Source organism: Corapipo altera, unplaced genomic scaffold, assembly GCF_003945725.1.
Source record: "Corapipo altera isolate COAL_440 unplaced genomic scaffold, ASM394572v1 22, whole genome shotgun sequence".
In the NCBI taxonomy this organism is placed as follows: Eukaryota; Metazoa; Chordata; class Aves; order Passeriformes; family Pipridae; genus Corapipo; species Corapipo altera.
In genome coordinates, this window is record NW_020884886.1 from 13,847,091 (window position 1) to 13,919,179 (window position 72,089).

The 72,089-nt window shown below is 38.5% G+C and overlaps 3 protein-coding genes across 13 annotated transcripts in view; 2 read left to right on the forward strand and 1 right to left on the reverse strand.

The window, feature by feature from the left end:
- Positions 1-9,320, forward strand: part of NWD2 (NACHT and WD repeat domain containing 2) — a 52,535-nt gene extending 43,215 nt beyond the window's left edge. For both annotated transcript variants that reach the window (XM_027643038.1, XM_027643039.1), the window contains 3 exons: positions 1,084-1,228; positions 1,521-2,110; positions 3,678-9,320. In XM_027643038.1, coding sequence (XP_027498839.1) covers positions 1,084-1,228; positions 1,521-2,110; positions 3,678-7,613 — 4,671 coding nt within the window. In that variant the 3' untranslated portion in view covers positions 7,614-9,320. The remainder of the gene's footprint in view (positions 1-1,083; positions 1,229-1,520; positions 2,111-3,677) is intronic.
- Positions 9,321-14,006: 4,686 nt separating this feature from the next.
- CUNH4orf19 (chromosome unknown C4orf19 homolog) lies at positions 14,007-56,843 on the forward strand. Of its 8 annotated transcripts, XM_027643043.1 has the most exons (7): positions 14,007-14,326; positions 32,919-32,968; positions 35,156-35,246; positions 37,005-37,178; positions 37,997-38,051; positions 53,192-53,239; positions 54,307-56,843. In XM_027643043.1, the coding sequence occupies exons 6-7, from the start codon at positions 53,208-53,210 to the stop codon at positions 55,247-55,249; spliced, it is 975 nt and encodes a 324-aa protein (XP_027498844.1). In that variant the 5' UTR covers positions 14,007-14,326; positions 32,919-32,968; positions 35,156-35,246; positions 37,005-37,178; positions 37,997-38,051; positions 53,192-53,207; the 3' UTR covers positions 55,250-56,843. The 8 variants fall into 8 exon arrangements, 7 of the variants coding, with proteins under 7 accessions (XP_027498844.1, XP_027498845.1, XP_027498847.1 ...); XM_027643044.1 differs by lacking the exon at positions 37,005-37,178; XM_027643046.1 differs by lacking the exon at positions 32,919-32,968.
- An 8,773-nt stretch (positions 56,844-65,616) lies between these two features.
- Positions 65,617-72,089, reverse strand: part of RELL1 (RELT like 1) — a 21,640-nt gene continuing 15,167 nt past the window's right edge. Inside the window, exons 6-8 of one of the 3 annotated variants that reach the window (XR_003527601.1) lie at positions 71,396-71,598; positions 67,845-68,115; positions 65,617-67,276 (exon numbers count right to left, since the gene is read on the reverse strand). Coding sequence is in view for 1 of the 3 variants with exons in the window: in XM_027643048.1 (XP_027498849.1) it covers positions 71,403-71,598 (196 nt within the window). In the remaining 2 variants the exon portion in view is untranslated. Of the gene's footprint in view, positions 68,116-70,803; positions 70,923-71,395; positions 71,599-72,089 lie in introns of all 3 variants that reach the window. The other 2 variants (XR_003527600.1, XM_027643048.1) reach the window with 2 other exon arrangements.

Consider the following 72,089-nt stretch of genomic DNA (forward strand, 5'->3'; position numbering starts at 1 on the left):
CTCTAGCAAGTGATTAGCATGTCTTGAGTTAGGTGTCATAATTTTAACTTATTAACTGTATTATAAGATTTTGGAACACTGTTAAGTATTATTTTTAAAACAAGCATTTGCCTTTAATTGATGACAACAAAAAGTGTATATTATCAGGGCTCAATTCCATCCTCCTACACATCCAATATAACAAAGGACAGATTTTAGTGTACAAAAAATGAAGTCCTTCACTTCACTTTGAATGCTTACTGTATTATTGGTTTGGGGTTTTTTATTAATCTTTTATATCTTTCTTCAAACTACTGATACATAGGACTAGATAAAAAAATGTTCCTAACTTAAAGTTGTAACTTAAAGATGTGGCATAGATGCAGCATAACTTAAAGATGTAACACAGACTTACATCTCATAAACTTACAGAAAGGAATAAAATATACACAGCTGTTAATATGTCAAGAAAGAGTTGCTAGGGAGCTTGTCCTGGAGGTTGTTCTTTTTCCTGTTACACCCTCCAGGAAAACTGGAGACCCCCTAAAGATTTCATCTGTAGTAAGTAAAGCCCAACTGCCTTAGAGAAACCTCCATCATGGCATTTGCAAGATACCATCTGAAAGGATTAGTGAATTTATATTAGAGTTCCTCTCCGATGACAGTAAGATTACTGTTACTATAGCAATGAATGAATGAAAGTAATGTCACATATGATCTTGTATTTTTAAAATATGGTAGCTAATATTCAAATTTAAATTATTACCATTATTACTTCTCATTAAAGGAGTGATAATTTTAGCAGTATTACTGTGGCTTTATTATTTCAGGCTTGGTTCTCAAAATCCTCTTTCTATAAAGGTATTATTGGCCTTATTCTTGAAAAATATTGCATTAGCTGCCTACACCAGGAATTCACAAAATACTCCAAGTAGCTACATTATGATCACCTTCAGTATAAAAAGTTTAACCCTTATTTATTTTTTCAGTGTATGTGTTTCTCTGTTACTATGTTATTTTTGACCTTGAATATTAGACTGTTACTTTCTGAAGTTGTAGATGTGTGTATTATACCTACTGTTTAACTGTGGATATTTTTAAAAGATGGAATCTTCTCCAAACTCTATGAATGAGAACAAATGGCAAGATATATCAGAAGAGATTAAGAAGATTTTTAAGACTGCTGTGAAATTGCTGTATGAGAAAGGAAAAATGAAACATAGCCAAGCAAAGAGATATCTTTCCTCTGGTAAAGTTCCCACTAACAATTTCTATGTTATCCATTTATTGTCTTTTCTGTCAACCTTTCCTCAAACATGAAGATATATTTCTGTTGGCATTTCTCATATAATTAAAGAGAGGGGAAAAATAAGGTTTGTTATGTTTGCTTGAGACTAAAACCCGTAGAAAAGCACCCAGCAAATTTTCCATTTTTTCAGTTTTTTACAAACAGATGCAATCATTTAAGAGTCTGCCTGTTGGGGGTAGGGCATGTTTATAAAGAAAAGTTAACAGAGACTCTGTGTTCTTTTCATCCCCAGCTATTGAAGATGAACTTGATTTTGCTTTGGGTAAACAAACACCAGCTTTCCTAAAGAAGTGTGTTTGCTACATTCGGAAAATTGCCAACATTGAGCGCTTCGTTAAAATTCCAGAGATGGGAAAATACATGGATGTGATACATACAGCAGGGAAATTTCTACGAGATCCTGAAGCCCATGAGAAACTAATCAAGCTCAGGGACGAATTCATTCCTACCATTGTCGCATCGTCCAATCTGAGAGTGTACACATCCGTCACTCACTGTGACATGAAACTGGGCTACTCCCAAGAAGTGGAGAACCATTACATTGAAGGACTTGGTAAACAGTTCTATGAAGACATGATTGATATAATCCAAGCTACAGTGCAGCAGAATTTTGACACAGAGACAGACACACTGTATGATGAAGTTCTTCAACACTCATCGCTGTGTAAAACGTACTCCACTTTTTATGAATATAGATGTGAGGCATTAAACATAGTTCACAAGTATGTTTTACCTAGCAAAATAGGATACATTAACCCTCTTATCATATACGGAGGACCATGCACAGGGAAGACTCTTCTATTAGCTGAAGCGGCAAAGAAGGTAAATCAATACCTTACATAATAATGTCATGTTGGGAGTATTACTGTGTGTAAAGGCCAACTTTGTTTTCATTCTTCCTTTTGTCAACAGATCAGATATCAGCCCTCAATACATAAAATAAAAATAATAAAAGGTATATTCAGCGTATTATTGTACACATATGCAGAAAAATAGTTACCTTCCAGTAATAGCATATCTGTATCATGTGCTTAGCCAAAACAAAAAAAGGTTAACAGAGCTCTTAGAAGCCTAAAAGGAATCAATATATTTTGAATTAACAACGTATATTGTAGAATGATCTCTCCCTCTTGTTCCACTGAGGTCCTATGAATCCGCAACCATCATGTGCTGGTTTTAGTCTTAAACACAAATGGAAATTGTGTTTAATTTCTTTCCAAGTCATGCCATGTCATGTTCTCATCAGAAATTATTCCAGAATTAGTCTAATACACTTGCTACAAATCTATCTGAAATAATCTGCAAAAATACCTGTACTTATTTATCTGACATATGCTGTTTAAGTCATTGAGCTGATTACTACAGGCAAATGAATGAAACACTTTGTGCTGGGGGACCAGATGCAAAAAAAGACCAAGCTGGCATCTCTAAGCCTAATTCTTCAGCTGGGAGTCACAACTTTGAGTTCCCTGCAGGGTGGTCAGAGAATTTAGCATAGTGGGCTAGGAAACAGCCATATCAGGCAGAAAGAAATGGAGAAGGGAACAATACTGTTTATAATATATCTACTTCCTATAGAGTGACATTAGTTGTGTATATGAAATTGGGATTTGCAAATTAAGGTCTTGTTTCAGATCTGAGTACATAAGTCAACCTAGAGACTCTGCTTATGCTTTTCTTTTAAAATACTGTAATAACATAAAGTGTGGTGAAAAGATGTGGCAAATAAAAGAACTGAGCTTGTTAGCCTCCACAGACAGGGAAGATTTAAAATCACATTCTTCACTTGCTTAGGGTGATCTAACCAAAAGACAGATACTTTTTCCTCCTTATGGCAGTGTTTTAGAGAAGCAGACAGATAGACCAAGGTAGAGTGTAGTTCTGTGGGCCAGGGTTTAAGGTAACCAGCTAGTTAAGGGCAACCTGTACTCTGATCCCTGTCCTCTAGTGACATTCATTTTTATTTGGCTGGGAATCCGTGTTAAACATGTTTTGGTGGTAGGCTGACCAAGGATGACATTACATAGTGTCTAAGGAAGTTTATTTATAAGACACTCTACCTACTTACTTTCTGAAGTGACACAGATTTTGCCAAGAATACCCTGGGATTCATGAACTACATTCTAGTCATGTCCCCTTTGACATAAGCCTTTTTGTGGATCTGAGTCTTAGTGTTTTGAGATATTACCTATGCTAAACAAAGATGATATATGCTCTGAATTTCATTCAGTGCACATAAATCAACCCACCTCGAACTCTGCAAGTGAAAGCATTTTTATTCAACTAGTAATATTTTAAAATGATTTATTTATATACAGGCTATCACTATTTATAAACTCTGTTACTGTGCTTCACTGAGATATAAACTAAATTATGCTCTATATTCTAGGCCTATTCCTGGTTGCAAGAAGAGATGGGACCAGATTCTGACCCTGTGGTAGTTATAAGATTTTTGGGATCCACTGAAACAAGTACAGATCTGAAGAATATACTTCAGAGCATTTGTGAACAACTAGCAGTCAACTACCGTTGCCTTGTACAAAGTTACCCAAAAAAGATTCATGACCTTCGAGACTTGTTCATAAATCTCTTGAATGAGTCTTCATTTCACAGGCCACTGGTTATAATATTTGATGCCCTAGAACAGCTAACAGATAGTGATGATGGTAGGAAGCTCTGGTGGCTTCCCATTCACCTTCCCCGCTCAGTACGGATAATTTTGTCAACACTGCCAAACAAGCATGGGATCTTGCAAAAACTGAGGTGCCTTATTCATGAAGAAAGCAACTATATTGAATTGACTGCAAGGGACAGAAAGATGTGTAGTCAAGTACTGAAACATCAACTGCTGCGAGTTAAAAGAAAAGTAACATCAGGGCAACAAATCTATGTCAATCAGGCATTCTCCAAGTGCACACTGCCTATGTTTGTGAACTTAACCTTCAGAGAGGTCAGGAACTGGAGATCACACAAGGATGTGGATGAGTCCTCCCTCTGTGTCACTGTCCATGAAAGCATAGAGCAGTTGTTTTGGTCACTGGAAAACAAGTGTGGATCAAGACTATTGTCAAGAGCACTTGGCTACATTACTATGTCCAGATCTGGCCTGAGTGAAATGGAACTGGAAGATATTTTAGCCCTTGACAACAGTGTTATGTATGAACTGAATGAGAGTGTCAGAGACAGTAATCCATTGAGAATTCCATATATATATATTGCAAGGCTTAAGGAGGGCTTACAAGGATACTTAATAGAGCGACAGGTGAAAAATGTAACACTACTTCTTTGGGCAAATAGGCACTTGCAACTAATTGCCCAGAAATTGTACCTGCACAACGAAGAAGACTTGCGTGAAATGCACACAGTCATGGCAGAGTATTTCCTTGGTGTTTGGTCTGGTGGACGAAGAAAACCTTTTTACAGCAATGACCAATATCTGAGTGGCTGTCCTGACCATGACAGTAGAGGCCTGAACAAGGATGAAAAGCATTGCATGGATCAGACTGCTTTTGACAGGCAGGCACCCGATCAGCCATGGGTCTTTCAGTGTAATCCATTAGAACCTGATATCTTTTTTATCAATCACAGAAAAATGACGGAGCTTATTCATCACTTGACAAGATGTGGAAGAACTGATGATCTTCTGTATGGAGTCATTATGAACTTCAGCTGGCTGTACACCATGATTAGAATAGGGCAGTTTGATAAAGCACTTTCGGACATAGAACTGGCTTACACCTACTCTCAAGAAAAGGAGCTGAAATTTCTGGCCAGTACCCTCCGCAGTATAAAGTTCAAAGTAGTAAAATACCCAGGTTCACTCTCTGCTGAATTGCAGCAGAGGCTTCTCCCAGTAGTAAGTTCATTGCCCAAACTCCGACATCTCCTCCTAGAATGTGACAAGGATGGACCCAAGTACTGCTCTATCGTCCCTTTGCATTCTTCCATGGATGTCACTTACAGCCCTGAGCGCCTGCCATTGTCATCCAGCTACATGCATGTCACTGAGATTTTGCCTACATTTAATCCCAGCACGATTATTGCTGCTTTAGAAAATGGCTCCATTAGCACTTGGGATGTAGAGACCCGCCAGTTACTAAGGCAAATTACAACAGCTCCATCCGTTATCTTAGGGATGAAGCTCACTAGTGATGAAAAGTATCTTGTAGTGGCTACAACAAACAACACTCTTTTGATATATGATAACATAAATTCCTGTCTTCTGTCTGAGGTGGAAATTAAGGGATCAAAACATTGTGGAATTGGGGGGGGCTCCACTTTTATAAATGGATTTACATTATCAGTCAACCATGCACTTGCTTGGCTGGAGGCCAGCAAAGATGTTACGGTAATAGATCTGCTTTACGGCTGGCCTCTCTATCACTTCCACTGCTGGTATGAAGTGACCTGTGTCCAGTGTTCTCCAGATGGAGTTTATGCATTCTGTGGACAGTATTTGAACACTGCAACCATTTTTCACTTGGGCAGTGGAGAGAAGCTGACCACCGTGACCTCTGAATTTTCAAGTGGGTTTGTGAAATTCCTTCTCATTCTGGACACAGCCCAAGAAATGGTGATGGTGGACAGTGAGGGTAGCCTCTCTGTTTGGAATATGGAGGAGATTGCAAGTCCCCAGCTTACAGATGACTTTGACTGCAGAAGGGAAGACAGTGAAGTTGTCAGCATAGAGCTTTCTGAAGACCAAAGTGCAATTTTAATTTGTAAGGCTCTCAGCATTGAACTTCTTGACACTCGTGTGTGGAAGGTGGCTGAAAAGTTTAGAGCTAAACACAATGAGCGTTTTATATCTGCCGTGTTGTCCAAAAATAGCAACTGTATAATTGCTTCAATGGAAAATACCTCAGCCATTTTTGTTTGGAGAAGAGATACTGGACAGTGTATGGCAAGCTTACAGGAAATCTCAGGAACTATAGTCAGGCTAATTAAATCAAATCATCATAACATGCTGCTATCCTTATCCACCAGTGGTGTCCTTTCTATTTGGGATATAGACATCATAACTGCTATGTCCAATATTGACAAATCTGGCAAGCCTATCCAAAGGCTGGTGTTGCCAGCCAGAGGTGAATTAATATACACATTAGATGGATCAGATTCTGTCCATAAGTGGAACTTCAGCACCGGATTCATTGAAGCTGTGTTCAAGCATGAAGGTATTGTTGAAAACTGTGTGCTGACCTCTTCTGGAGAGATAATGGTTACATCAGATGACAAATGCAGCCAGTACGTATGGCACACTGTTAGTGGTGAAAACATCTTCCGCATTAATGGACAAAAAATCTCAGAACTAATGATTACTCATAATGATCAATTTGTAGTCTCTCTCTGTGAGCAAAATGCATCCAGAGTTTGGCGACTGGCCACAGGACATAGAGTTTGCAATATTTTAGTTGCCTTACAGAATGCATTTATAACAACTGCAAATACATTCGTAGTCGGAATGGCAAAGAACAAAGTCTTGGCTGTCAGTCTCTGGACAGGCAGCATAACAAAGAAGTTTTGCTGTGATGATGGTGCAAGCATTGTGGATATTAAGTTGATACCAGACTGCCCAGATATTATAGTATTTATAACATCTACTGAAACCGTGAATATCTGGAGCTTAACAGAAGAAGTCATCTGCAAGCGTGTACAATTGCCTACCAATTTCTTAAAAAAATTGGAAGACTTTGAAATATCTCCAAATGGGAAGCTAGGAATTATAACGCGTGGTGATGAGAACATCAATGTGCTTGATTTATACAGTGGAAAACTTCGTGTGGTTCACGCTCCAGGAGTCATCTGGCGGCAGAGGCTGTCTCGTGATGGCCGCTACCTTGTATACATTTGTTGTCGTGGTGAAGAAGATGATGATAATGGTGCGGTCTCCAGCTTAATTGTAATGAGGCTGGCTGATGGCAAAAACATTGGTGCCTGTTCTCTTTATAAAACTCCCACTTTTCTTACACTTTCACAGAGACATTTAAACATTATTATTGGATTTGATGATGGAAGTATAGGTACTTACACTGTAGTGGATCGAGTTGATGCTGCACTGAAAATCAAAATTGCTACTTCAAACAGCCGTCAGATTTTCAATAACACAACACAAGTGATTAGGCCAAAATGTCACAATTATAGCTTCAAAGCAGCTGCAGACTGCATTTGGAGGGAATCAACAGAAGTATTTGCAAGGGATAGCCCCATTACAGTTATAGAGCCTGAGGTGAGTGAAGCAACACCAACCAAAAAACACAACTATTGCTATGAGAAAGTGTGCTCAGCCATAGATTGCAGAGGACACAGTTTTGCCTCTGACAACTGACTAACCATCTGGATGAGCTTATCTGAATAGTATACTCACATAGGTATGTTTTCTGAATTCATGTAAAAATCAGTGTGTTTCTTGGAAGACAGATAGAAACAGCAGAGGGCAGACCAGCTGGTTTTTTTCTGTCTTACACTTATGTAAACATAAAAGTAAATATAAATGGGCTGCAGGGGTTTTTTTTAATTTCAGAATACAAGGTTCAGTCCAGAATTTCACCAGGGCCTTGATTAAAAATTTCTAGCAATACTGTCAAAATTGTTATGCTATTACAGAAGTCAGGTGATCACATTTGGGTTTGACAGACTGTTTTAACTAGAACTAAACCTCCACATGATTGGTGAGAAGAGTCAGACCACTGTTTTATATTCCAAGTCACCTAGATGGGTCTACAGCTAACAGTCGGCTTTATAACCACTTGCAAATATGCGTTTTTCTGCTCGATGGTGCAATGACAAGATGTCACCTGCCAACCTGGAACACTTGATACATTCCATCATCATTTTAAAAATACTTACTTTGATTTTTCTTTTTAATTGGGATTATTCTTTGGGTTGAATGGAGTAGGTGCCAGTCAGCTGCAAACATGTCATCATGTGAGGCAACAAGTATTTGTTTCACCTTAATGAATGGACTGAAAGCTTTTTTTTTTTTTAACTGCATGCAGGGATTTCAGATTTCTGTATTGTGATAAAATGATAAAAATCCTAAATTGTAAAAGAAGTATAGGGATTGGGGTTTTATTTTTGGTTTAGGGAAATTTTTCGTCTTCATAGTGTGTATTAGTCAGGTCATAATGAAAATTTTTCAAAGGCAAAGAGCGTTACAGATGAACAGTTAAACACATTAATTTCTTTATGTTGAAAGGTTGCTATCTGTTTTGTTGTAAGAAAATCTAAAGTATCTCCTATGTCCCTTAAGTAATCTTAATAGTTTTCAGATCTGCCATATATTAATCCTTATAACATTTGCCTTACTATCATTTTTGTTCTTTCCCATGATAAAGACAGATCAAATGACCAAACACTCTGGGACACTTAGTATATGTGGTGAAATCCTCCACAACACATAAAGGCTGTTCAAAGGTCCTTTACTGGTCCAATTTGTAATGGGTTTTTCTTACTTCCACATATGTACAAGCTTCACTTTCTGCTTTAGAACTGTTTTGAGCCTTTTGTACAGTTTTACCGTTTCAAGGGAGAAATTGTGAAATAACGACAAATGCTGTAAAAAATTTACATTTTCCCAAGTAAAAACATATATTGGACAATATCTGAAAGGATAAGAAAATTTTCCCCTCCTTACATATCTTAAAGATGGCACATCTGTGGATATATTTTCAAATTATTTAAACAGAATAATTTTATTTTTAAAATCAGAACCCCATGTCACAGATTTCCAAGAAATGAATGCTAAGCTAGAATTTAATGTAGTGTGTGAATGTTCAGTGTAAAAGCCAATATAGTATATTAAGTGACTTGAATGATTTTTCCTAACTTGTTTGCAACTAATAGATCATATTGAATGTTTTTATGTAAACTTTGTATTGTTGGGAAAACCTACCCAATCAGAGATTTATATTTTCATAAATGTCAAATTTAGTTAAATTTTGTTACAAAGTTGTTAAATTAGAAATCTATTGCAGTCTTCAAACAATATACAGTCTTGTGTATGCATTGTTTGTACTAATAAACTATGGAAGCAGACTTGTTCGTGTCCCTTAATTTCAGGGAAATTTCACTCTGGCAGAGGGACACAAGGCCTTCACAGCTCCCTTTGGCCTGTATTTAAATAATTTCTGAGGGCTATATTCATAAGGGAAAATTTCAATATTTTCCCCTTTCACTTGACTAAATCAAGCATTCAAAAAACCCAATGAGATTTGTCAAAAAAACATCCTGCTTAGGTGGTGTTTATGACTAGATTGCATACGGCTGGTATGCAAGTCAACAGACATGAAGGTTTGTGTAAACTACCCAGGACGAAGCACAGAAGAGAGAGGAGCACCTGAAATTCCACTTCTCTTCAGACCTGTGGAGCTGTGGACCTGTGGGAACCTCAGCTCCCAGGATCCTGTCCTGAAGGTAAACAACTTCCACCTTCTTTCAAATGCGGTGCATAACTCACACATTTCAGCCTTGAACTCCCTGTGCATTACCTGTGTAATATTGGAAAGTTAGTGCTTTCATTATCTTGGAAGAGTAAAATACATCTTGTATCTCCCAAGAGAGTGGCTAACTTTGGCAATGAAGTATAGAATAATAATAGAACTACAGAATATGCTGAGTTCGAAGGGACCCACAAGAGACCATCAAGTCTAACTCTTAGTCCCTCACCAGACGTCCCCAAGAATCACATCATGTGCCTAATCTATCTCATTCAGCTTTCCAGATATCTGAATCAATTTCTCTGGGGTCAGATTCCTCACACTGAGCCTAAGAGGCAGGCACAGGCTGCTGAATGGCATTAGGCTGCTCAGTGTCCAAATACTTGTTACTGCAAGAGTGAGTGCTCCATAGCCCCTCACAAATCTGTCCCCAAGTATGTCTATCCACAGGTATGGAGACTTGGTTTCTCCAATAATGAGCCATCCAAATGCCAAGTGCTGTTCTATCCCTACATAGGAATAGAGCAATTTATTTTCTGTTAAGGAGCACTATTTGCATATTTAGTACAAAGCTTTCATTTGTTTTTTAGATAAAGTGCATCAATAAACAGGCTCAGACAGGGTCCATGTTTTCTGACACAGAAGATTTTAGGAATAGGCTGTAGCTGCAAGAAAGCTTTAAAGCGGAATTAGCCGGAAATTCTTTGGCAGACAAAGGTAAGCCGGAGGTCAGCTAGAAAAAATATTTTTATCAGTCATTTCCTTTGCACCACAGCTGGGGAATGCACGGCCCGTGACTTCATTTCAAACTGCCTGTGGCCATTTGACTTTTTTTTCACATTATTATCAAATAACATCAGAATGTGAGTTAACATGTAGCCTGGAAAACTCTGCATTCAGGGGGCATTCAGGTTTCAGTGGCTCCCCAGCCCTGATTTCTCCATGCTGCAGACTCAAGCCCTCTACCTGTGGAAACAGAACTTTTAGCCATCTTGCAAAGAGAATTTAAAGTAAATATTGGTTGCTAAAATAGTGTTCATATCCAGAGTGTACTGTTTCAGCTTAAAATCCTGAGAGTTTGCCCTTTGTCAAAAACTATATGTGTGTCTGTATGATACATCATAAAGTCAGTCCTTTGGGGCACTACTATTAGGCTATTAATAACAATCTGCATTGTTTTATTTTGTTGATTAAAGATTAAAAAAATACTTGGTTTAATATAACTATTAATATTGCAAAAGGACAGACTAATTTTATTTCTCCTAATTATAAAACCAAAGACATCTTACTTTTTATACATTATTTTTCATATAACCATAAAATTTATTATGTAATCATCCAAATATGGACGAGGGCCTTTGGATGGGTTTCATTAGCAAGGATTTGTTACTAAGAATCCCTATAAAGCCTTTATGCTACAAATATGACCTCCTTCAAGTTCTTGTACCCTGCTGTGGACATTACTCATCTCTTCCTGGGTCACCACATGGGTGCAGGGAGAGTAGTGAGCTACATTTTCTCCTGTGGTTTGCCTTTCTAGCCTCCCCAAGGCAGGATGAGGCATTTTATCATGTGCTTCTCCAGAAGGGGAAGCTTGCACCACCACCCCTCTGTGAAAAAGGGCCTTTCATTATCAAGGACAAGCTACACAGTGCTCAATTCACTGGAAAACCCAGGCCAATAACCAGAAGAGTGTGAGGGAATGTTCTCCCAACATGTGCAGTCCAGCATAACATGCTCTTAAAATCACAGATGGTTCCCAAAGTGACTTTTAAAATCTGCCCCCAACCAAGCCCTTCTCCCTATCTCCACTGTCCCATCATCCCAGGCCCATGCAGCTCTTGCTTACCAGGGTGAGTGATGCCCCCATCCTCAGCAAACCCCCTCACATGTTCCCAGCTTTGATACACTCTCCACCTGGAGCACCTGCCCTTTTGGCAGCTCACTGATATCCTCTCCAGCCTCAGCAGTGAATACACAAAAATGGATTTTTATTCACATGTTCCCACTGTCAGTTTTCACCACACAATACTGTATAAATAAAATCATCTGCCTGCTTTTCTACCATAAATCTCTGATTCCATGTGCATTTCAGTGGATGTGAGAAAGCTTCTAGACTGAAATAGATCTATTCAGCATATTTAAAGTGAAATACACAGAATTGCAAAAACCCAGACATCATGTAGCACAGATGAAAACAGAACAGGGTGGTTTGCTGCCATTTGTCTATGTTATCCCATTGCCTGTTAGTAAATTGCCCAGCATGTCCCACTGTAATATCATGTTGACAATAGTATATGAAGTCACGAAGTTAACCTTTTAGGCTGCAATTTTTCAAGGTAGCCTTATATCTCAGCAGGAACATTCTCCAGAAAACTTCAGCCAAAATAAATATAAGAATGAGATTAAAGGAAAAAGAGGATTTCTGCAGGCTGAATGTCTCAAATACTTTTCCTTTGAAAAAAATGTTGTCACACCCGTGTTTTTGAACAAGGACTATGGATTGGTGAGACAAGTGATCATTTCCTGCAGAACACATCTGTGAAAACCTGTCAGGCAATCATCCCAAAAAGATCCCCGCAGTTTGCACATACTCATAGAAAACATTAGCTTTCAGGAGCACAGCACACTTGGGATTGCAGGGGCTGGGGCAGAACTTTACTATTGCAGAAATACTGGATGTGGGTTCGACAAATCACGAGAATGAACAGTCTGAGGAAAAACAAAAAATACAGTAGCTGTGGAAAAGCTCTGAGAAGGAGGCCAAGTATCAGGAGAAGAGGGGAGGCAGCCTCCCTGAGGTTGCTTCCAGTGGCCTCCTGGCTTACAACTCAGCTTTTCAACTGGAACATTTCTCAGCCTATTAGCCCACCTCATCAGCCCAGCAGCCACGAGTGCAATGGCAAAATATCACAGGCAAAATACAGCCGAGCTGGCCCATGGGGGTTAGCTCCGGCTTGGCAGGGCTGTAAGCCAGGTACAAACACACTCTGTGCACAAGGCTGCACGCAGCATCAGACTCCATGCTGCAGAGGTAGCCCCAAACTGTTTGCATCTCCTACCTCCCTCACCTCCTCTCACAACTTCGGGATATGTTAGCCTAACAATTCTTCACTTACTGACCAGAGAGCCTTTGGAGAGTTTAGTGATGATTTTGTACTAAGAAACTTCCTGGCTCTTGAAGTCCATTTTCAGCTAACACTAATTGTTTGCAGGAGAAAAAAATTTAAAATTTGCCAAAGAGCTGTTGCAGAGCTTTGCAGCTCACAGCCTGTAAATGATACTTGGTCTTTACGTTATGACATAGCCCTCTACTTAAAATAACCATATCCAAAGCAGCTTTTATTAATTTCTTTGCTGGCATCCAACATTTCACTCCCCATGTGTGCTGGCTCCTGCAGTAGGAGGCTGGGCCAGGCGGCGCATCTGAGTCCCTGCTCCCAGGCACGGGACCCGCCTGCTTTCCCCAGCCCACTGCTGACATGAGTTTGACAGTCTCAGCTTCAGCTCAGAGCAGATATGAGTGGAAGTATGCCATGCTTCTGGGGAAGGCAAGGATGCAACCCCTGCAAGGCAGGGAGGCAACCATAAATCTGGTATTACTTAGAGTGACAACAGCACACTTACTCAATATAGCAGCCAAACCTCATACAACTGCTTCCATGAGGCTTAACACCACCAAAAAAAAAAAAAAAAGGCACAACAAAGAAGGGATTTAGCTCAACATTTCCAAAGTACTATCAAGAAGGATCTGTTAGCCCTGCTCAGCACCCGCCGGCTGTGACACAGGCAGTCAGATGACGCAATCTGAGTGCTCCTTCTTTACAGGAGGCTTTTTTTAGTTTCCAGGTACATCGATACATATTAAAGGTCACACCTGACCCAGTTGCGTGCTTAAGTTAAATCTCTCCTCCTCCACAGGGGACACTCTCTTAACTGGGCTGTGGCAGTAGAACACCTTCTGTAGCACTTTGGAAACACCACACTTGAATCAAAATGATTCCAGGAAAGTCAGCAGCTTTCACAGGTAAACGAGACGTGATGCCTGCAAATATACCTTAGAGCTGAGTTTCTCCGTAGAGAATCACTCAAAATAGCGGGGAATAAACATTGCCAGCCAACATGTAAGAGAGGAACTTGCTGCCAAATCCCTCCAGCACTGTTTGTGGTATGGGGAGATTTAATTTTAAGAATATGTAAATGGCAGCATGAATACACTGACAGGCTCGGAGCTTGTTGTGGTAGTTGTGACTGCCTCTGAGGAAAGGAATTATTTGGCACGTGCTCTTCTACTTCTCCTTTTTTTAACCCTGACCATAAAATGGTGAGCTCTATCAGGCTTTTATCCAGCCTGCAGGTAAAGGGTTACAGATTCTAGGAAGTATTAAATGCAAACTTTGAAGGATTTTATTTTCATCTACAGTCACATGATGCCTTAATACCCAATGACACTAACTACAGTGTCTCATTAAGAGGTCATGCAAACTCCCAAGCTAAACAAGGCATTCTTACATATTTAACATTCAAATGCAGAAGCCAAGCTAAGCCATGGAAGATTGTAATCAGAAAAAGCTACACTTCCTGATCCACACAAAACCTGCAGGTAGGAAAAGTTCTTCCTTTAAACTTGTAACATTGTGCTTTCTAGATAAACTGTTTATAAGACATATCTTGCACTCTATTTCTTTTGCACCTTTCAAAATACCCTAAGAAATTTATCCTGAAAATATCTGTTCTCATTTGTTCCACCTGTTGTAGAGTAGTATTGTTTTTACAATCAGAAACAGAGTTGGTTCAGTGGAAATCCAAACAAAAACAATTTTAAAGCCAACTCTATTTAAAAAGTAATATTTTTTAAGATTTCTTAGTTATTGAAAGGGTTGTGTTAGAGTACGTGGGGAAAAGGGGGAGTTAATATGTCTTTGATGTCTGAAACGAAGGGATTTAGAACTCTTCTGACTTTACTTATACCATGAATTGCACATTGTTTCAGTCACTCAAATCAAAGTGTATTTTAATGGATTCAGCTTCCTCACTGTACTTACATGATTTCTGATTTCTCCTCCTAGAATTTGGTACATTTAAAAATAAAATCTTGCAAAAGCAAATGAAAGGCAGATGGGGAATACTATAGTGCTCCATAAAAGGAGAAAAAATTACTTGGACTTGGAGGAAAGACAGTTAAAATCAGTTTATTTAAATCAAGAATTTAAATTGCATTAAAGCATATCAGTTTTCACATGGAGTGATAAAGATTCATTGACAATTGCCGGCAATATTGCAGGAGTTCATTTTTTTTACCAGTGCTGAAGGAGTTTTCCAGTGTAGAGCATTAGCATTTTCATCACAAAGATCTTTTTCTCATCATGATTTTTCTTTAAACTGTAATTGTTTTCAGACAGTGTTTTAAATACTCAGGATTTTAATCTCTTTATAGGAATTCAGTTAAAGACTGCATTCTATAGAGCTACAGAATCTAAATTTACTAAAAGATCTCTAATGCCTTGTAAGATTTCCACTCCCTAAGGATTCCCACTGCACAAAAGCAGCAAGCAGTGTTTATTGTTTTGCTCCTACAATGATTAGGTGGTGATTGCAGACAATGTATTTTTTTGCAGTTTATTCTATAAAACACATCTCTTTTTCTTCTTCACACCTAATGCTAGGAGACACTAAAAGAAGTAGAGAATAATTATACTTGAAGCAACTTGCTTCAATAAGCTCTTAACTTTCTTCGGGGAAAAAAAAAATAGTTTTGTCATTACCAGTATTTAAAATAAATTTGAGTCCAAACAAGTTTACCAGTGGCACTTCAAAAAATTGTCATTCGCTTTCAGAATGCCCACCTTGAAACATAGTAGGTCTTATGCTGAGTAGGGCCAAGACCCAAGTATGACCAGCCTGGATCAGCCTGAGACATCAAGTGTCTTTTTATCAAACTAATTATACCAGCCTCCTGACAGAGTTGCTCACAGCTGTGCTGGTGGGAAGTGTAGCAATAAGCCACTACACTTTAAAGAACTCTTCTGAATTTACTATAACTGACCTCTGAACTTATATTACTGACAAAAATCTATTTAGAAACTCTTGTAGATAAGGGCCTTATTTGCTAAACTATGTTTAAATCTCAGGGGAGTGAGAGGAACACAGCAGGTCCCAAAAAACAGCCAACCACAGGTTTTCACCAAGGAGGAACATTGCACCTGAAACACCAAGAAAGCCTGCCATGGCCAATCTCTTCTAAGAAATGTTTGTACAAATTGGGTGTGTCATGGTAAACCAGCTCTTAGTAGCTCAGGAGTTAAATTTGTTGAATGTTAATTACACAGAGTGTCTTTGTAGGGTGGAAGGTAAAATGCACACTATTACTCTGTGACCAGAAAGGTGACCATTGAATGAGGGGGAGCACTTACTCCTTTCCTAAAGAAAGGAATATAAATTAGATGTTTGCTAGCTAGTACTAGTAGTTCAGATGTTTTTTATACCCACAATTTTACATTTAGTAAAGGAATTTGTACTACTCTTCTTTTTTTCTGATGAAACAAACCAACCTATTCTCTTGCTTTGTCACATCAATGTAGAATTAAATCTAGTGTTGTTTTATAGGGAATCCACACAAATCAAATACTTCCTGCTCATAACCGAAAAAAAAGAGAGAAGTTCCTGGAAACTGAGACAATAGGAAACCTAAAGGAGAACTTTTTTCTTGAATTTTGGAGAAGTCAAGCAAACATAAAAATGAAAACACTACCAGAAGTTTGGAATAATTTTTCTCTTTACCCTAAAACCAGAGCTAAGACAAGCATTGGTCAAAAGCCAATTCAAATCTTTCAAAAAGCTTGCAGATCTCTGGGAACCTGTACCAGATTTAAGGCTAATATCAAAAATCATCAACCTGATGATTTTTGCACAGTTCTAGGTAGGTGGGAAGACAAAGCAAAAGCTTCAAGTGAAGGGAACCATGGCTTCCTTCCTTGGAAAGCCTAGTTAAAAGTGGTCACTGCGCAAGGTAAACATTTCTTAGTGTTGAGGCCCTTCTCTAACCACACTGTTGTTTGTACCTGAGCTCAAGGAAACAAACTTGCTAAAAGTATTTGCTCTCAGACTTCACTGAATGAAAGCCAAGGAAAGCCTTTATTCACATCTTTCAGGAAGGGATGGTCTTTTGCTATGTTTGCACAGTGTCCAATTAAACATGGCCTCAGTATTGTCTACATCTTCCACTGATACTGTTTCACTAAAGACTTAAGGTGGGAGGGACTCAATCCACTAAAACACGATGAAATGTAGTCAGGCAATAAATATTTGTTTGGAATTTACAATTTCTCCTTCAGACCTGTTTTTCTGAGGATTATATATGGTCACCTGTCAGCCCACAAAACAAAGTCGTGATGCGGAGGGCGTGGCTAACCAGAGCAGGTGGCCAAATCCCCACTGCTCCTTAACCAGGAGTACCTCATTTAGCACCTGATCATGCTAGAGAAGTGATGTCAAAACTTCACACCCAAGCAATGGTGCATGAAAATCACTGACTTCTGCTGAGCTACAGAAGAGTGCTGGCAAGCAGGATGTATTCCTAAGGAGGATAGGTATAAAACACAATGCAGTTTTACTTATTGAAATTTGATATCAAAATGGACAAAATACATGAGTTTCAGTAGAAAGGTCAAAAGGGATTGCTGTAAACAGGAAAAAAAAGGCAGCAATTTTCCCGTGAGTTCTCCTCTGAGTCACTTTCATTTAGACATATGGAAGAACTTTAAAATTTTATTAAGAACTGAATACATTGCTTGGAAACTAAACATTTAATCACTCACATCAGGAAAAAAAAGGCACAAGTTTTCTTTTTCTGTGTGACTTTTTCTGTCTGCCATTTTTATACAAGTTTATTTAATTTCTATTTTTCACTTTAATCACAGATGTTTGCTGCAAAGCCACAGATGCTTTCTGGTTAGAAAAGTATTTCTGGTTGAATACTCTATTATTAATTCACATAAGTTACTTTTCCATTTAGGATAGCAAACAGGAGTAAGCCATCTCCTTGGGGCTTACTCTTTTGAATGCTACCAGCTGGGCTTGGGCCAACTTTGCATCACTTCCCAACTATTTAATAATTTGTGTATTTCCATTAAAGAGCAGTTAATTGTGTGATTTTATGCAAACGAGGTCCAATGCCTTGCTATTACAGGCAATCTGCTTTTCAGAAAGAGCTGAGTAACAAGGACAAGTGTATCCCATTTACTGAAAATCCTTTCAGTGTGAAGTCCAGCCTGTGAACTTCTCACACTGCCTCCAGTGGGAACAGTATCAAATCTTCACACTGCCAACAGAGGACAGGAGAAAAAGAAATAACCTGATGCAAGTGGTGCCAGTGCTACCCAGCACATTGTTGCCAGCAGAAACAGCATGGCAGCAGTATGGGTTTGCCTGTGCTGGACAGAAGCTCTCCTGACCATACCAAAATAGATTATTTCACGTCCAATCTCCCGTGCTCAGGACAGGTGCATCTGGATGTTAAGACACTTTGCCCAGGCAGGTTGGCATTAATGTCCTCTTAGGATACACCCTGATACAGAGTCTCTGACAGCAGCTTTCATGCAGGAGAGGCAGGGAGTGACCCAAATGAGCCATATGGAGCCCCATTTCCACAATCCTGAGGACCCCTCAAGACTGTGGGTCTGTTCCTACCCTCCCCACTGAATTTATTGTAATGACTCTATTTATTGACTGGAATGTATTTCTTACACCCACTTCCCCCTTCATCCCACAGCCACTGTGAAACACTGTTTTATCAGCAGTAGATTTGGGAGTGCCCAGCTTTATCTACCTTATTAAGCACCTGAGCTTTGTGCAACAGCCTAGGATGCAGAAAACACTACCTATGCACCGACACACCCACCCAGCAAGTTCCTCCTCTCCCTTCTGGGCTGTGTGCTCCCTCCTACAGCCAGGCTGTGCAGAAGGACACCCCATCAAAACTCAGGTCCACCATGCCAGGGCACCTCCCAGTCCTGGGGCTGCAGCCCACAGCCAGCCTGGGCTCCCTTGCCTGCTGCTCCTCTTGCCCAGCCAGTGAATCCATGCTGCTCCACCACATTACAGGCAGTTTATTTCCTCAAAAGAAGTGTTATTCACTCTTACTCCTCTATGGCGAGCAAGCTTAATAGCAACCATATTTGTGTGATTTAAACACCACAAATTTCCATGGAGCTATTCTTCTCCTCTACTTCTGATCTACTCATAGTAAAAGAAGCATAAGTCTCAGGCTAATTCATGCTTTTGAAGTAAGCTGGCAGTCTTGTTCACTTATAACTCACTGGAAAACAAACAGTCAGCTGTCAGGAACCTGGATAAAGCTTTGTTAAGGGCCCCTCTGTCTCTATTTTTGGGTTGGGTGTGGCATGGAAAAAACAATATTTACCATCTCAGTAGCTGTGCCCTTGTGTATTTGTTTTCATATTCCTTTTCCCCATGTGAATTTAGCAGATGTTGCACGGCTTGATATCAGCCCTGCATTTTGTTGTCAGAGTACGTGCGTGTCTCCACTGAACATTAGTAATGAATAGGCAGCATCTGCACAGAAAAGATACAGATTCAACTGCCACACACCATTTCAGAGAAAAATGTGGATAAAGGGATAAAGTCCAAAAATACCATAAGATTTCATTTTCATGCAAATGAAACAGAAACTACAGTCGTCAGCCCTGAATTGAAGGCCACCAGGGGCCTGAGGAGCTATTGCCACGTACAATGTTCAATTTCTGTCCTTAGCATCTCTTTTTAAATTAAAATAATTTGGGAGTATTTTCCATTGCTTTGGATGAATGCACACAGATTGCCAAAAGGTTAATCCATATTTACCAATATACATTAAAAATTAATGCTCAGTGCAATTATCCCATTAATGACCTTCTATAAAAACTCCTCCATTTGCTTTACGTTTATACAGAGTACAAACATATGGATTTGCTAGTGCACAGATGATCAAAATACATCAAAGACAGTTTAAGAAAACAGAGGAAAGCCAAGGGCAAAGAGCTTGATGCTAGGGCTGCTTTCACAGCCAATACCGGCACCATCAAACTACAACCTTAGCATTGTTTCATTTCCCCGCCATCCTTCCATCATAAGGTTTTACAGTGGCACCCCTGAAATCAGTGTGGCTGGACTGATTTCAGTCAGTCCAGAGTGAGAGAGCACCTATTTAGCCCAGAGCACATAATTACTCACATTTTGCATGTGGGGGAAGGCCAGGTTTGAGAAGCAAGTAACTAAATCAGCCCCTTGGCTCTGTGTACGAGGCAGAATTTGAATCAGTCTCTCAAACACTTTAATAGTCAAATCTGTTTCTAGATACTAACATACTTTAAAAATCCAACGCAGTGTCAATAACTTTCTTGTCACAGGGCAGTATGTTAAATTGACCAATAAATAAAATTCCAGCGCAGGCAGCAGGTATTTGCTTTATGATAGTGTGACCTGCAACACACCATTTGTAGTTATTGGAACAAGGAGTTCTGCTGCAAATGTCAGCCTGTTGTTAGCATACAGCATCACAAGCAACTCCACAGCCAAAACATAGACCAGCAAGTTAGACCTAATAGCGCAATCTTCATTGATAATTTTGGTGAATATAGTGCATTCCTTTGCACAGGATTAAAAGAAACACAAAAAAAAAAAAAAAAAGGATTTTTAAGCTGGCTCAATGCCAGACAACACTAAGTCTTTTAAGGCAATGAATACTTTACTATAGCTTTCAAGTATTGTTCTACTGAGAGACTAAAAACGGTTGCAAATGCAATTAAGATCAGCAATTCAATAATTCTACAGAAATGCAGTTGCTATATCACCATTAGCACATCTTAGCCCCATTTGGACCTTTATTAATGCAGTGGTCAATTCTTTGGATCTGCCTTGTTCTGAGAAATAATTATTGTAATTGCAATGTAAAAGCTCTTTGCTCTTGTTCACAAAATTGTGAATTAATCATTCCCTTAGCCACCCATCATCACTCAATGTCTGTGAAGGAAATTGATTTAAAATAACCAAACGGAAAAGTTCACCCACACTCTAAACAGCTCTAGATTAAATTATCTCTATGCTTTACACATTAATCTAAACACTATATTTAAAAGAAAATAAAACCCCTTTGAATCAAAAAGAATTCATGTAAGAGAAAAGGTCATATCATATAAAAGGGTCTTTATTAAGGTATTGTATCAGAGTCATTGCTTGAAGGTTTTTTGAGTGTGACTTCTAGTGTTTTCTGTATTTTTCGGTTTTAAAAGGTTTGTTATCCATTTTCACAATCTTTTGTAACCATGCTTTTCTACTCTCTGCTGACCTTTCTTTATGTGAAATGTTCAGGAACAATGAGGTTAAAAAATGCATCCCAGTACGATTCCCGTACTTGTTAGGTAGAAGGAGCATTGTGTAGGAGAAGCACGTTGAGCAATGAAACTGGGGGAAAAGACACCCTGCACTCCACTACCCCAAAGAAAAAAAAGGATGAACGAAAAAGAAATGCATGAGGTGCATGAATAACTTTCAGGCTATGTCTGATCTGAGAGCAGACACAGATATAATCTGATAAATAAACTGATTTATATGGCTTATGCTGGTTTAGAAGGTTTCCTAATTTTAGTGTACATAGTTGATCCTTCTCAAACATTCCCATAGCTGAGTAGGTCTAAGCAGTACTAGATTACAGACTACAAGATCATTTCAGAAATAACTGCTTGAGCCAGGCACACCCTAGCCTAACTATTCACCAAAATACCTGATTGGTGCCCCTACATGCTAGGCATCTGAACTATGGACCACTAATACTTGACATAACTAACAGTATTACTATTTTGCTCACAGAATAAACTAATTTTGCTCCCACAACATGTAAAATTCTTCTGCTGAGGAAAGGATCTTCTCCAGGTGTTCCAATGCAAGCCAAATTACTTGTCTGGATTTCATGTTGTGATCCAATTAAAAAGCAGCAAAAATAAGGAAGAATGATGAAAGTGATAAAGTTATTTTTACCACTGTTTCCATGCAGAACAACTGTGTAAGGTTGGTTTGGTTTTTAAGATGAGCAAAGTCAAATTTTTCTTTCAAAACCAACTCATCTGCACCAAGTATATTGTTCTCCAAGTGTTACTTTTACTTCTCCAACCACATTCTTCTGTGTATGCCTTAGCCCAAACACTGTGCCCTATGCATAGCTCTGATTCTGAGACTTGCTAGAAGCTATGAATTTGGGCAAGTGGCCAAGTAGTTCATTCATCATCTTCTGTTTCAATCTTGCCAGAAAAATATATGTTTTGTCTGAACAATGAATTTATAGCATGTGCTTTGTGGGTCATACCTACTCCTCTGTATACGATTCACTTTGGCCTAGCAGTAACAAACCAAAGATGTAACTCTTGCAAACTCGAGCTATTTATAAACAGGTTTCAGTATCTTTTCTTTCTGTATGCATTCCAATTTGAAGATCCAGTTATAACTTGAAATCTTTCCAAGAGAGTTTTCAGTCTTCCAGCCACACAAAATAGATTTTTTTCCTCTATCTACTTAAGTTTCCTTTGAAATAGTGAAACCAACATTGACTCTTTTTCCTGTGGGTTCTGTTTGCTTAAACCTGTTAAGCTGTCACACATGTTAAAATTGCCTGTGTCAAACAATTTTGAAGTTTGTAAACCACTGATTCTTCTAATCTTCTGAAATTGCTTTCCACTCTCTATGTCATTCTAGCTCGATGCAAAAAAAAAGACAAATCTGCAAAAAAAATTGTTTCATAATACCAGTGTTTTGAGATGAACCCCAGAAGAACTTGTTGCAAACTTGTGCTTTGCACTGCTGAAACAGCTGCATTAAATGACTTTGTTAGGATAAAGTAAACCTGACTGAATTTCTCTAAAGTACACTTAGGACAAAAAATCCAGCAGTGGTATGCTCTGTGTTACAGGGCTTATACTGTTCAGTACCATGCCAAGAAAGAGCCTAGATTTGTATTCTGCTCTTGACATGAAATAAATTTAATCACAGGCTGAAATTTTTTTGTTCATTACAACACAATTTTTTCTGGCCTGTTCAGTTCTACTTTCTCTTACTTTCCTACAGCCTGCAGTATTGCTCAGTCCACAGAGCTCACTGTGCAGTGCAGTGCTAACATAGTTGAACAACTCACCTAGATACTGGCACAAATTCTCCAAGGACTGAGTCCATCAAGAGCCTTCTGGCCTCCTGTTTCCCAACCTGTGCAAATCTATTGTTGCTCTGCAGAATTTGTACTTTATTCAGGTTGTTTTGGTTTTCCTCATCTCCACGGCATTCCCAGTAAGAAGCATATTGTCCAAAGATATAAAAAAGCCTTTTGTACTCCAGAAGATATACGGGGTTTCCTGAATAAGACTCTGGAAAAGAAAGTTTCTTGCAAAAGAAACAACATGAGTAAATATACTACTTTCCAGGAAAAATCATGCTCCTTCTCCCAAACAAAACGAAAAGGTTAGCTGCATCAAGCCTTGCAGATTTTGAAGTCCTTCATCCTCAAAACTTCCTCATCACACAGCTTTTGCAGCTCATTTGACAGAAGGAAAATTAAGCTTAAATTGGCAAAGACTCCATGCATTTATGCCAGGAAAATCCCACACAATTTGAAATTAATCAATAGCACAGAAACCCCCTCCCACCTACCACATGGAACTCAGTCTCCAAAAATCTGCAGACTCTCTCTAGGGTGGTATTTGCAATAAGCATGTTTGCAGAACTAGCTTCACCCTCCTTCCCACACAGAGAGATCTTTTGCTACTTTCCCTCCCATGAGAAAAATAACACACCTATGTGGAAAACAAAGGCTAGAGCATCCATCATAAAGGCTAGAAAAGCCTGAATGCAGAAAATCTTCTCCTTACTGAGCCATTACTCTTTTCTTCCAGTGAGAAACACTGTAATTCTAGTCCAGCAAAATGCAATACAAATATGATTTAGCACTCATGTCAATGAGCCCTTTTGAAAGGCCCGTTAACAAAGCTGAGCCTGTACCAGAGCCTGAGTTTACCCTCCTACTTTCTCCAGGCACTTCTTTTGCTTTCCAGGAGGCCTGAAGATTTCTTTATGGAAGAAAGATTGCAATTGATTACCACAAAGTTTTCCATGAATGGTCTTTTTGAAGCATCCAGGTGAGATGTTTGGAAGATTCCAAGGTGTTTGTTACTCACAGCATACAATCACCCAGCTCCCGTTACACTTTAGGTCTTTTGCCCCCTCCCTTCCTGTGGGATTTCTCTATATAAAGAGACCTATAGGTGCCTTGTCTCTGAGCTATATCAGGTTTTTGCAGCATTTTCGTGTTTGTGTTACAGCAGTATCTACTGGCACTGTAAGTGATAAAGGTCTCATTGATCTGTCTGTCCCAGAGACATCTAATAACACATACTATATTTAAACATTTATAGATTACCTAGAGAGATCCAGACTGGATCCAGACTTCTGACACCTCCTTACTTTTGGGAGAATAAGGAGGTACAACCCAATTCCATCTTGCTTATTAGTAGAGAATACATTATCCCTGAGAAATAAATGTTCAAGTTTTAATCCCTTTGGATTTAGGAGGTGCATAGTTGCAGGTACCTGAAATCCCAAGTAGTGGGTGACATCAGGAGGTTATTACACAACCTGTGGTGACCACTGCCTCATGTGGCTTTGACAGCAGTGGGTTCCAGTGTCTATACTGTGCTTAAGGGGGGCTCAGAGCCCACCCAGAGCAACAAGGACTCTTCAAGACAAGGGAAACACCAGGTTTGAAAACCTTAAGTTGCTTTGGACAATGTGGCTGTCAAGGTGCCTTCCTCAAAGAGAAGGAACCTGCCATGAGCATGCTGCTGTCAAGTCCAGTAATAGGACTCAAGACAGCTAAACAGATTTTTCTGGGCAAAGTCTTATGCATAACAAACACCAATATCCCACAGAGTTGTGGGAGGGGGAGGCTTGGACTTGAGAATTGGATTTTTGTGGGTTTCAAACCATGACATTAGGTAAGGCTTTTATGAATTGTTCTGCCATGATGTGGCACCTGACTGCTGCTGAAGCTGGACTGGAGCTATGTTTCACTACTGCTCTTGCAGTGCACCCACTGCTGGAGCAACAGAGAGCACAGGCAGGCAGTGCCAGCAGAAAAGCCACAGACAGACTGTTGGGAGTTAGTCAGGCCTATTATTCACAAAGCTGTCCTCTCCAGTCATTGCTCCACCCAAACCACACAGCTGATTGCCCTCATGTTAATCTTTGCCACCTGTTTCCTTCTTCTTAGGCTTTGCCTGTGGAGACATCCTTTTCCCAAGACTGATTCCCCAACTTTCCACAATTCTTTCATGTTTGAAAAACTTTCTACTAGCTGAAAAAGTAATAAATGAAAAAAAAAAAAAAGGAAAGAAAAAGGGATCTTCCAATACAGCTTGAACTAGCCAAGTTTCTGCGGATGTCAAGACCTCTGGTTCACCAGCTCTCACTTTATGGGCTCAGATTAAGCTCTAGCCACAGCAGACTGGTGTTTTTTCCAGCACTTTTGTTCATTATGAATTTTCAAAGTCACTTTTTCCTTTTGAATACATACAGCATAGGACAAGGAATAGGTGACAAATGGGACAGCTCTTGGCAGTAGTTCAGTATCACAGAAATTTAATTGTGACAGGAAACTACACAACAAGTCACTCATATGTCACTTTTGCAAGAAAGTTTTGCTACAGAGAAAATAAAAACATAAGCATTTAAAGGATTTCAGGAGGTAATATGCCAGATAGCACAGTGTGAAAAAGCCTTCTTTCCTGTAAAGGACAAAAATATCTTATTCCTTCAGACCCCTTTCTCACCTAATCACAATGAAATGTGTAGACTGAAACTTGATCAGACAGAAGAAGGGTTAAGAGAGCACTGACTACATTTTTATGCAGATTTGCCTGTCCATCCTAGCTGAAATGAATTCTGATGTCTTTTTGACATGAACAAGGTAGGATTTGATAGAATCTAGCAGCTATCTGAGTCTCAATAAGTAACTCTCTTTCCTGTCACTTCACTATCTAATCTTACCAGCACTGTGATCCACACTGGGACAGCAGCTCAGTTCTTTGATATCAAACTAGCAGACTGACAAGGAGCACAAAAACTAAGCCCTAATATTTCTTCCAGTGGTCCAAGAACTTCAAAGCTCTCTCAAATAGCTAAAGATGACCACAAAGATCATGCTAAAGAACTGATAAAAGTCATATCTGATTACACTGCAGAAAAAGGAATTCTTTTCTATAGACTTCACCACCCTCAGCAACTCCAAAATTTCAATAAATCTCATTCAAGATGTGATACATAGCATTTGTGAGTGTAAAATCAAAAGGAATACTGAGCATTCTCTGCTTAAAATCCCCAGAATGCAAAGAAATCATACCAGCTAGTAAGTTAAAACTACAGCAGAGAAATAAATACCTTCTTTACAGATGAAGTGATCAAAGACTGCAAACAGTGAGAATCTCTCTCACCATTTAAAACCATGCCTTTGTTTTCAATCCTGCATATGAAGGTTGCAAGTAAATACTAACACCTGGCAAAGAAGGCAGTCTCATGTCAGAGCACCGCAGGGATCTCTTGGTACTGGAAATGTGACAGTCCAAGCTGTATTAAATGTCACAGTAGCATTGCTTCAGCTGCAAAACCATTACCTAGAGCAGCTCATAGAAAGACCAATGTGTACTATACACAGCTCTAAAAAAAGAGTGGTGTTGCACTGGTGTAGTCAAACTGAAGCAATTCTGTATATAAGAAAATGATGCACTGATTTAAAATTTATTTATTTATTAGTTTATTCTTGCTTCACAACAGTGCCTATATCTATAGGCAAAATAGGCTTCAGTCTTAAGTAGATGCTTGGACTATCAGTCTCATAGGATTAGCAATTTTAAATTAAGGAAGAAGTTGCAAGAAAAAGTCATTTCACGCTTCAAAAAGAACTGTCATTTATTTCAAAGGCTTGGAATCTAGAACCATCAGTTCAGAATCTTATCCAAATGTTGATGTCATCAATGCATTTTAAAGCAGCTTTCAATTAGGTTAAATAAAGAAAACTGAAGCTGATGAAGAAAGCCCAGTAAGAATTTCTATTTCTAGATAAAGCTGCTTTAAATACATAATCAATTCTGCTAACTGTGGGAAGTGATGCACATGATTGAGTTTATAGGTGTTTAGTGAGAGTTTCGTGCCACTTAGTATGTTACTGTGAACAGTCAGCACAAAGATAATGATATAAATATAAAAGAGTGGGCCTATAACCTCTACTCCTTCTCATTGAAAAAGTACATATATTGCATAAGTCATACTCAGTAGCATTTGCTCTGGGCTGCAACAGCATTTGCTTTCCTTCTAAAATGTTTCATCTGCCTAAATTCAAAAAAAGTCCTTTTTCAGTTTTCTTAGCTCAAATGAGCATACAGACAAGGCAAGCATTCAGGGAACATTTCCTGTATTTAAACTCTCTCAATTAACAGTGCTGTAACCCAAGTCCCATCCAAGCCATAACAGGATCTTAAGAAAGCTAAATTGTATCAGTGTGGAAATCTGTAGCTGAAAGAGAAGAAATAAAAATTAGGTCAGTCTAATTGAATTGCAGTAGTTTGTCTGAAAAACGCCTTTGCTACCCACTTTGAAAGGGCATTAGAGGCAACATTAGGGAATTCTTTTCATTTTGAAAATCTTCTTCATTACTGCCTGCTTTACTGAAACGACTTCCAAAATCTTCATCTTTGCTTTGCTTAGAGGACTCACTGCTGATACCTCCTCCTGAGCTTTTATTTGTCTGGAGGATAAAAATACTGCCAATGTTACAGCTAGAACTTTCAAGTGGACAAGGAGAAGCTGGCTTCAGCAGGATTTTATGTGCCTTTTCAGCCCTTATGTGTACATTAAATTCTAACAAAAACGCCTGTCTTTCTTACCCAGAAGAGCTCCCCCACTGCAGTCTGGTCTTGGTCTGTTTTGTGCAGCATGCTACCTGCACAAAGGAGAAAAGTGTAGAGGTATGAACTATTTCAGCAATGGGGTTTACTGGCCTTTGGGTACAGCTTTACACCTCCCACAAACAAGTTGAGGAACTTCAGGAAAAGCAGTAAGCCTTGAGTAAGACTCATACTAACACTTCACTTCACTGACAGCAGCTCCAGCCTTGGCTCTCCATGACTAGATGCTCTTGCTGCCCCAATGCATACACTAGGAAGCCAAACTCCCCTAGATTGCAATCCCCATCCCCTAGATGTGACAGGGGTGTTCACACTGTGGGTGTAAGTATTTCATAACAAGTTGTAAAACAAATATACATGTAATTTTTAGTAAAGGTTGATTACACTGATTACTGATGTAAGATGAGCCACTTAAATGTATGTCAACTATAGAATAAGGGTCATCCATTTGTTCCCACTCAGTATCGTACTTCTGAAGTAAGAGAAAACTTGGCTCCACTCTCTCAACAGAAACTCATTCTCAAAAGCAGAATGTACCTTACCAAAAGCAGGAGAAAGAAGCAGCAGCCACTGTGATTCACTTACCTTTCTGGAGGAATGTACACTATTAAAAACTAAATTTAATAGTGTAGGACTTTCCACACTCTAATCACAGCTAGTAGGAATATATATATCTATATATGCACATAACAAAAGTGATGAGGAAAACCTGCTCCCAAGTCTGTGTTTGCTACCATTGAGTATTCAAAATGACATACAAAGCACTTCACTTCTGTTCCTCATTGGTTCATTCATTTGTGTCAATGTAATATTCACACAATTACAAACTATGATGAACAAGTGCACTCTGAAATTTGAGCCCTAAAGGCTGCATATGTTATCCAAATATATAACCAAATGCTAAGAACATTGGGATTCTTTCAACCACAAATTTATGTAATTTCAATTATTTCTAATGTTGCAATAGAAGCATCATGTTCAACTCATCATAGCTCAGAACATTTTTCTACTACATCTTCTGGAAAAGAAATACCATTCTTCAAAGTTCCACAATTTTTGTAGCCTTCAGCAAAATACATTTCTTACCTTTATTAGCACAATCTTTACTATTAAGCCATTTACCTAAGTTAGTTTTTGACTGACTCTCTAATCTTCTGACTGACAGGACTATAGACATAATGTGTTTCCTCAAGGGATTTTTCAACTTACAGAATCAGTCTGCAAATTTCTCACTGTCTAAATTATAACCCATGATTTAATGTCATCCATTTACACATCCTCAAAACTCGAATAGAGGGAGATTGTATTTCTACAGGTGGTTCCCCATGGCCCTTTGCCAACAAAAGCTTAGGAGCTTATGACAGTGAATTACACTTCAGAAACCATCCTGGTTTTTGTAGCTAAATTTGATGTTGCTTTGTCACCACTGCCTGAAAATAGTCAGAGACTGGGAGATGCATGGGTGCCTCAGAATACCACTTACAGACAGGCCCTAAGGAAGATAGCTGCAACCCAGATAAAAGATGGCAAGACTAGCTAATCACATGGATATATTTGCATCAGGTAGTGCATGCCACAGCAGACAGTTTTAATGAAAAACATACTGGAAAGAGCAGACAAACACCTGCAGCACACACATCTCCCCTTCCCCTCCACCAATAAATAGATGTTGTATGAACATAGAAACACAAGCTCCCCAGTAAGGGCAAGCAAGGAAAAGATCCACAGCAGGTCTGCAGATAGGGCCTGCAGGGAGCAGACTCATAGAATCAGCCAGGTTGGAAGGAACCTCTGAGATCATCAAGTCCAACACTTGATCCAACATCACCATGGTTACTAGACCATGGCACTAAGTGTCACATCCAGTCTCATCTTAAAAACCTCCAGGGACGGAGAATCCACCACTTCCCTGGGCAGCCCATTCCAATGTCTGATTACCCTCTCTGTAAAGAATTTCTTCCTAATATCCAACCTAAACCTCCCCTGGCAGAGCTTAAGACCATGCCATCTTGTCCTACTGATAGCTGCCTGGGAGAAGAGACCAACACCGACCTGGCTACAACCTTCTTTCAGGGAGTTGTAGAGAGTGATAAGGTCTCCTCTGAGCCTGAGCATCAGAAGAACAGCATGAGGTCAGTCTTTACAGCACATCCTTGGCTGACCCAGTTGCAAGTCACCTCTTATTGCCCAGTGACACCATGGCATCACATGGTTCAGGCACTGAGCCTCAATGTTTCCCATACAGCACAAAAGCTGAAAACAAGCCTTTGCCCCAGTGCACCCCTATGAAGCTCCTGACACAATGCAGAGACAGGTCAAACAGCTAAAGTCAGGGTATGACTTGCAGACAAGGCCTTGCCCTTAATTTGTTGGATGCTTCAGCAATCAAGTAATAAAACAACACAGAGCCAAGTTTAACACTGAAGTACAAGTCATTCACAGTCCAGCTTTTACCAAGATTAAGTATCATGCAAGTTTTTTCCCCTTGGAGGAAGGTCCACTGCCATGGAGAAGACACGGTAAAAAATGCAGCAATGAAGGCTAAAGAGCAATAAATTTCAGTTCACACTAATATGTGCTGCAAATCCTGGTAAAAAGGAGTAAAGAAAATGCAGCATCTTCTATATTCCTTATGGAATGGCCTTACCCAGAAATGAGGCCAACAGCTGGGGATGAGATGATGATTTACTTCTTCAGCCATCCCTACATAAAACCCCAGAGCGTGCAAAATGGCCTTTACACAAAGTCGTGCTGATGAAATCAGATTGATGACTTTTTTTACATAATAAAATGCTGTCAGGTATAGCTTTAATAATAATTTAAGAAATTATCTAAGTCTTTGATTAAAGATGTTATATATAGATGAGAAAGGTAAAATATTTATGCTACAGTTCAATGAAAAAATGTTCTCTTATAACAAACACAAAGATGAGTCGCCCGGTATCTGGCATTCTTTGTGAATATTTCCCAGAATTGCCAGTGTCAGCATCTGGTCAATACAGCTATGAGTGTGTTAAACACTAAAACATAGAAAAGAGCATTTTCTGACTTAAATTTATTATGGATATTTTTTGTTTTGGCACAACTTTTTAAAAAACGAGGATCATGGATCTTGTCAGGGTATGAGCATCATAGGGGAAGGAAGAGAAGTCTGAGAATTTTGCCTAAATAAAATGTGCAGTGGCTTGCACATTTCAATACTCATTCCAAATCTTAAGTTCTAGATAAATATTCATAACTGCATTCACCACCAGTCTGGTAATGTTGTTCTGAAATTTAGAGGCTCGATTCTCCTTGAATCCCCAGATAGGTCCTGTCCTTAAATTCTAAGCAGCAACAAAACCAACAAAATAGGTAGAACTCATACTGTTAGTACAATATCACATGGTTCAAGTGATCATAGGAGCATGGATGCCATTCTGCATCTAAAGTTTTCAGAATGCTCTCACACCAGTAGGCAACACAGGGCATATAAAGCAACATTAAACCAGTATTTCAATAAAGCACCACTATTTTCCAACTTTCTTAAAAATTAACTTCACATCTCAGACATCCACACTAACCAAAAAGTCCCATCCATATAGAAGAGCTCAAATAATGCTCCCAGTCTTTCTTATTAAAAACAACAACAACAACAAAAAAGACACATTTCTCAGTACACATTTTTTAAGTCCTCTAGCTGTCTAGACAGTGAAATCCTACACTGCATTGTAGACTAAAGGGAAAGTGTAGCCATCTTGTTATATAACAACATAAATATGGGGGAACATCCAATCAGCTCAAAAAAGGGACTAGCTCAGAATGGAGCAAATTTCTTCCTCCAGCATAACAAGTCTGTGCAATTGCCATCTATAAATTTGTTACCAAGGGAAAGAGGGTAATGAATTTTTATAGAAATAACCGAAACACTATCCAGCATCACAATAGTGAATGTGACAAAATCAAATTTCAGTTTTAAAAAGATAACAGTTTTAGAAGAATGTAAGTCTTCAGACACAAGAGACTTAAAGCCATGATAGATGTGATGTAAAAGTTATGTAATACTAGCTCCCCATAATATCAGGGCTGTTTGCACAGATTTTTCTGAGGTATCTGATGCTGACTACAGCATTGAACAGGGGTCTGATCCAGCCTGACAGTTTCTGTGTCTCTTTACACTTAACAAGGTAGAACTAAAAATACAATAAAAATCAAACAATACAGAGACATCCCTGGTGATCCATTGCAGAGACAGTTATAAAAATAATAAGCTCTCTCCGCCCCCTCCTTTTTTTTAACCTATTTGATTTTTTTTTTCATGTTATAATTAAATTCCCAGTCATGGAAGACAGAGAAACCCACTTTTTTGTTTTCACCTAGAGTTTTCTGTAGCAGTCGTTACTAACGCCTTTGTTAAGCAGAAGTCGGGTGGAACCAAGAAAACAGGAACTAACCTGCTGCTCCTTTGAGTCTCTGATCTGGGTGTCCAAAGAACAAGGATTTGTTGCAGTCATTGGACTGCCACCTGCCAGAGGCATTCAACTGTATCTAGCACTATGATGCTGGAAACAATTCATGAGTAAATACACAATAACATTTGTATGTTTACAGCATCTGTCAAAGGTGTGGGTATGGTGATTTCTCAACTGTGTGTTTCCAGTGCAAGTTAAACCCATTAATTAAATTCATGCTCTTGTCCTGCTTCAAAAGGAAAAACAGAGCTGATTTATGGGCACTGACTGCTGCAGGAACTAGGACCTGGTTTTGCTCACTCTCTCTCCTTAATTAATTTTTAAGCATCTGGATAGGTTGTTTCTCAGATTCTGATCATACAAAAGGCTGCACATCCACAATTTCTACAGAGACATGCAGTGTACTGTCTGTCAGGGTTTCTCAGTGCTGGCTGAACAGTGTCTACAGGAATTGTGTTCCGGAACATTCCTGTGCCCAAGCAAGGGATGAAGCTGCAAAAGGTCCCGATTATAAAACATTTCTTATCTCATAATTATTTTACTTGTCCCAACAACAAAAATTATAAAATGAGGGACCTGCAGAACAGTTTTATTTACTGCAACAAAAAAAAAAAAATCTCTTTTTAACAAGAGTTTCAGGGAAATTGCCACAAATACCTTCTGCTAGAGGGCATATCAATGCCTTTATATTGCCACAGCAAATATATGCAAAATATCAGCAACACACCAGTGTGTTTTTTATTTCTTCTAGGTTCTTTAAACAGGAGACAGATTGCTAACATTTGGGGCTGAAATCTGGAGGTAAGCAATCAGAAGACATTTAACACCCAAACTAGGAACAGGAAACTGTTACAGAAGTGGAAAATTTTGGATACTGAACTTTCACCCTTCACTTCTGGGAGATTTTTACTAGTAAAGAACTATATGAACATAGACAGATTATATTGACACAGCATCACCTGCCCAGCAGAGCCACCTGCTGCTGCTGCTGACACTGCCAACAAAGATCAAAGCTTCCCATGCATTAACAAGCTAAACCTGGGTGTTCTGTGTTTCATGCCACGCTTATAGACCCTATATTGACAGAGTGGAAGGCTGGGACAGACGAACTCTGGAACTGCCTTTCAATCAATTATTTTATGATTCTGTACAACACCTTGTAAAACATAAGGCAAATTTATTTTGTTGTGATTCATAGTCCAGGCACCAGAAAGCCTGCTATGAACAAGGATATGCCACCTGAAACAGCTCATTATCACTAGTTGCCAGGAAGAAATAGAAAGTAGCCAGTATGGTCTACAAGAGTGGTAGAACAAACAGAACATAAAATTATCTCTTGCTGCCAGTGACCCAAAGGGGCCTCACTAAGACATGACTATAACTAAGAACCTCCATCTAGACATGAATGGACACGTGATAATGGACTGCAGGATCAACTAAACAGACAACACTATCCTAAGGTGCCTCAGCTAATGGAAAGAGGGTAATTCTCAAGAAATCTCTTGTACAACTGGCAAAACCACACAGCTCTTCCAGACAGCCTATTTTCAGCTGTGGATCAAGACCTTTCCTTTTGTCAGCTTGTTTTAACCACTCAAAAAAAAAACCTGTGCCTTTTCAGTTACAGATTTCAGAATTCAAGAGCTAGCATTCTGATAAATAAAAACTTTTTAAATTCCTGAAAGATTGACAGAATAACTCACCTGGACATGATTATATTTCCTAGGTACATTTTGTAAAGAAAATGGACTATTTGTTTCTCTTCCCCCTCAATTACGTCAGTGAACCAAGACAACTGTCATTACCCACGTTTACTTTTCCTCACCCCTATAGAGTCCAGCAGAGAAGTGTGCAGTTTTAAAGTGGGAAGATTATTTCTTCACTCCAAGCATTCATACAAACAATTTAGGATTTTCAGATTTTGCTCTGATTTCACAAAACTGCTCAGTTTCTTGAACTTACAACAGAATCTTAAAGACTTTGAGTCCACTTCTAGCAAGGTCAGTCACAGTTTTACCATCAAAATGCATTGAGAGAACATTAATACAACCATCTGTAAAAAATTATAGAGAAACACATGAGCAGAATTGCAAAGAACGCATGGAAATCAGAGGTTTGTTCCACTGAAAGACTGTAATGAAGAGCTGAACTGATCCTAAAGACCCAAAAGAAAAAGCTATTGGATGACAGTTTGCAGTAGAGAAAATATTTGGGCAGTACCACGAAAGCACAAGGGCCAAGGCTATTAGAGAAGGGGAGGAAACTGTGAGGGGAATGCAAACCTCAGGGTATAAATTGAAACCACTCTTGATAGCTAAGAACTTTCTGAAACTCCTAGAGTTACCATAGAATTCTAACATTTTTTATCAACGAAGGAAAACAAGTAGTGTCTACAACCAACTGATCTTCAGCTCAGCTTTGAAGTCCAAGTTATGATTTCTGGAAAGGAAGAGTTAAACTCTATATTGTTTGAGTAAAATATGTTAGTTCTCTTTGATCCTTAGGGGGAGGGAAACTTTTCTTTGAAAAGTGCTGGTCAACTTTGCACATTATATAAAGAGGGGATGTGTGTGATGCTTGAAAGTTTCAGGGTGGGAGCTCCTAATGGATCAGGGGCATTAGTGGATGGATCAGGGGCATTAGTGGATTGACCAGTGGCAACTCTCCAGCCTGTCAGAAAACGCAACACCCCATGCACACTTCCACTGGAGGACACAACTTTTAAAACCAAAAACCTAGAAAGAGATTCAACAGCAGCACGAGAAGGTAAATAGGGAAATAATTGCTCAGTGCCAGAATCAACCTGATTTTGTCCAGCACAAAACACACCCAGGGTCTGAAGTGTACCTATAGTCTACGCCAAAGCAGGTTTAAGGTATTTCAATTTTGACTGTATGACTTTGAGACAGCGTGTTTTTTAGCAACTAAATTGAATGGAAAATGCAAATATGAACTTCCGAGAGCCTTATGATTTTGTTTAAATTCCAGGTTATTTTGGAATGGGAAAACTACTTGCTGCTTGGATCCATGACAACCATGTAGATACTAGTCACTCGCTTTAACAATCTACACCACCATGGTAAGCCATATTCCAAAGACTGGATCTCAGGTCACTGGTAGTTGTGTTGTGCAATAAGTTGGAGTGACTGGGTATAAGGCTTCATGTTTCTGTCTCAAACACAGCAACATAAAAAGTATTAAACAACAAAAGTGAGCAGTATATGGCAACACACCTTGATTTACAAACACTGTTTTACACACCAGACAAGTATTAAGTTTCTCAGAATATCTCAAAAGGGACATTGCTAAGCAAAGATGATGGTAAAAAGAGTAATTACATTAAGACATCTGAATGTAATTTGCAGGATTAACAACCATGTTCCAAACTATCACCAAGCAGAAGAGGAAAAAGTTCCAAATACAATGAAAAAAAAAAAAAGAATATTTTTAACTCAAGTTTCAGTACAAATATAGAATGCTTTATGCCTAATCGTATTTGACACTGAGAAAATTAACTATTGGTTCAATTCCAGCTTCTACACTTATTCTTCTGTTAAATATACAGCACTTGAGACTGAGTTTTCAGCACTCATTTTAATATTATAAGCAAACAAGTTTACTAATTGATTGGCTCCCCTTTTCCTTAAAATTAAAAAACCTGCACACTCTACTTTTGGGTCAAAAGCCAATTACACACATCAGAAGTTGACAGTGAAACCAGTTATCATTTGACATGATATAATGGATATGCTGACAACTTACCAACAGCTGTGATTTCCATCAGCTCTCCTTTTTGGCATTTCCATTTTAAATTTCCAGGGAATTACAGGAATTTCATAGAAGATTGAAAATAAACAAACCTCAACTATTAATTAACCCTATAGCTAACCACAGCTTCAAAATTTGTTAAACAGACAAAAAGAATTCACAGCAGTTAAGAATGCACTTTAAGGTTTAGTTAAAGAGGTTACATCTTTTGAATTTGTTAAATAAAATCTGCATCCTTTCAACCTGGGGCCATTTCCTTTCATTTTCATTTTCCTTTCATTGTATGCATAAATTTTCAGATCACAGCTTACACAAAACAAATAAGGGCATTGAGACAGAATTACACTGCAAGTAAGATTAATTAGAGATCAGAGCAAAAATTAAAAGGAGGAATCTACTTGGTAATTAATAATGACAGCTATGTTTAAAAAAATAGAATTAATGCAAAAAAAGATTTAAAATGCCCTCGGTAAAAGGTTGCATAAAAACAGGAACACACTATGACTCATTCTTCATAAGCTTTATTATTTACTCCACCTACAGTACTGATGTCACCTTTAACAGATGCACAGAAATATTCTCAGCCATTTGCAACAGTATAGTAAGATTGAATAGGGCTATAAATCTCCAAAGTGCAGCACAAACATAGAGAAGGATACAAAATGGTGACATACAAGGCAAGTAAAGTGACTTCTTGTAGGGCAACAGAGCAATGCAGTGAATCAAGGTTGAGTGAATCCCAGGTTCTCCTTAGCAATGAGTCACATCAGATATCTGGGCTGCTTATATTTGCATTTGGTTTTCAGTCTTTCAGACTATTAACAGAAAATCTTCTAAATATCACCTATGGATCAGACACTATGCAGTGTTGCCTTCTTGAATTTGTAGGCAAACAGAAACCATGAAACTACACAGCCAGAGCTACTTTCAAACCTGGAGGCTAGCTACTGAAATTTTATAAGAACTTTTCAATTTACCTATACATTCTGAGAAGTATAACTGCACAGAATATGTATGCAAAAAGAGCAGCAGCAGCAATGACTATGTTGCTTGTACTATCCCCCTCCAGCCCCATTAACTATGGATGCTGAATTCAGGAGTTAACTACTTTGGCTTAGATCCTAGGAGTGTTCTGCTGAAAGGGATCTCAAGGCCAGTAAGAATCTCCCTCTCTTACAAGAAAAGACTTGCAGATTTCACAAATGATGCAAGCACGACTCTCCCTGGATTTCTGGTTTGTAAAGTAAGTTGCACTGAGATTTTTCAAGTTACACTAAAGCAGAAAAATGCCAAAAAGAAAGAACATGGCCTAAATTCTAAAATCAACAGAAAAATATATTACACAGAAATGAGCTTCACGTGGTGATTAATAGTCATTATAGGTTTGCCTGCACACACAGATCCACATGGGTGTATCCCACTCACTACAAGAAATAAAGAAAATATTTACATTTTTACAGGAGAAAAAGCAACTGTACTGTTACACTTTAATGCTACAGTTATCTCATTAATTTATTTGTCTTTTTATAAATTCTTAATAGAAAACATTTTGCTGAATTTTCCATTTAGTCTGGAGCACATATCTGAAAGAACAACAGCTTTACCAAAACCTAGAATATTACTGCAATGCCAGAGGCATTTCTTAAGTTTCAAAATTTGTGAAAATCTGAAGGGTGAAGTTCTGACAAGCACACAGTAAAGTTTTAATTGATACTATAAATATCCTGACTCCCAGAAAACCAAAAATCCCATAATACTGCATATTTGAAAGTTTTCTAATTTTACTGTTGTTGTTTAAACACTTCACATGAGTCCTAATCCACTGTAGCAAAGCTCATGCTCACTTTAAGCAGGTTAGCATTCCAATTCAGCTCAAGGGGATGAGCATACTACTCAAGTGATTTGTTTTATCACTGTCTAAAATTTAAAATTCACAATGGCACCAAGAGGAGGTTGTTATATTTCCACACTATTTGCAGTAGACAGTCTACACGTCAGAGTACCCCTCTTACTTGTGCATGCACATGAAGAAACCACTTGCAAAGTGTTTTACTATTGCAGGATCAAGACATTTAAAACAAATCTTTCAAGCAGTCGATGGAGTACAATCTGAAAGGTAGGATTATTTTTTTTTTTATTCTCCTTGTGTAGGTTTAAAACTTACTGGCCATCCACTGTTGTAACTTCAGCATTCCACAACATAAAACACCTCTGGGTTATTTTTCTCTCTGCAGTACTCCACAATAGTTTCTAATGACAATGCTCTGCTGCTGCAAGCACTGGTGAGAAAACAAGTTCTGAACTATGTTTCTTTCCAAACCCTAAGCTTCCTGATGCAGCAAATTTGCCAGTTTCCACTCTGAAGTTTAGAAAAAGACACTGTACAGAAGAAATACAGGAATAAGTTGAATCAATCTAAATCAGTTAACAGAGGTGAAAATGGCAGGAGAAAATGTGGAAATGCAGGCAAATGGTATGGGAAGAACAAGCTAAGTCAAGCGGGGGAAAGAAAGAGGGGGATTTGGGAAAAGAACTAATTGGAAAACAGAAACGTAAGGATTAATTTGGTTGGAGAGGGAGAGCACCCTGACTTCTGACAGTTTCCTTACAAAAAGCTGTGTTATTCCATGAAATGGTCAAACACAAAAGCACAATATCCTGACAATTTTAAAAAATCTCCTTAATCCATTTGTTGGGGTTTGGGGCTTTTTTTGGTTTGGTTTGGTTTGGGGAGGGGGGGAGAATACAGCTTTTGCTTTTTTTTTTTAACTTTTTTTTTCAGAAGAGAATCATTTACTCACACAAATTGCTTTTGGCTTTATCCAATTTTCTTTGGATGAAAGAGGCTGATGTTCTGAGCAGTACAACAACACCACAATATCTGCCACTGGCAATATTTCGGATGATATAAACAAACCAGAAGCATTTGAAATATTCAGGGCAAAATGATTTTTGGGGACACTAAGCTACAACTGAATACCAGAACTGAGATCACGTATCCTGTCTGGCCTCAATCCTGCCTAAAGGCCTATATACAAAAAACTCCAATTCTTATATTTGAAGCAATCTCCATAGACATCCAAGTTTACTTTCAGTATATTACTCCCTTAAGTAAAAGTGTATGGCATACTTAAAGGATAAAGGCCTGCTAAACTCCAGCAGTGTCTCTTCATGCCCACTTTCAAAGGCTCAACAGGGTAAAAAAAACAAACAAACAAACAAAACAAACAAAAAAAAACCAAAAAAAACCAAAAAAAACCCAAACAAACAAACAAAAAAAAAACCAGAAAAACCAAACAAAAAAAAAAATTCAAACCAAACCAAAACAAAAAACACCTGCTGACATAAAAATTCAAGTAAAAAGATTTGTTTGCTTTCCTGTCAGCACTGCAAAGAAAATCAAACTGCAGTTTCTGACTCATTCAGCCCCAGAGTAATAAATATTCTGAAAGTCAGATTCTGTCCTTATTTACATTCTCCCAGTCACCTCTGGTGAGGGTGCAGGAAACTAAGGCCACATCATGGCCAGGAGAGAATTTGTTTTGTATTCACATTGTCATGTGGATCCTCCTGCATTTCTATAGGATCTTAGGGACCATGATACCAGTTCAAATCAGTGACCTGAGTGACCAGCAATATCCCAGTTTCCAATTCAGTGCCTGAGTTTAGTGCCAGTTCATGTTTAAGTCACAGGTAGGTATTGAGATCCCCCAGATGTGCCTCGTCAGGTACTCCAGTTCATCAGTTTGCTCAGCAGAATCTCACACACAGCCAAAACGGGACATAGCCAAAAGCAAATGTGTCAAGGACTGAATGCAACTGCAGACCTTGACATATTGATGCTTTCTTCAAATGCACCCTCCTTACCTCAGCATTTGCCCTTCCTCAAATTCAGCTAAAATTTCAATCTGATCTTTCACCAGGGACAGCAACATCTTTAAATATTGTTATATTTAACAGATGTCTTTGACCTCTCAGCAACTGTTGGATTTATGCAGTCCTCAAAATTTACCAGACTTTAATATATCTATGGATTAAGCATCATGTTTTTGTCCTCTCTCTCTCTACTCTGGCATTCTAAATTTTTTGAGCCCTGTAAAGCTAGGTCCTTCTTTGTACCTCATCTTTCATCCAAAAGTTGAAATTTCACTTCTTCAGCTATCCCTGTAGACAGAACTAGAAGCAACTGTAAGAAAGTTATCCTCAGACCTTTAGTTTTTCTCATTTCCTTTATATTTTAAAGATAGGTCTGATAGACCTACTGAGGGAAACATAACAAACAAAAAAATTAATCACCAGATTTGGAATTGTAGGTATTTTTTTATGCCAGGAGAAATGTTGCAGCCACTAGGAAAAAAAAGAAAGTATAAAGAACAACGACATGCATATAAAAACCTCAGTGTTTCCCATGAAGTAGACAACTAGGCAGAAATTAGTCAGTGGAGGGACTCATCAAGATTTTATTTTAAGTAACCCAGAACATCTCCATGATTTCAGTGTATGATTGTTTCTCAAGTAGGCACACAGAATATGGATGGACTCAGTGTAAAAGGCTTGTGGTCTTCAGCATGCTCAGACCAGGCCACTGAACAGGGTTGAAATTACAGAATATCACAGAAGCAGGGTAGAGCAGTTCAAACTTGGGTCTGACCTTTCAGCTAATATGACAAGGGAAAATACCTCGGAGAGCATTGAGTACACCTCAAAGTACAGATATTTCTAGCAAGAGCTAGGAAGCAGCCACTTGCATATTTACAGAATAGGAACCATATGAGAAGACAGGAAACAGCAGAGTATTATGAAGTATTCAAATACTTCAGAAATAATTAGGAGCAAATAATAGCTTTCAACAGCTATACCACCATAATGTGAACATGGAACAGAATTTCCAAATTATAGCTTTTATTTTTGTTGCAGCATCTTTATAAAGTACTTCATATTTTAAAATAAACATAAAAAATTTAACTTGAAGAGTTATGGTATACATCACTTGCTGTGCACTTCTCTTTCAGCAGCCGCATGCAATCAAGTCAATCTCTCTGTATGACATCTTCCTACTATTCTCTTGGGAAGCCATAAGAGCAATGATCCTTTGAAATCCATAACCAAGACATCAGTAGCTGTGTTTTAAAAACTGGGGAGCAAATAATGAGACGTTATTACCAACAGGAAGAGAAAACTGCTTGGACTGCCACATACTATCATACATTTATTCCCTGTTTGAGACTCTTTTTATTTATCTTTGCATATCTGTGTATGACACTTAAGGAGAGGTATATTTATATAGAAATGCAGCTTTACAACCTAACTTGACATGTTATTTGTTTATCAGAAAGATTATGGTATAAAAATGACAAACCACTTCCTCTGCTGAATCCCTTCAAGACTGACAAATGGGGCAAATAAGTTGAGTTTTTCTCCTGGAAAGATTCACTGCATCATATATATGACACACATGAAAGACATGATAGAATAGGGAGTCCAAGTTAAGAGCAAGAATTTATAATCAAATATCCATATGTACCTGTGCCAAGAGGGACAAGGCACTTCAGCTGAAAGTCTGCTGAGAGATTCTGAACCCCTTGCCTTAAGGTGTGACTATACAGATTTCCTGTGTCCTGAATCCACAGGGTGTTGCTAAGACTTCAAAGACTGGCAGGTGCATTAAGACCACATCTTACAGAGACTAAGAGAACAATGTTCAACCTAAAACACAGTAACCACATCAAGCGAAAACCATCGAGAAGGCAGTGATTATTTTACACAGTATTCAAAGAGTTAGAGAATTCCCTTATTAGGAGGATCCCCAGTTCAGATTGACCCCAGTCTCAAAGCCATACCTCACAGCTATCAAAGTCAGGTCCTTGATGGATTGCTCTGAAACAGGTTGCTGAAGCCTGCCACTGGGAAAGGAGCTGGTCTAGGCAAAGTGTAAGCAAAGGAACCTTATGAATTGCAGACCCACGGTAGCATTATTCCAGGCCCTGATTCTAGATTTGTTTCTATGTTAAATGTTTTAAAAAGGCATTGGATACAACCAAGGTTTTTCCAGGCAAGGGCTGGAACCCAAGAATTCTTCCTCCAAAGTGCAAAGTTGCACAAGATTACAAGGAGACACTTTAACCTCTCAAGAGAGATAAATTCAGGTACAGTCCTTCTGTTACATAAAAATTGGCTATAACTATTTTGAGGCCAGAGCTGTGCTGCCAAACACAGATCCCCACTTGAGCTTAGCCTAACACAATTACTGAATGAAATATAGTTTCTCTGCTGGTTGCTTCTTTCACACGTACATGATCATCTGCTTCCCACATCCAGTTTTTGCCTTGTCACACATTTAGACCATACATCCCTTAGGAAGGAGCACATTTCTATGTTTGCCTCGGCACACTATGGGACTAGAAACACTTTAGGGTTTTAGGCCCCACAATTAAACAAGCTATTATATTTTATGAGATTAACAATTTTAAGAGAAAGGAAATATAAGCTTCAGTAACTTAAACACTAGACAGTGATGTAAGTTTGGGAAGATCAAATGTAAAAAACAAGCATAGCTGAAGAGGAAATGAGTGTTTTATGCTACAAGCTATATTTGGGTTTCCTTTATGCAAACTGGCTAATGACTGTGAGAGTTTTACCCTTTGCCCCACTCTTCCTCTTACTCATTAAAAATAAAATAATCATTTTGTATGGCAAATAATGGGAGTAGGGAAATGTTCTGTGACTTAGTGAATGATGAGGAACCAGTCAGAGAGAATGCATTTCCTTTTAATTATCTTATAAATATTTTAAATCAGTTGCAAAAAGCATAACAGGAAAAAAAGGATGTGTACAGATCACCTCCAGGTTGTACCCCATGTCCCCTCTAGGGCGTTCTACTGCACTAATAATGGCCTCACAAAAAGGTCCAACTCCCATGTAAGCTTGGCCTCACTCTCTCATAGGTGTTTATGAAAAAATTCAACAGCTACCAGAGATATTAGAAAGTAGCCAGTGAATGAAACAGTAAAAGAATGACTTCTAAAAGAAAAAAAAAAAGAACTGACAGGATGGAAATAGAAATAGGAACCTATAATGAGAATAAAACACAGCACTTCATTTACTAACTAATACTGTCAGGAAGCCACTAGAAATAAGTGAAAGATCTGGCTGTCCTTATTGGCTTGGACAGAAGGACATTTTGAGAGGAACTAGTAGGACCTAACATAGCAATGCATATTATTAAATTTTTTGGAAGATCAGCTTAGGCAAAGACCAACAGTCACAAATCAAAACAAAACACCTTTTGTAAAACTGATAGCATCTACTTTTCATTACCTTTCCCTTCTGCCAACATCCCTGCAAATAACAAGTGCAGGTGTGCTGCTCAAGCTGCACTGGTAACATCCAAGCTTCCCTGCCTTGGGACCTACCCGGCAGTGTAGCTTAGTTTGGTGCAAAACAGCTTCATGAAAAAGCAATAATTTGAAGGGGCAATGTAGAAGCAGAAAAACCATCAGGATCTGAGAAAAACTTTGATAGATGCCTCGTGGTATGGGGAGAGAGCAGCTGTAAAGAAGTGGAGCAGTTTCTAATGTTGCATTTGCAGCAATCCAGAAGCTCCCCATTCCAGCTGAAGTATTTACACTGGCATATAACAACTGGCAAGTATTGCCATTTCCAACTATACTGGTATAATTTCTTGACAGTAAAACTACACATATGTAAGATAATTAGCACTTATTTTTCTAATATAAGCAGAGCAGATTAAATCTGACCTTTTCTCAGCTCTTTGAGAATACAAGTATAAGCAGATATTTCCATTACTCTCACCATCCTGACTGCCAAAGCAGCTTCTCATCAGATCGTAGCCAGACATCATACTGGCAGGATGCTCTTCCCCATTGTTGAGAAATATCACAGCATGCACTCACAATTAAAGGGCATGATTGACCCTTGCACAGTAGACACACCTCTCAGCTAGGAGCCTGCACTCTTCCTTGGATGGTGTTATAAATAATGCAAATATATAATACACGGTTTATTCTATTACAGTACTATTTCATGTACATGGTAATTAGTGTTGACCGCTAATGTTGTGATCCTGGGACAAAGAGCATAGAAATTGCTCATTTTTGTCAACCACTACTATTGCAAATTTCCTGGATAAACATTTACTACATGTATACATTTTCAGATGACACCATGCAAATAGAAGTTAAAATCATGATAACATACTCCCACTGGCTGAGTGGTGAGTAGGCCATAGTTTGGTAATTAGTTGATGCTGTATTGATGGTTCATCAGGCAAGAATAGTGCTTGTTTATTTGGGTATTTGATATTCATAGAATCACAGAAAGGCTTGGGTTGAAAGGGACCTTAAAGACCATCTAGTTCCCATTCTCCTGCCAAGGGCACAGATGGCACCCACTAGATCAGGTTGCTCAGGGTCCCATCCAACCTGGCCTTGAACACCTCCAGGTATGGGATATCCACAACTTCTCTGGGCAACCTGTTCCTGTGCCTCACTACCCCTTGGGTAAAGAATTTCTTCCTAACATCTCATATAAATTTCTCCTCTTTCAGTTTAAAACCATTTTCCCTTGTCCTATCACTATCTACCCATGTAAAAAGTTGTTCTCTTTCATTTTTATAAACCCTCTTTAAGTAATGGAAGACCACAACAAGGTCTCCCCAGAGCCTTCTCTTCTCCAGACTGAACTACTCCAGCTTTCCTAGCCTGTTTTCAGAGAAGAGGTGCTCCAACCCTCTGAATCTTTAATTACTTTGCTCTTTAATCTCCTGAAAAGTGTGGGATTCAGCTAATTAGAAACAATTCTGTTTAAGTGTCACTTGGTTTGCTTCTCCCCATGCTATGACTAGTCACATTCCTTTGTCATTTAAGGATTCAGCTATCCTGCCATGTATTACCTTGATGAAGCAAAAACATTTTGTGATATCAGACCTAGTTTCCCAGTAATGAAAGAACTACTCTATGTCAGAATACAAAGCATCAAAATTTATGAGGCCATAAATATGTGAGTTCTACATATTTCCCATGCTTCTGATGACTGAGAACCTCCAGTTTTTGATACCTGCCCTGATTAAAACCCCTTTTGTCCCTTGAAAAAACTACAAGTCTAAATCAGTTTCAGTGATTAGTTTAGGCTTCACCGGAAAGAAGCCTAAATTATATCCCTAATTCCCTACACACAAAACCAACCTCAACCTTCATACCTTGAATAGCATACAGAACACATCAAATTCCTCCCAGTCATTGTCTGTACACAGTGTCAGTGTGTAATATCACCCAGAAGTTTGACACTTGAGTCCTGAAAACACAGAGTCAGGCCACTGCCTTGAACAATGTATCCATGTGCTTGATTCAGCCTGGTCAGGGAGAAAGAGAAGAAAGAATTAAAAAAAAAAAAATACATTATCAGTGTTAACAACTGATGATAGTGTAAGGATTATTTGCATTCAAGCAACAATCACATCTATCTGTGAAACACAGGGGATCCAATTTGAAAAGGGAAAAAAAAAAACAGAGGGTAGCAGTGGGAATCAAACACCCAAAGCTGACTGCCATAAGTCAGCTAGTTAGGCAGTGGCTGAAGAAGTTTTATAAGTTTTTCATGAGTCTCTCTGTGTCAGCTTCTCTTATCTTCACCGTTAGCTGTACTAGAAATGCATGCAAACTGCTCAGTGGGCAAATAAGGCCTCAGTGGAGAATAAAAGTGCCTCATAGACCTGTGCAGCTCCTCAGCTTTGTGAAATAAATGAAAATAGGACAAGCAACAATAACCTTGGCAATAACCTTGTGCCGGCAGGATAGCATAAGGCTCTTTCTGGCAGACACTCTGACAGTTCTTATTCCCAAATATAGATCCTGCTTCTCTCAAAACAGGAGAGTAAACTAAGCTGCACCAGAAAAAGCACTTGCAGAGTTCCCTTTTCTTGCAGAGCAGCATAGATAGCAAGGAGCGCAGGGTGACTCAAAGTCCATCCACAGGTCATATTTTGTCAGCAGGATGGCACTCACTAGGGCTGGACTGCAAGACAGCTGAAGCACAGAAACAACACCTCAGTGCTGCCTTTTAAGAAAGTGTGAACAAAAAGACTGAAGTCAATTCAGCTAGAGAAAAACAGACACACGAAAATGGCCCATGAAGTGGGATCCCCTTCCTATAAGGGAGCATATTACAGTATTTCCTCAGGTTAATTCACATATTTTAGATTTTATATGTCAATTCAGCTTTTCTGTGAAGCACATTTAAAATAAATTTCCAGATTAAGATTCAGTCAGGAAAAATGAAAGTAGATAGATTTCAGCCCAGCTTTTAGTACTGGTCTGAATGCAGGTATAAGCACAGATTTGTTATCAAATTTTTGCTCCCATAAGAAGCACACTAAGACATGAGTTGCCACAGACACTAGAGACTTAACAAAAAGGATCAGACAACCTATGCCACTTGAATTTTCACAGTTTTTTCAGTTCCCACCTACATGCTAAAATGCAACTGTTCCAGCCCAAATGGGCTGCAACTTTCAGGTACATCAGTAAAATTGATTTGGAGTTTTTGAGAAAAGGAATTGGTTTTTGGAAATGTTCTGTTGTCAGAAAGAAAAAAAAAAGGCTTTTATTGGTGATGTTAGTCCCCACAGGTCATAATAGAATCATAGAATCAGCCAGGTTAGAAAACACCTCCAAGATCATCAAGTCCAACCCTTGATCCAACACCACCGTGGTTACTAGACCATGGCACTAAGTGCCACATCCAGTCTCATCTTAAAAACCTCCAGGGATGGTGAATCCACCACCTCCCTGGGCAGCCCATTCCAACGTCTGATCACTCTCTCTGTAAAAATTTCTTCCTAATATCCACCCTAAATCTCCCCTGGCTCCCCTGGCAGAGTTTAAGATAGTGCCCTCTTGTCCTACTGCTGGTTGCCTCGGAAAAGAGACCAACCCCAACCTGGCTACAACCTCCTTTCAGGGAGTTGGAGAGAGTGATGAGGTCTCCCCTGAGCCTCCTCTTCTCCAGGCTGAACAATCCCAGCTCCCTCAGCCTCTCCTCATGGGACTTGTGCTCCAGTTCCTTCACTAGCCTTGTTGCTCTTCTCAGGACCTGCTCCAGCACCTCAATATCCTTCCTGAACTGAGGGGCCCAGAACTGGACACAGCTCTCGAGGTGTGGCCTCACCAGTGCTGAGTACAGGGGAAGAATCACTTCCTTGGACCTGTTGGCCACACTGTTCCTGATCCAGGCCAGGATGCCATTGGCCTTCTTGGCCACCTGGGCACACTGCTGGCTCATGTTCAGCTTCCTATCAATCCAAACTCTCAGGTCCCTTTCTGCCTGGTTTCTCTCCAGCCACTCTGTCCCCAGCCTGTAGCACTGCATGGGGTTGTTGGGGCCAAAGTGCAGGACCCGGTACTTGGCCTTGTTGAACCTCATCCCGCTGGAATCAGACTATCTCTCCAGCTTGTCCAGGTCCCTCTGCAGAGCCCTCCTGCCTTCCAGTAGATCAACACTACTCCACAACTTGGTGTCATCTGCAATAGTTGGGGTTGGAAGAGACCTTTAAAGGTCATCTAGCCAAGGCCCCTGCAATGAGCAGGGACATCTTCAACTAGATCAGGTTGTTCAGACAATTCTGGGCCCAGGATGTTTTGGGTTTCACCTCCCCTCCTCTCTCTCTCTCTCTCTCTCTCTCTCTCTCTCTCTCTTTGGAGCCCCTCTGGTCTCAGAATAGTGACTAAGGTCAGAAAAAAAACCCAGAAGATTTGAAGTGTTATCTGTACTTAAAGTTAAGTGAGACAGTTCATACAGATTATATTAGTTCAGTAGCAGTGATTATTCTACACCGTGTGTGGCTAAGTTATGTTCCTGCTCTTTCTTCTTTTACAAGCTTTTTCGTTATTCTCTCTCTCCCCCTCTACTAAAGGCTGGTATTTTTTTCTACTGTATGTTTACCAGTTTTCTAAATTTCTAAATATAATTCTTCTCATCTCTACTAGCCCTCCCACAATCGTTTTGTGCCTCTTTTATATTATCTGCAATTCAGATCAATTATTCCTCTGCCTCCACACCTCAGTAACACATAGATTCACAGAATCGTCTGGGTTAGAAGGGACCTCTAAAGGTCATTTAGTCCAACCCCCTGCTATTAGCAGGGACACTGCACTTCCCTACAGCCTAGGCACATCTGACCCTTTCTTGCACCTTGGCATATGCTGATGACAGCATCTGAAATTTTCTGAGAGGTGTGAATGCCTACTTAGCACAGAAGGCAAAATGCACCTCCCATTAAGAGAAGCTCGTCAAGTGCTAGAGCTCTCTAAGGTTATTCTCACCCCACATTCTTTATATTTCTTCTCCCATATTTCCCTGCAAACACACTCTCTTCCCACATTTGCTTCTGCGCATATGTCTCCTGGCTGGTTAGCATTTGGCATCTAGGTAAGACCTCATTAACAACAAAAAAACCAAGTAAATTGTGTTTGTGTTACTAGTGAAGCAGCCAGACAATCTTCATGAGCAAGGGTTTCTATCCATTGCAAAGAGAATGGTAGCTAAGGTCAGTAACCTTAAAAGGCAAGGGTTTCACTGAGCAATTTTAAAATTGCTGCAAAACACAGCAAACTGATGAGGAACACACTGGTAGGATCAAGTCTGAAAGGTGCCTCTACTGGAAAAAGTCATCAGAAAGAGGTGCCTCAGGCCCCTGGGGGATACATCATTCAGGTTCAGCAGTCCAGATAATATACATGTAGGAAAAAACTCCTTACTTGGTAATCTAGAAAGGATGGAGGACAGGGAAAAGCTAAGCAAAAACAGAAGCATCAGAGTGTGGTAGGAAAACACCAACAAACTAAAAAAACCCAACTGGCTTAAAAAGAATGACCCAAAGTCAGAGTTTATCAGTTTGAGATCTACTAGAAAAAGCTATTTTAATATGCTCTTCCCTCAGCTTTCTGCCTCTGCTACTGGAGGTGTTTAAAAAGAATCTAAAAATAAAAATCAAGATAGAATTAAAAATACACCATGAGCAAAAATAATACTGACCTTTTTCTGTTTCCAGGTAAACTCCCAAGAATATTGAAAAAGGTGCCAAACCATTTTTATGTCTCAAAAATATTTCTTCTACCATTTTCGTGACATTATCTAATTTGCCTTTTGCCTACTCATTACACAGCCACAGTTTAAATAAGACAATACAAGCTATGTTATTACATGATTGAAAATCAGATACCTAATGTTTCTCAAATCTGATAAAGCAAGGCAGACTTCTCTTAAAGCACACTGTGGCTTGAAATGCAAGGTTGCGGTTTTGGAGTCAGACATTATTCTTGTTATCTTCACCACAGCCTCACACTTTAAAGAAAAGTCCCATCTTATTCTCTTTGCAGGTGCCACCATAAATGTATTTAACAACCTCCCCCTTTTTAGCATTTGTTTTACTGATGGGATTCATATCCTGCTCTACTCAAATTAAGACCAATTACTGTTTCCCTCCGTAGTACAATTTTATCCAACTCTTTTTAAAATGGTTGCTCTTCTGTGTCATATTCCTTCAAAGGAAGAAAGTCTTTCATAACATTAGGTCTTCTTGGTCTCTGTGTGAACACTCATCCAAGACATTGCAAGGACATTATGTCTAGACTATCTTTTGCAAATGGCTGCTGGGGTGGCTGGGGAAAACATACACAAAGTTGTCTAGGATTAATGGCAGTTTTCATCTGAATTCTGAGGATCTAAATGTTAAGTCAAAGCATTTTACTGCCACTTTAGACAGGCAGCCTTTTTCTTTTTTTGGTGGGGGGGGGGGGCATGGAAGTAGCCCCCAGAGTGTTTTTCAAGGGAGCATTCCACATCATGTTTATCTGAAACTATCTAATCAATTTAGCAGCACAGCTTATCTAACAGAATAAACATCTTATAAGGATGCAATGTTTCTAAACTCAGGATCAGTTAACACACCATTATCCATTGTGTGAAGCCTCTAATCCTCTTTTGTTTCAAGTCTGTAGCACATGCTTGATTCAAACTGCTCCAGACAGTAGTTTTTCCATTAATGGAACTATGAACATCACACAATACACAAGTCTTTAGAGCTAGGTACCTAAAACAAGGTAAGTAGGACTAAAGTCATCCTATAAAAGCAACTGTTTTCCAGAATTATTTTCCAGCTTGATTTGAAAGATTATTATAAATGAAAGAAAAGGGTAAGGGAAAAAAAAACAAGCCAGTGTTCAGACAGTGATATTGTAAAACCATATTCCAATTTCAGAGATGTGAAATAATTTATAAGATAATACAATATACATTATTTTCCTATATATAATAGTTTATTCATGCCGGAGGGCAGATCCAGTTGTATCTAATCAGTGGAAAAGCTTAATGCAATAGCTGCAGAGATATTTCCAACAGTAGCTGTATTAAAAAAAAAAAAAAAAAAAGGAGAGTGCTTTCTATGGAAACTAAAACAGTAATATCAACGTATAATTGCTTTTTATTACAAGTGTCTCTACAACAGACTAAAGACCAGCAATTAGCACTTCTCAATGCTTAAAACCTATCAGCAAGATTTCGTGCTTAAAAAAAAAAACAACCACAGAATTTATAAATAAAAGTCCTGAGTAGGAAATCTGTCAGATAAAAGTTTAAACAGAAGCAGCCTGACTTGAAGTGCCCACTCTCAGCTAGAAGCAACATCCATTGTACTGGTCACCATACAAACCTATAAACTTTAAAGCCAAGACAAGGGCATTTCAGTGGGTTCACATAGTAACTAACAGCAATTGAAGTTATTTCATCTCTGGTAAATCACGATAATATTTGCATACTCTTAGCCCACGGGAAGGATAGGGCTTGGTAGAGACTAGAGAAAGAGGCTTAAAATAAGCCAAGTTACATTGTCTTTCCCATGAACAGAGATCACACAGTGACTTATCTAACACGTGGTAACCTGCCAGCCACTGAGACCTGAAGCTTGAGTCTATCAACAGCTGGCCAACTTTATGCAGCTTTTATTTCTTTCAGTTTATAAGTAGGTTTAAGCTAAAACTCAAGATGTCAATCAAACCAGAACAAGTTTCTACACAGGGCTTAGCTCAACTGTATTAGCTTCAAACCAGCCTTAACCTAAAGAAGAGCCACAGCTAATCCAGCTTTTAACATGATCAAAGCAAATTGTATTAAGAATTCCCCTTTGGCTGGAATAGATGGCTATACCAGCCAGTCTAAATAAGCCCCATATCTAGTCAAACCTGTCCAAACACCTTTGTAATGTAGAGCAACTGCACACAAGGAGGGTAAGTATACTCAATCATCTCGTAAGTTATTGCATCCTCTTCAGATGAAAAATGCTGTATCAGAATTCCTGCTATGGTGGTGTTGAGGGATGAGAACACAGTACAAGATTAGGAGAGATGTGGAAGGGAGACTGCATTTCAAGGAGAGAAGCAGGACCAAGACAGAGGAAGCAAAGCAGCTGGCTTACAAGTCATCCCAGCAAGCACTGAGCTACATCAAGCTGGCTACTCCTGATAGAAATTTCTTCTCCAGAACAGTTCACGTGCAGACAAAGACAAAAGTATAGGAGCAGTTCTACCCTAAGCTAAAACCTGCTGCTGAATGACTGTAGGCCCTTAGAGGCTGCAGGAATGAGAGGCCTACATCAGGTATTTACTTCAGTGCAAAGAGACAGTCAGATTTTAGGGGGATGAAAAAAAAAAAGGAGAGTTTTGATTTACATTTCTGCTAGCATAATCGCTGGTGTGCAGATCAGGCCATGCCTGGCAAGAATAAATCAATACTACTTTCCTTGAATGTTTTGTGAATAAATGACTCCAGAAAACATCCTGATCTTGAATCATCAGTTTCTGTTTGATGGGAAGTGAGCAGCTGTCCTTAGGCAATGGCAAAAGTATGCAAGGTTGTAGAGCATCTCAAGAGAAAAACAAAGAGCCTCAATAACAATGGACAAAACACATTAAACAACCTGTCTTGACTTGATTAATTTGATATAAAATAGCCCCAACCCACAAAGAGTACTGGGGACTTTAGGATTTTTGCATATTCTGATCTGGGACTTCAGTTTAAGTTTAGAACAGAAAAGTTCTCAAGGGTCCATACTAGCAAAACATTTCTTCCCATAATAAAAGACATTGGCATAAGAAGTGTATAATAGACAGTTCTTAGCATCTCACTGTGTCAGGCAATGACATACACACACACAGTGCATGCAATATACAGATATGTAGCAAAACAGTCTGCTAGTTCTAGTCAAACTCTGGAATTTACTGTAGTAAAATGCAGGTGCAACACATTGCATATAATAAAATGCCAATCCCAGGAATTTGTCTGTGCCTCACTAAGAGATAGTTCAATAAAAATGCTCAGTAGCTGTCACAGAAGTGAATGGAGACAAGGAGATATTAGGAAAGAATAAATCTGTGGTTCCAAACACCTTGAGAACCCTGCATTTGTGCTTCTCACACATCATTTGGAAAGGATGTTGAAATGCAAAAGACTCAGAGAACACCACAAGGACAATTTACAGACATGAAATTATAACACTATGGCTAACATTTAAATAGATGAGGATTCTTTAGACTGTGTATCTGAACTGAAGGGGCAGTATAGGACCTGTTCTATAGTGACAATAGGACATGATGGATCATGTGAAGAAGAACTAGAAGGCACCAAATACTGCTAGTAAGAACCAGGTTCAAGTCAAACAAAAGCAGGTGATTCTTCACACAGGCAAGGCTGGTCTGTGAAATGACTGAGTAAAGGGTATGGTAGATGCTAGCAGTTTACTGTTTCAGAAAACAACTGGACAAATGGAAGAGAATTTCACCAATAGCTGCCAAATGAAAAAAAAATACTGGAAAAGAAAAAGAACCAACCAACCAAAAAAAAACCTCACAAAAAGCAAACAAACAAAAAAAAAAACACCAACAAAAACCCCCACACCCACTGCGCTGACTTAGAATTCTCCAAATCATAAAATTGCTTAGGAAATCATTCTGGGAGAACACCACTACCTCAGAATTGCTAAATTCTTCCCCAGATATTTCCCCAGTTAAAGGCCATTGTCAATGCAAGACAGGAACCTGGAAAGATCTTGAACTGTACTGCATCCGTTCTTGCATAGACATCTTTCTTTTTAACTAATAAAAACCTTCTAAACGTGAGCATAATTTTCAATGCAATTCCTCATATATTAACTTCATAATGCTTCACTCACTCCCTCTCTCTTTTCAGATTAAAGAAAATCCAGATGGGGTGCAGGTGCTGCAAAATGATTCAAAGGTACAATAGAACAAGAGTTGCTTAGACTGAATAAAAGAAAAGCTGAAACTATCTGACTGTGCTCCTCTATACCTGTTGCTTAAATTAGTCTATTTAAAAGGTTGCAGTTTTTTCAAATTTTACAGTATCTTCAAGCATAGGCATACTGTCCTTTTTGTTTACTGTAATTATGGTCCCTTTCTATAATTCCTGTCCCACACAGTAAATTGTGTGACATTGAAAACTCTTCTTTAGTAAAGCTATTTCTCATTTAGGTAGCATGAGCTTCCCTCAATTCAGTAGAACAAGGAGCACAGACTTTGTCAGATCTCCCTCTCTCCTAAGCAATGAAAATGAACTATAGTTCCTTGCTTCCATCATAGCTTTTAAATGTAGTTAGTTGTGGGAATTATTCCCATATTAAAAGTCTCCCTAGAGAGGAAGCTTCGCTGGTTTGATAAAGACCACATTTCATCCCCACTTGGGGGTTACTCCTTCCCTTGGTCACTTCTGTAGAACAGGTAAGGAAGTGGGGTGGGGAAATGGTGCTATGAGAGAAAGAGGGGAGATAAAGAAAAGCGAGAGGCCCTGAAAGAGATAAGTCAAGGAAAACGTAGAGCAAGAGAAAGAAAATAAATCAGAAGGGGGAAAAAAAAAAAAAAAAAGAGAGAAAAGGACAAAAAACTTGAAGGAAGAACAGCAGCAAAAAATAGATACTTTAGCTACTACATGAGGACATACTAATTAACAATCCATGCAATGACTACTCGTTGGCTAATGAACTCCCCAAAGAAAACAAAAATAAAGCTGGAAACAAGCAACAGCCAGTACACAGTTCTCCAACATCCTGCTTATGTTCCTGGTGAATCTCACTACAGGGGCTACTTATGATCAGTCCCGGGAGAGAGCAGCTGACAGCACAGTTCAGCATTTGCATTCAGTTTAGCTCATTCTCAGGACCTGAGGTAAAGTTTAGTGATTCTAGTTCCTCAATACCTTCAAGTTAAAAATGAAACTTAATCTTTCTTACTAATTATATTGATTAACATTATAAGTAATATTTCCTCCACAAATTTTCCTTACTCCAGCTATATTTTTGATCCAGAAGAAGTACAATCACCTGGACACATCCATGAAGTAGACAACTATAAACACAATGAACAAGGCAGCAATAAATTCAAATTCAAAGAGAACAGTGAAAATGAAGAACACAAAAACGAACTTCAGAAGAAGGAGCTAAATAGGACAGAAAATAAAAATCCATTAAATAGTACAAAACAAACTCTCCGGAATCATGGAGGCAATTTTCAAGAGGATGGCCTTGTGAAGTGTGCTGCAAAGCTTGATGTTGCAGTCAATGGTGGCAACTCCTGTGCTGAAGGGCACTGCACACTCAATCCCAACACAAACCTGATGAAAGAAGCCAGTGAAAAGGGAACCTGCAGCCAGTCAGAGGCTTCTTTAACCAGCAACAGAGACTTTTACACCATATCAAACAGGTCTGGACAAGAACCTGACCTAGAGACAGGCAGTCAGAGGAAAGTAGCCTGCGATGTGTCCAACAGTATTCCAGACTCCCAATCTGCACAAGACAGCATCTTTCTCAAAGGAAACTCAATACTGGGGACACAAAACAATGCCATTCAACTGCCAGATATTGACTACCCCCAAAATGGCAATCAAACTAGGAACTGTGTTGAAAAAGACAGCTTTTCAGTCCACTGTGCACATTCAGACCAAAACACTGGTCCTTCAGCAATAGAGAACCAGGACCTTTGTGTAACCTCATCTTTGTCTGTGAAGGAGAGCAGTGCTGAACCCTTTGAAACTGGCTCTGCAAATTTGAGTGAGGGTGTTACTGGTGGTATCACTGCAGTGGCTGTTACCAAAGTCACACAGGCACTCACACACCCCAACCATAAAGACATCAACGGAGAAACTGAGGAGGAAGATGCAGAAGTCGCAGCAGCTCTGGCTGCACTGGAAGCTGCAACTGCAGGGGAAGACCTGGAGGATGATGACGAGTACTAGATGAAGGTTTTATCCTAATACACTAGGTAAGATCCAGATTTTATTTCTGGATCTATATGAACACATGTACAGCACACATGGAGAGCTGTTATGAACAGCATATATAAAAGGAGTTGGTACTTAAACCTCTGTCTCTTCAGCTGTTTTATACAGCCTCTTAATTTCCACTGCCTGAGGTACAAAAATGCTCCCTTGGCTAATGGTAATACCCTTCTCTGTGGAGCCAATCAGGAGGGCAAAGCATCATTTCTTCCACACAGAATATTCCGCTGTATACCCACCTCACCTGGACTCATGCAAATGTTTCCTTGGTTTTGACTCTCATGAGGGTCTATGCACACTGGAGGCTCCAGGTTCAGAAAATTTCCATTATTTAAAACAGAGCCATTGAAGCCATGAAGTTGGAAACCACAGATTTTCATCATCAGCACAAAAAAAAATATATAAATGAGCCAAAGTTCTATGATCTACTGAAGTGTGAAATCAAAAAGGCAGCTTTGCTTGGACTTCACTGTGGCTATGGTTCCCTTATTGATTAACTCTAAGCCCGTGCATTTGCAGTACGCATTAGGATGTTAACCTCATCTCTCCCCTTACACCTCCCCTCAACTTCATGTTGCTGCTTCAGTTCCTTAAAACTGCAGAAGTCTAGCCAAATCCAAGTGAATAGGTAACTTTCTGTTGGTTTTTATGAGCTGAAACAGCTCACATAAGAATTGTACACACAGTATCAGAGGTGCTGGAGAGGGATGAAAATTCAGTCCCTACCAGTTCAGATAGATTAAAACTGTAGTAGAACTACAGCCTGAAACCTCTCAACTCCACTAAATCTTCCAGGCACACATCAGTTGTCTTAGCAATACAGTTTTCAAACAGTTTATGTTTGAAAATATCCCCAGCAAGATGTTTTGTTTACGTACAAACAACAAGGGCCAATGTACAAACAACAAGGGCCAATATGGACCCCTCCATGGCTCTGCTGCATCTCTTAAACTTACAGCAGAAAAAAGGATCAAGCTTCCAAGTTGAATTAAGCATAAGCCCTGAAAATAGCTGCATTCCTGGAGGGGCTGCATTCCTTGTGGGGTAAAAAGGAGGCAGAGATCAATTTGGTGCTGCCAATTCAGCAAAAACATGGTTGAAATAGAAAGTGCTTGACATTTTATACTGAAATTTTATGGTTATCAAGTTTCTGTTATAAACTCCAAATAAATTTTTTAATCATATAAAAAATAATCCGGTGCCTTTTGTACTTTATGCATTTTCTGAATACAAAAATTACACAAAAGAAGTACTATAAGATATAGTCCTCATTAGATACACAAAAAGTACCAACTACAGTATATGCTGAATCCTAGTCTAACCATTAACATACACAAGGATCAGAATATTAGGAGGTGGGTTTTCAGTAATGTGTAGATATTTAAATTATTTCATTTAAATGCAAATTCTGTTTTAAAGTGCAAGACTAAGTATTTCAATTTCTCAAAACATTAACGATAACCCTAGGAGCAATTAAAACAACCTAAAATCTCAGCTTCAAGAGAACTCTATTCAGCTACAGACAAGAGTCACAATATTGTATCTGTAAAATAAAAAAGCTTTATATGTTTTTAAAGTACTGTAGTACTGTTGATTTCTCTACCACTTTCCTAATTTAATAGGTCCTTCTAAGCATTTTCATAAATGGACACAAGTTTTATGTACACATTTGCCTTTCAAAGATTACTACAATATCAAATGCCAGTGAACTACTGGCACATTGTGTATTACTAGTTGTGATTATGACAGGACATCACATATGTCTGTCTGTACCGTGAGGGCCCTGAGGGTATCCCCAGGCCTGACTGTCCCTGCCCACCAACCCAGTGCTCTCCCTCCGCTGCCCAGGGTTCCATGTCAGCCCCCATGGGGGCCAGACCCTGGCCCAGCTCCCCATAGCCCTGCCCAGCCTGGCCACAGGCCCTACCAGAGATGCCTGGGATGGAGTTGCCCTGCTGCCTGCGGCTGCCCCACACCCTGGTTGGGGTGGCAGGACAGACTCTGGCTATGGCATCCAAGCCTGCTGTCCCCGGGGAGCCTCCACTGCTCCCCACATCCCAGCCCCAAGGAGCCACCAGCCCCTGCTGCAGCATGGCACAAACCACGAAAAAAAAATTACATTAAAAAAAGTTAAAGAAAGAAATGCAACAAACACCCACAAAACTTACCCAATCTTTCAATATCCACTCAATCAAATTTTTCTAACCTGAGCTCCAACCTGAACTTCAAATGCAAATCACAGCAAGTTTCTCACCTTGCTCCTCAGGATTAAAACATATTAGAGGAGAGTCCCTGGTCAGACCCAGCCCAGACAATCCAAACCAGGCAACCCTTCTAAGGGTACCTGTCTGCAATCACAGGCCACCAGGCTGAAAGCCTCTGCAAGAGAGCAGCTGAGCCACAGACATCACAATCCTTGCAGCCCAAATTCTCGTTGTCATAAACATATGAGGCAAAACTCAGCATAGAACAAGCATATTTGCTGCATTGGAAATAACTGGTCAATGCTTCTCTTAAGAAAAAAAAATTAGGCACATGCATACCTGAAACCTGCATCACACAGAAAGCTTCCATAAAACAAACCTGTGAGGTAACACCAACATTCAGACTTCTCTTATCTGCTATCTAAAACAGCCTAGTGCAGTTTTTAAATTAGAAAAAAAAATTATATGGATTTTATACTTATGTGTTTATATCCTTTCAATTCTATCATGTCACAGCAGCGTCAGGAGCTCCTAGCCATTTTTTCAGACTGCAGGATAATTTTCACAATAAATGTGAAAGAATCAGTTATTTCAGAAATAAATTTTTAAATGCCACACACAATCTCCTGTATAAAAAGAAGATTTTAAGTAATTATATGAGAACCAAATCTCATTCAATTCTATCAGATATTGATGCAAAGAAACACAAACACTGCCAGCTTAGAGAATCCATTTTGCTCAGGCAGTTGTGAGAGTAAAATTTAGTATCTTGAGAAAACAGAGGAAGTTACAGGGAAAAAATTACTAGAAGCAAGAGTAAACTGTATTTTAAGACTTCCCTCAAAAACTACACAGCTTTGTAAGACATCCAAACACTAACTTCAGTTACCAATCAATTATGTTTCTTATATTCAGAGGGCTCACTTATGAAGAAGAGCTTAAATGTTTCAGTCTTCCTTTGATACAAAAGGAATTAATGAGCAAGCTGATTGTCCAGTATCTATTCTTAATGTTTCTATACTTGATGTAATTCTATATGGGTGAGCGTGAAGACATATGTAGCAATAAAGAACAGGCAATAGGATGGAAAACTATTATGAGATCTGGTATTTCTATGAGATTTTGCACCTTGGAAGCTCATGTTTTAATTGTTATTCTCCAAAGCTCATAACACAGCTTAAAGGGAATTTGTAATCTTCCGTATATAAACAAAGAGACATTGAGTAAGATTAAGTTTAGCATCTTCTCATTTAGTAGGAGGTCAACCCTGGATTATCAAAAAAAGTTTCACATCACTGCAGAGATGCCACATATGACAACAGGAGTGAAAGAAAGACCAATCCACCCAACTCAAGAAAGTTATTTCCTAGGGAAAACATAGCAAGAGAAGAACCCAAAATTTGACACTGCAGTATTCTTGAGTTCAGCAAACAAAATTCTAACATGAAAGCAGGAACCTGGAAATAGATGCGTGCCACAAAGATTTTTTTTTCCTTCCTTTTTAAAGGCAATTGGCTGGGCAAGCGTTGCCATGGTGACTTCCCATTAAAAATTAAAATCCAGAAATAGAAAGTCTGTTATTTTCTAAAAGATACTTCAGATTTTATTAAGTAAAATACCATTTTTTTTAATCATCGTTTGAAGGCTGAAACAAGAAACATCAATTTAGAAATAAAAAAAAGGTTAAACTTGACCTTATGCTGTATTTGTAGTTTCAATTTCCTAACTGTGATTTAATTTTCCAAAAGATTAATTCTTGCCAATGTATCTCATTTTTCTAAATGAGAATAGAATATCTCAACATTTATTAAGGTCTGTGTATATAGTGTTTTACATATTTATTCAAATGTCTATATTGTACATTTTAATTACATTGAAGTAATTAATCTTAATAGATTATTTTTCTTGCATTGCAGTATCTCTCCTTGCATGTAGATGAAAATGGAATCCATCTAAGTCGCACAAGAGCATCACTTCAAAATTAAATGTATGAAAATTTCTTTAATATGCTAAATACACAAGGACGTAAATTTACCAAAGTCATTCTACATTAAAAACTAATTTATTTCTAAAAAATTCTGTTGATAAAATCTGCTTTCAGTCATTGTGTCCATCTAGGTTTTCAAACACAGGTATCACAAAATGTTCAAGAGTAATTATCAGAAGCAGATTAAGACTTTTTTATTGGTCTTTCCAACATCAAATGCTCTAGGCTGAGACTTTTTTTTTTTCCCTGTATCGTTATGAAATCAAACCAGAACCTCCTCAGCTTGTTTCCTGGCCAGGCTTTTCAAATGTCATCCATTCACATATACTGCTAGAGACATTAGTCTTAGGATCCTGTCTCCATTAACAATTTTAACTTTGCATCTCAGGGAGGTTTGTTTTTAAGTTTTCCTTCATTCTGAACCTTCACAATTATTTTCTAAATTTCAGATCAGACAATCCTTGAGTTGAATTAGTTGAATACAGAATAGAAAACAGGAAATACTGCCTGCCCCTACAAATGATACCACTACTGACCACTTCTGCAAACTGTGTCCCACCTGCTTTGGTTTTTTCCATTTCAAACAATGAGCTGTTGACATTTTGGAAGAAACTAAAAGGGCCTCTTGGACTCTGTAATAAAAGTTGAAATCAATTATAGCAATTTTATGCCTTAACATAAGCAGTGATGACTTTTTAAGTGTTTTATTGTTAAATACAAAAGTTTTATTGTTAAATCCAATTTCACATTAGAACTGTATTACATGCAGTTACTCCCCCACTCTCTAACTTTTCCTCCTTTAGAGAAAAGAAATATTTTCTTGTACAACTCAATTTAGAGAACAGGATTCGCTCTATGAACCAGGAAAGACACTGCTTGTCTTAGATTTTGTTTTTAATCCAACTGCTGAAGTACAGATCTCAAGCATTCTTCTCACAATCATTGTGATCAAAACTATGGAGGTTACATCATTCCCTGCTCTGAATCTTGACTGAAATTATTATAAACAGGATTTAACATGGTTTTGCTTTAATTTATAATTCAATTACTGTACATTAACAACTGAAAACAACTGAAAAACCTTTTTTTATTCTTTAGTGAAATAGATAAACATCGAGTCTTTCAGGAAATACAGCATCCCAATATTTTGTCAGGTTGCAGATAAGTTAAGTACTCAACCAACTCGACAAATAAAACTGTGTGAAGTCAGCCAATCTAATTAATTTGCTCATTGAGTTTCCTTCTGTTTATTCTGAGCTAGAGATTAGTTTGATTATTATGAGGGTGCAAAAGCAGAAAGGAACATGGCAACACCCTCAGCTATATACCATAACTGCAAGCATGGCCAGATTGTCAATAATCTGTGATCACATGTCCTATCCCCCCTCTGCTCTTAACACTTGGAACTGTACCAAGTAATTTACCTAGACTTGCACAAAATGAAAGGAAGGTAAGTGACAAAGGCAAGATGACTACAGAGCAAAATTAATATATGAATGAGACTAAAATTCTGTTTAAGTATTTAAGACAAACTGTAGGGATCTGGCCAAGAATGAATAACCTAGGTTGTTTCCATCTCACATTCTAAAGGCTGGCATCTAAATAAAGCTTTACTTTTCTTTGGTTCTTACTTGAGATCCTCTTCCAGAAACAACAGATTAAATAATTTCGGGACATTCCTCCAATTAGTTTTTCCATACAATCTTCAGAAAAAAAATCTACGTAAATCTCTTTATTTTCAATACAAGATGTGCTACATAAAGAGATTTTGCTGTGGCCAGAACTGGTACAAGTTTCTCCAGAATCAATTCCAGCACAGATGGAATATTACAGATTTTTAATGCCAAAAATTTCAGGTTGGTAGGTAAAAGTGACACAGGGGTTAATCTAAAAAGTATACAGCATACTTTGCCAGGACAATGCCAGTCTCATTTTGGTTACCTTTTACTCATTAATCTGCTGTTTACGCACAGTTGCGTACAAAACTCATCCAATTAGTATCTGCAAAAAGCCAACCATACTAAAGATTCAGCATTAATCAAATTATCAAAAGCCTTACAAAAGAATATGCATACTCCACCCTGAGTGAGAATTACTTTTCCAGATTCATGCCTGAGTGTTAATTATCAGGCGAAACATGCTGCTATTGTTTTGATATACGACACACAGATCCTGTTCTTCCTCATTGCTTTGATTAAAAATTTGGCTCAGGGAGAAGTTTACATTGTTCCTTTTAACAGCTGCAGCAGCTACTTCCTGGCCAATGCAGGGCAGGAGAGGGGCCAAGCTGCTGGGTCCTGGCTAGCCACAGTTCTGCCCCATGAAGCACCTCAGATCTCCCATAAATTAGGGCTTTTGCAAATTTTTTGCTTAATTTTTTTTACACTGACACACTCCAACTTTTTTGAATTATCAATAAAAGCTTCATAGCTCCCTCTGCTGGTAGCAAATATATAATTCAGTTGCTCTACACAAAATCTGCTTGTATCTGACAGAAAACAAGGCATTCCTGTCTTGCTTTCTATGCATATATGTGTATGTGTATACACACACAGGTATGTAGAATCCCTGGAAAATAAGATTTGGGAAATATTATGGGTATTTTAATTTAAGGTTCTCCTAACATTGCTGCTTTCTATAATTATTTTGACTGTAAATCAAAATATTGAAGACCAGTAATTAAATACTATTTTCATATGATAATTTCAAAATAGTATCTTATTCAGCATGAAAATCAAACCACATTACCTGGGTATTTAGCTGTGTATTTAGTGACACCCATGGAACAATGGTTAATTTTTCAGAACAGTTCCAAGACAAGCGTTTGTCTCAAACTGCTTCTGCCCTTACTATCGCTACTATTTTTTAGTCCATCATCCCAAGTCTTTCATAATCCCGGTTGCTGCCTCCTCTCCGAAGCAGCCCCTCTGCCATCAGTGCCAGCAGGTATCAGTTAGGTTTGTTAGTTGTTTTGCTGTTGCTCTTCTGCTGCATGCTGACAGCTATGAAAAGTTTACCGAAGCCAATGCTCTCTCTTCCCCACGACCACCATTTCAAGACCATGAACACAACTGTGCCACACCAGCACGTGTGCCTCCTGCCTGCCATTGCTGCACACCTAACAGCTGCAGCCCAGAAGAAACAGGACTGGGATGACTGACTGAAAATTGGCAAGGAAAGAACAGCTAACAAGGGAAGGGGTGATCAGAGGGTTTACACATATAAAACTGAGGGGTTACATTGGTAGAAAAATGCATTTGCCAATGTATTCTCCTTTGTGTAACGCAGCTACTCTGCAGCTACACTTGATGCCATCGCATCTCTACAGCACTAGAGGCTGCACAGATATAATTTAAGAGGTATTTCAGTTGCAATACAACAAGGCCTACCCTGCTAAGACTTACACAGAGCCAAAGCCTGACTGCACATCCAGAAACAGATAGCCAAGCACTACCCACATAACTTACGCCTTCGGAAAAAGGCCTGTCCATGTCACAGGGGACTTGGTATATCTCTTACCTAAACTTACTAGCAAATATACCACCAACCCACTCTTTTCCCCCAATCACAGATAATTTGGAGGCTGCTTACTGTCACGGCAGAGAGTTCTCAGACCTTGCCACTATTCAGAGGCTTCTGACATCTTGCTTCCAGCACTATAGGGCTGGCATCTCTCCTACCTCCTTTTCTCCAAAAGTTAGCAGAACAGACTCTTACTTTCCCAAACTGTTCAGCTTCCTTTTCCTTGACTTGCTCTAGATGTATATATCCTTTAATTAGTTTTGCCTCACCAGATGACTTTAACCTGCCAGGAAGGTAGCTCTGAGGCTGACGGTTGCCTTGCAGCTCTGCGCAGTGGTGGCTCCACCATCAGCCAGCCCTGTCTCAGGTGGTGCAGACAGGGAAGACAAAGCGTCCAGAACAAGAAGTACAATGAAATTATGGCTCGAGTAAACAAACCAGCAGCACCTTAGTGCATGTCCCCTACCTCTGGAGAGGAAAAATAACCTTTAAAAACTTAAAATAAAAAAAAAAAATCAACAAGAATACAGAAAATGAAAGAAGTGGAAATCATATCCAGCATCTGCCAGTACTTCAAGCCTAACTGCAAACTTCCCTCAAACAAAATCCCAAAATACAGGAGTTCAAAGAACACTGAGAAAAAAGTTAAATCTAAGTCCATCTTTATCTGTCCAAGTCTTACATACTGTTCATTAATATTAGATAACCAAGGCTTAACCACTCTGTTTTCTTGTTTACTCATTAGCAGTAGCATTACACACTTAGCAGGGAAAAGGAAAGAACAGGTCTAAAGTGCACAGAAACCCTAAATTAATAGATACAAATTGATTTACACTTCAGACTACATTTGGGGCACAGGTGGGAGTACTCAACAACCACTAAACATCCAGGAAACTTAATTCCTCAGAAGAGACAGTCTCATATTCCAACCCAGTAGGCACTTTCAGCACTACCAAATCATACGTACTCCTCTCATCCAGAAAGGAATAATCTCATTAAAAGGCACTTTTTAACCCACATGATTTTGTACAAGCTCGATTCATTTGTGGGGGGGGAAGAAACAAACAAGCAGAAAAGAAATTTATTTGATGTTCTTTTCTCCTGTTGTTTCTTATCACACTTAGTGCCCATTTCCCTCTTCTGTGCCTTTCAGTTTGCTTCTGCTACACAGCCCTACAAGCAGCCTCATCTCTCTGGCAGGCTCAAAATGCTCCCCACTAAGTTGTACACACACACTCTCCAGGAATACTGGAGCCCGAGTTCATTTCTACAAACACTGCATAGCTGTAAAAACCATCTGCAGACTTGAAGGACACAGACAAACACTTGCGCTTTAGCACTCCTCCAAAACGACACCAGCTGGCTGAAGTAACACTATCTTTCACCAAGTGACACACAACACACTTGTGAGTACAGGGACCATATACGGTACTGATTTTGTCAAAAAAAACCAAACTGGGAAATAGTTCAGAAATAAAATGGTAAGGAGAAATCAGGTACACTATGCTTGTCCAATGAGGTTGTTCTACAAAGAGATTCAAAAGCAAGAGAAATGCTTTAATCCTTACCATGTTTCAAAAACGCATTGCACATGGGCTCTGTGTTCTTCACCAGTAAAATCAGATTTTATTAAACACAGAAGTAGCTCCCTGGACTGTTTTCCTACAGCAGCATGAGGGAGAATCCTGAATTTTGGAATAATGTTTTACTAAAAATATAAAGTGTCTCTACTGGGGGAAAAGTAACAGAAGTATTAATCCATGTAAAAAACCAAAATCCATCTGGAAAAAAATTCTTCGTGTTTCTTTTGAGGACTTCTCTGTTTCAGTCCAGTTATAACAGAATTTCTCAAACTTTAATAACAGCAATCCTTTTGTATTCCAGTATATGTACATATCTAATAAAAAAATGTGTACTATACAGAATTCTTACATAGGAAAAAAAGGAACAGAAAAGAAAAAAAATCCCTGAAAATGAGAACCAAAGTGTGTTGAATTTCCAGAGCTGAAAACAGACCCTATGTGAAACAGGTAGGAACAATGAAAAAAATAAAGAAAACTCAAACCTGCAAACAGGATGGTACACTGATAATTACATCTCAGATAGCCATAACAACTTGGTTCAAGTCTCCTTCACTATTCATACAGCAAAACCCATTTTTAATGCCATTTACAAATCAGTCATCTGTGAGAACATAATGTAACAAATTAAGCACAGAAAGACACAGGCTGAGAGGAAACAACTGCAAGAGCTTGCTGTTATTTGTGATTTTTCATTCCCTACCTTACAAAAAGAATTGAGAATAATGTTGCATATTTTTTAAAAACTTAATCTCAAATATAATAAAAAGTTAAAAGTCTTGATATTTTTAATCTGATCGGGTACCAGCTTGGATTAAAGCATAGATTTCCTTCTTTTCCATATAAAACATGGAACTAAAGTAATATTTGTCCTTTCTGAAGAAAATAAAACTGCTCTGAAGTACATCATACAACGACCTAACCTTACTACCTCCATAAACAAAAACTTAAGATGCAAAGAGATCGCATTGTACATTAAGATTGTGTTAAATTCCATGCAATGGATACAGGTTTAAGAAAGTCACAAGCAAGTTTAAGAATCAATATTTTTTTATTTACTGCTTGGTAGTATAAAAGTTGTATATAAACTATTTTGTTAAAATACATTTGATATGCAAATTTAAGAAAGGCAAACTAATATAGCAATATCCATACCCCTATAAAATAGCAGTGTAGTGTTAAAGGCAGTGAAACAGGCACAGTTTCTAAATCCTCTCTTACTCAAGAAGCAATGTATAAATTCAATTCTTGAACATATCAGATCTGATAATACCTTAGTTAACCATTTTATACAGGTAAACATTTTACATATCCAACATCTTTCCATTCCCTTTATTCTACATATTTTCAATGGAATCAAAATAGAAACTACTTTTATAATAAGTAAAAAAATACATATTTCTATTTAAACTTTCTTCCATCCTTTTGACAAATTTATTTGCAGTACTAGCCCATCATGTATCAAAATACAGTATCAAAATAAATCATCCTTTTTTTAAAAAAAGTTTTTGGAACAGTCTGTAATTGTGTAATTCTTTTCTGAAAATTATTTGAAACTGCTTGGTTTTGCCCAATATTCCCTTTTCCCAGCAACATTTTATACTCATAGCTATCAATCTCTTGGAAACTGAAAGCTAACTTCTATAATCAATACTAATTAGAAATATTAGAAATATTAGTTCTTCACACTAATAATCAAGTGAAGCTTAACGTATGCCTGTAAGGTGAGCTTGGTGTTTATGTTGTACTTAAATACTGAAGAGATTTCATAAGCCAAGTTTAAATTAAGGGGAGCAGGGATGCTGAACACTCAGGTTCTGGTCCTAGCCAAACAATTATTTTGGGTTCTCAAGGACAGACAATTATCTCTAAAACATCAATTTAAAAAAAAAATAAAAACCACAAACAAACACATTATTTTCAAAGTTTTGGTGGGCAGTGGTGTGGTTTTTTGGCAAATATAGCATCGCTGAATAGGCCCAATCAATATCTTGGAGATACAAGTAAAAGGAAGACCATCAGCAGCACATGCTTTCACCAAGAGTGAAAAACTTAATGTTTCCTGACAAGACACAAGAGTATCTAATACACAAGTAAGATTAATTTTGTACAAACTGACTGCTAACACTGTATGAATTGATGAAGAAACACAATTCTCATTGTGTGATATGAAGGAGAAACAGTTTAGAGCACTTGGATTAAAAAGATTGAAGGTATTAATTTAAAATAAATCGATTTCAAAAACATACACTGATTTTCATTGAGTTCATAAAGCAGATTAAGTTACAGTTCTCAGAATATAGTGCAATCTCTACTAAAATGCATTACATTAGAGCTTACATTCTGAGGCACTCAGAACAAATGTTATTTTTCAGTTTCCATTACACAGAAAAGTTTGCTAAGTATTACAGAGATTTCTCTCCCCAAAACAAGTAATAGGACAAAGCAGAGATCATAAGCAGACAGAAAGAATTAACATCAAAATACCATGGCATTTTTAGCAGTAAGTCACACTTAAAATATGAAGGGAGTGACACTGGCTTAAGATTTTGGTGCCAATGAAAACAGCTACCCTCAGTCCAATAAAGCCACTCTGAAGCACTTTAGTATATACACCATAGATTTTTTAATGCCAAATATTCCATATCCTTATCTAAGAGTTGAAATATGCTGCCTTAGTTTAATAAGGAACCTGTGGGTAAAAAAAAAAAAAAAAAAAAAAAAAAAGGCAAAACTATTAGGTATTCTTCAAATACAAGTGAGTAGTTACAAGAAAATGGGAGAACAAAAGGCCTTGAGGAAAGTAATCTTCCCAAGAGCTCATCTAACTGCATAGAAAAAGATGCTCTTCGGCCTATATTAAGTAGTAAGGGGAAGGTAAGGGGTGGGGGAAAACAACAATTTAATTTAACATCTGCATATAGCTGAACCACTCTGCTGTGAAGTACCCTTCACAGAGCTTCAGGGCTTATGTACTAAAGGCACAGATGCAGATTTGGCTGACATAATTATTTCCTTGTATGTTTTACTTGGCTCCTAGTAGTTAGACTAAAAGAATATTTTCATCCTTCAAAGCCTGGCTTTTATCCTCAGCAAACACTTGTCAATTCTGGAGTGGGCAGAACAGAAGAAAAATCCAGATGGACCACTGGGGTGAATGCAGTTTATCCACGGGGTCATTGTATTCCTCTTAATATTGAGCTCACTAGAAATGTTTGTCTAAGTACAAAAAAAAATTAAAGACTTCATAAGGCTTTTACCTTTCCTGTCCAAAAACTGGTATGTATGCTTTCTTTCCAAGATGAAGCCACTTGGTATGATGTCCACACAGCTCAACAGTATTTAAGTGTCTAAATCTTACTGATTTTACTGGTCAAAACCCATTAAGTGTTCAACCTTGCATGAACGCCATCACAGAACCTGTAAAATGCTGCAGTGCCATAAATACATTTCCTTAAACAGTATGCGTCTCCTGGGAGTTTTCAGTCTTCTCCAAAGTGCTCACAGACAAGCTTCTTCTAAAAGTTCCACCTGCAAGAGAAGAAAACAATTCTAAAAATAAACCTAAATAGCAAAATTAGTTTTAGGATGAACACACCAATTAAAAAGCTAGCAGATGCTCTGAAGTGGAAAAAAAAAAAAGCCACAATTGCATGAAGTGGTTGCAGTGCATTCCACATTTAGCATGTGAAATCTTAAAGACAAACTAAAAATTCAGCTGGTTTTCTTGAAAAGAACAGACAAACACATGGACAAACTGACAAATCACACCACAGTGCAAAGCATTAGGAATGGAAAATGTTACACAGCTTCAGCATACCAGTGTTTGTTTACCCAGTACTTAAAATGGGTGCGCAAGAGGTCAACTGAAAAGTTTTGACTTTAGTTATCAGCTGTGTATCTACTACTTCTTTTATGTGCCACTGCGTATATTTTAAATAAACTTTACTGATGAAATGGAGCCTGCTGAGAACATGGACCTTGGAGACATGGAGAAGACATGCTACAACTTCAAATGATGCAGCCAGCAATGCACAGGATAAGCTGAAACAATACAAAGGATAAGCTGAAACACTACAAAGGTCACTTCAGAACATGTCAGTTTAGGGGAAAAAAACCCTGAACTTGAGAGTAGCAGTGAACAAAAGCAACCAGCAATACTACATCACTGAGGGACTGCCCAATTCAGGAATTCCATCTCATGCAGAAACTCTCAGTAACAGTGGTTAAAGTCAGCCACAAAGCACAAATCTACTGCCTCCGAATGACAGAACAAACCTTTTCTGGCAGCAGTTAAACACACATCTGTGTTTGCCTTCTTCCTCTGCATCTGAAGATTTCAGCCAAATTTCCCAGAACTATAAGCTTTTAATCAGACATTTATTGACTGGAGGCACAAAAGTCTTAAATGCTGCTTATCTGTTCAGTTTCAATAAATTAAGCTACAATAATTTATTAGAAGTCTGAAAAAAGTAGTTTAAGTAAAGGTCTAACTAGTACCTGTTTACATGTGAACAGATTTTCATGACAGTGGACAAAAACTGATCTAGAATCGTGCTAGTAAACAGTATCAAAGCCTTTCAAGCAAGATGTTTATTTTTTGTAGTACACATCAAAAAGGCCTGGCTAATTTCCCAGCTGATTTACAAAATAGCTCTATTGGACTGGAGAGACCATTAAAAGATTCTGTGGAGCCATTTCTCTGCTATTAGAACATTTGTTTTCAGAAGGGGCAAAACTTTAATCCTAAGGGAGGTTCTACAATAAAAAGCTGCCATAGATGGACAATTTTTTTATAGCTTTACTATCATATCTCTCTAGAGAACAACTTATTTTTAGATTAAAATAGTAATGGTAGAACTTTTAGGTAATTACGAGAAAAAGCTTTCTTATTTAGGAGAGGAAAGAACAAATCAGAAAGAAAACTGGACTACAAAACATTTTTAGAGTTATTTCAAAACATTTTTTTTCCAATCAAAATGCACTGAAATTTTTCATATATGCCCCTTCCTTTCTATTTCTTATGTTTAAAGAGAAGATAACTAGCCTGCCTTCATTTAAAAACATAGTATTATAAACAATCTGATGATGTTACCATGAGACATCTAGAAAAGAAATAACAATAGTCATATGAGTAATAAAACAATTAGCTGGGCACAGAAATGCCAATGCAGCCAGTGAACGAAGAGGTTATCTTCTACTGCATTTAGCTAATACTGATTTTTAAAAAGGGAAGAAATAAAAAAGAAACCACACCAACATTAAAAAAAACCCTGAGCACAAGGACATAATTCTGAATGAGAAACTAAGAGTAAAGTTTGCCTTTCACTGACATCTATAGATTCTTCACAGGTTACACAGAAACAATGAAACAGCAGCCACTAGGTAGCTATGCCTTGCAAAAATTTGTTAAAGAACAAAAATCAAAACACTGGTATTGAAAAGCATTTGTCCAGTCTGGTCTTACAAATGTCCAGCAATAAAGATGCAATAGTTTATTCCAGTTTTTTAAGTTTTGAAACCTGAACTCTACCTCCTTGCAATTTAGCCTATTATTATCTTCTTAGCCACTGAGCAAATAAAACAATTTATTTCATTACCCTCCACAGCTTTTAAATATTTGGAAGCATACCACACCTCCAAGTCTTTCTTCCTCTATAGCAATGGTTCAAAAAACCGATGTGACACAGCAGCCAGACAAATACACTCTGATTAGTTTAACAGTCAAACCTGTGCTGCCAGCAATTGTTGGAAGAAGTAACCCCACTGCGTACCAGCTCTCTACTTTAATCTCAAGATACTCGAGGGGGTTGGAGTCTTGTTGCATATGTAAACAGGCCCAATTTCCTCTTGTGCATTTCCTTCTCCTATTTGAAGTTACCAAGAGTTTGAAACTGGACAGAGCTGACACAACATAATTTTATCCTTTCTCTCAACATTCAGAACACTGTGCACTTCGTTCACTTTCTTCAAGTCCAATACCTTTATTATGCCACCCCAGAACCTTTCTTCCTTAAGGGTTAAGTCTGAATTTTGAATCACAGTTGTGTAAAATCACCTTTCTCCTTCATATTATCAATCAATCAATTAGAAGCAAACCATATAAACTTACAGGGTTTTTTTCTCCCCAACATTCTTAACAGTTAAAAAAACCCAACATAGTCAGGGTTGCATTCCAAAACCATGCCAGACATGTTTTTGACACGCTTAATAGGGTACCTCAAGCAATTCACTGAAGTTTAATGACTCACAAGAAACCCCAACCACCTGGCTCAGTTAGATCCCTGTGATACAGGCAGTTTCATGTCTCCATTGTTATTAGTCAAAGCTCCACTGATCTATCAGAGAAGTATCCAGTAAGCAATCATCTCAAATAAGCACACAATACAAAGCAGCAAGCACAGGGAAGAAGCGCTGTAGTTATTCGAGTGATACAGCTGTCAGTAGCACTTGTGTGAGTAATAAGCATATTGCTACTAAATCTGAGCCATTGTTTATTGCCAAAAATTAATATGCAAATGTTTTATTTCGTGCACTAGTGATGTCGCCTCCACAAAAAAGTTTTTATTTCAACATCTACTCTAATTAAAAGGTCTGAAAAAAACAGTTAGGTAAGAACTTGGTGGGTAAATAAGCTTTTACCAAGTTATCATTAACTGAGCGATCAAATATAAATTTTGCAGACTTGTGTAGAGAGTTTTGAAATTGAAAGATGAGTTTTCAAACGGAACTGATACATTTTCAACTTTACTGATTACTTCATGTATTTCACAACATAATGCTTTCAATACGAGTTCCAAATATTTGATACCTGCAGTTTACTCTGAACTTCTCCGCTCTGAGCTTCTCCTCTCCTGCATTTCCTGTTTCACTGGCGTGGCAGGTGCTTCGCTCACTTCTTGTTTGGCAGGCGTGGCAGGCATATCACCATTGACACTCTCCACACCAGTAACAGACATCAAGCTCTTCCGTTCTTTGGAATTTGATTTGTGCTCCACTTTTGTGACTCGAAATCTTAAGGAAACAAAAGAAAGATTGAGTTTTACTTCCCCAGAGATTAGTTAGGTCATTCTCAGAATCAGTTGTATGGGAAGGAACGAATTTCCAGGTCTCAAGAACTAGACATCAGAGCAGACACCCACACAGACCCTGCTTCACTTCAGAGCAATCTTCCTATTATTACCTACATGTCTTTCTAATACTCACCACTGCTGAATCACACTTTCTCAGGAAATTTTGTTTTAAAGCAGAATCCACAGATTGCATCCTACTTTTTAGAACAGTAGTTTTCAAAGAGAACTACAACATAAGTTAGAAATTAAAAATAACAAGGAGAAAGAAGTGGCTTCTATAGCTCACACTTACTTGAGAAATATCAAATTCAGAAACAGAGAAATTTATTATATATGCAATCCTTGTTTCTTTTTAGCCTGTATCAATTGAGCAATAGCACTGGATTTATACCCACAGTAAATCTCCATCTTTTTACATAGTTCTTAAAAAAA

What these genes read in the sequence shown, in the direction of transcription:
- CUNH4orf19 (XM_027643040.1), top strand. Translation starts at nt 37,954, where the DNA reads ATGCACATGAAGAAACCACTTGCAAAGTGTTTTACTATTGCAGGATCA. An exon ending in GATGGAGTACAATCTGAAAG is followed by an intron (nt 38,052 to 53,191) that starts GTAGGATTATTT and finishes CTCTCTTTTCAG; the next exon opens with ATTAAAGAAAATCCAGATGG. An exon ending in TGCTGCAAAATGATTCAAAG is followed by an intron (nt 53,240 to 54,306) that starts GTACAATAGAAC and finishes TCCTTACTCCAG; the next exon opens with CTATATTTTTGATCCAGAAG.